This window comes from Eleutherodactylus coqui, chromosome 5, assembly GCF_035609145.1.
Source record: "Eleutherodactylus coqui strain aEleCoq1 chromosome 5, aEleCoq1.hap1, whole genome shotgun sequence".
NCBI classification, from domain to species: Eukaryota; Metazoa; Chordata; class Amphibia; order Anura; family Eleutherodactylidae; genus Eleutherodactylus; species Eleutherodactylus coqui.
This window is the reverse complement of record NC_089841.1, coordinates 202,953,077-203,025,165: the sequence shown is the minus strand read 5'-3', so window position 1 is coordinate 203,025,165 and position 72,089 is coordinate 202,953,077. Positions and strand designations below refer to the sequence as shown.

The 72,089-nt window shown below is 45.1% G+C and overlaps 1 long non-coding RNA gene across 1 annotated transcript; it reads right to left on the bottom strand.

Annotated features, from left to right (window-relative positions):
- Window positions 1-19,587: 19,587 nt before the first annotated feature.
- LOC136628287 (uncharacterized) lies at window positions 19,588-44,027 on the bottom strand. The gene is made up of 3 exons (XR_010792868.1): window positions 43,892-44,027; window positions 36,222-36,288; window positions 19,588-19,676 (listed from the first exon to the last, which is right to left on the bottom strand). It is a non-coding gene; the product is annotated as an uncharacterized lncRNA (long non-coding RNA).
- Window positions 44,028-72,089: the final 28,062 nt, after the last annotated feature.

Below are 72,089 nucleotides of genomic sequence, written 5' to 3'. Positions count from 1 at the left end.
GTGATGAAACTCACTCAACCCCCCTATATCCAGGATGGATCATCAGATATCAATATCCATTTGTTCAAAGCCGAAGCTGTAGGTGCCAGTCAGAAAACTCCAAATTTACGGTATTAATTCATATCCATAAGGCAAGTATAGAAACAGATGCTACATATTTCAGTGCCAAGCTTGGATCTTCTATGGGCCATATTTTTGGTGACATCCTTATTTACAGTTCAGTTTGTAGTGGCTAGAAGAAGATGCAGGCTTGGCACTGAAACGCGTTGCATCTGCTTCTATACCTGCCTTATGTAATAAATTTGGATTTTCCTGACTGGCACCTACAGCTTCTGCTTTAAACAAATGATATCTGGATATAGGGGGGTTGAGCGAGTTTCACCACCCTCTGTGGCATAAGTTGGATTTATCATCTCATTCTCTTCAGTTGCATGTTTATTCTTCCCACACCTTTTGAGCGCTTGGATATATACGTTTTTTCTTCTTTTTCTGCACTACCAAATCAATTACACTGACACTGATTATAACATCTTTAATTCTATCACTATGTTTTATTGTAGTCCAATATATATTAATCACAGTATAGTCCTGATCTTCTCATAGGGATCATTGTCATATTTTAAAGTATTTTCATGCATAGCGTTTTAGGCATGGAAAGCACCTATTACAGTGCCTGCTGTGCTTGTTTAGAGTTTTGTATAATAACATCCCCACATCTCTTCTGTGCCAGAGGCTCCTGCAATACAAAGCTAGAACAATGAATTGCGGGGCATCTTGGCACAATAGGCCCCAAGGCGTCACTCTTCATTTCTCGCTATGCGCACCTAGAAGCAAATATAATTCCTAGCTAAAAATTCATCTATCAGCACACGTTAGAGTTGCTTAATTTGGTTGTTAATGACAAAAGGACATTGCTCACCTTATAAATATGCATGTTGAAGGAGCTTTGGCTTATAATTTATTCAGTCCTATAAACTGGGTCTCCTGTATTTGCAATAGGCTGCTGCATGAGATATCTGATTAATTCTGATAATAACAATGTCATAATAATTATAAAAAGAGTTAGTTTTTCTATATTTAGGTATTATGGCTAAAGTCAATTAACTCCATAAGCATATGTGATGTCAGCCGTGCAAGACTCCGTTTAGCATATTAATACACAGAGTTTGAATGAGATTTCTTAGCAGAGAGGAAACATTTTGTAGAAAGTCCTTAGAACTTGTCTTCACTAAAGTTAAGCTGCTGCATTTGCTTTTGACCCAGGTTCTCTGTAATAAAGTTGCTTCTTATGTTCCTCTTGTAGGCACTGTACCATATTAAGTCTGGATTCCATCCATTGCTTCCATTCTTTTCTTAACCTGGAATAATCCAAAATATGTACAATTAATTAACAGTTTTTATTTTTAAGTTCTCATATTTCAGCTATTTCTAAGAGCTTCATATTTTCTATGCACTCTTTGTCAAAACAAAATCAAGTACCTAGGAGTTGTCATTTTGTTACAAAACTTGGCATGCAGTTACATCTCAGGCTGATATGCAAATGATTAGAGTTGTGGTGTGATTAGATGAACAGTCGTGCCACCTGAGGCCCTAAAGGTGGTTCCACCCTTGGCCTATAAAAAGGCTCTCAGAAGCTACGTGTGTAATGGACTTATGTTTCCGCTTGTGTAGACCTTGTTGACTACTAGACATTCCTCTATATTGATGAGTTTTCTCCCAGTTAACAGAGTTTGGGAGGGAGCACATTATTGGAATGAAAGAAGCTGGATGGTTGTCTTGACGAATTGCCACCTACCTGGGCCATTCTGACCAGACTGTTAGGAGGTGTTGTGACCAGTAGATACATGAAGGCACAGACACAAAGTGACCCAGCTCAGGACACCCCTGATAGACCATCAGTAGAGACGATTGTCTGACTGTCCAACAAGCACAAGCAGCGCCAACTGTTTCATTATCCGCCACCCAGAGACAGGTGGCCCATCGTTACAGGTCCCTGTGTCTGTCTGAACCATTTCCAGGTGCTTGGATGAAAGACATTTGGTCTCACGGAACCTATTATGTGTACTACCCTTGAGCCCCCTAATACCTCCATTTGCAGTGGTGTTGAGAATGACAAAACTCTACTGCTTCTAAGTGGAATTGGGTTGTCTTTAGGGATGATTCCAGGTTTAGTTTGGGCACTGATGACAGTCTTATTCATGTTTGGAGACTTGGGGTTAGACCCTCAATCCTGACTTTGATGCGGAGAGTCAGATTGCCCCCACTGCTTGTGTGATGGTCTGGGGGAGCCATTGCATTCAACAATCATTCAGTAGTGGTACAAGGGACAAAGACAGCTCAGTGATATGTTTAGGACATCCTGCAATGACATGTGTTGTCTCTCATGGCGGCTTCCAAGAGGCATTTTCCAGCAGGATAATGCTCAGCCACAAACAGCAAGGGTTTTTCAGTAATGCCTCAACAACATTGAGGCATTACTGCCAATAAAACATGAATGAGCCTATCTGGGATACCAACTTCGACAGGCTATGAGTTTGCATAATCTAAAGGCTCAGTTACAGCAAATGTAGACCAACATGCTACAGGATACCATACGGAAGCCACATGCCTCCATGCCCCCCATATCACATCTTGCATCCAAGCTAGAAGCGGTACAACAGGGTACTAGAGCCTCCATGCCCATTTATATCACATCTTGTATCCAAGCTAGAGGTGGAACAATAGGGTACTAGAGCCTCCATGCCCACCCGTATCACATCTTGTATCCAAGCTAGAGGCAGTACAACAGGGTACTAGAGCCTCAATGCCTGCCATATCACATCTTGTATCCAAGCTAGAGGTGGTACAACAGGGTAGTGGAGCCTCCATGTCCATCCGTATCACATCTTGTATCCAAGCTAGAGGAAGTACAACAGGGTACTAGAACCTCCATGCCCGCCCGTATCACTCTTGTATCCAAGCTAGAGGTGGTACAACAGGGTACTAGAGCCTCCATGCCTGCCCATATCACATCTTGCATCCAAGCTAGAGGCAGTACAACAGGGTACTAGAGCCTCCATGCCCACCCGTATCCCATCTTGTATCCAAGCTAGATGTGGTACAACAGGGTACTAGAGCCTCCATGCCCGCCCGTATCACATCTTGTATCCAAGCTAGATGTGGTACAACAGGGTACTAGAGCCTCCTTGCCTGCCCATATCACATCTTGTATCCAAGCTAGAAGTGGTAAAACAGGATACTGGAGCCTCCCTTTAAGTGCTCGGCTTCTGCAATAAATTATCCGTTTGCTCTGATATTGTAATTTCTTACTTATATCAACGTTACAATCACACAGAAAAAGTTTCATTTGATTCTCACAACACCTTTTAGGAGATGGATTTTTTTTTTCACAATTAGAGTAATAACTGCAATTATAAATATAAAAAGCAGCTTTTTTGAACATAGTAACCGATTTAACTAGCAGTAGGCTGGACTGGAAATTTACAGATAGACATACATATTTCAGAAAGACCTGAATAGTCTACAAACGTTTACATAAAATGTATCTATAAAGTATTTTTCTAATTGTTGCTTTACAATGCGGCAACACGTTGCCAACAAAAACAAAATACACAGTTCCAGAGCCAGGCCACAATGTGATAAAAGCAGAAGATGATACTGCCTAAGAGCATTAGATTAGCTACAATTCACCACTGGTTCTATGCATCTTAGATTACTAATCCCCCTAAAACCTTATCCTCTTGCATTATGCTGCCTGCCTCATCTTAGATACATGCTATTAATTTGTTGACTTGTATACATACTGTACATATACAGCATCCATATAGCTGTACACATATTTATCTGCTGTAATACACAACAAATACACAACCATAGCATTGAAAACTATGATCGCTGAAGTGAACACCATTAATTATGGCAATGACACCTGTCAAGGATTGGGATACATTAGGCAGCAGGAGTGAACATTCAGTTCTTATAGTTGATGTGTTGAAGCAGGAAAATCAGCAAGTGTAAGAATCTGCGTGACTTTGACAAGGAGCAACTTTTGATTCCTGTCACGCTGCGGGTGTGGACAAATTGTGCTACTGATCAATTTAGCTTTGGGCTACTTCTGAAGGCAATACCCACCTAGGGATACCCAGGTTTTCACCCTTGAACCCCTCTAAGTGGGATAGGGTCTGAGCTTCAGGGGCACCCAGGCCATTACCCCAAGAATAGTCTTAGTGCAGTCGTAGCTGTCATGAATAAGCTAGAGGAACAGTAGCATGGTTCCAGAGAGACAGTCCGAGATGTAGTCAATATACATGCAGAGGTCAGGACAGAGTGACAGTGTAATCTGCCTGATCAGAGCAAGTCCGCTGGCAAGGTGAGACATAGAAACCCTAGTTATTAATAAAAAAAATAGGTTTTCATTGTATTGTATTGGTATGGTTGAGTTTAATGTGCTATGCTAGATAATTGGTGTGATAGATGTCTTCTTTATGACCAGGCATCACTGCACTGTGTCCTGATACCAACCAGCATACAGACATAGTGTGCATGAATACACACAACATCCTGATCTTGCCTGGCATCAGCACCCTGTGTGTGGCGGCACTGTAGGTGAAGATGACCCAGGAGGAAGGACCCATAAATTGGTCTGATATGAATCAATTTTGCTTTTCTTGGATCTGGTCAGAGATTTGAATTTCACTTTGACGTCTGATCTGAGATTTGATGCCTCAGCCCTTAGCCACACCCATTTTATATATGCCACACCCCCGAAGGCCACTTCTGTTTTTTTTTGCCACAATTGACTTTTTGAATATCTTCCCTGTGAAGATCTCTCCCAGATTGACATCTGTGAATAAACTCACTCCAATACGATGGACTCTGGTTTCAAACAGATTGCTGACAGCTTTATTCACTTGTCTCTTCACAGCAAACAACAATGTATCACAGAATAGGGACAAAATAAAGCCTAGGCCTGTCTGATATTTAACTAGCTCGTTATATACAGTCCCTCACTTATATAAAGCCTATACCCCTACCTGCACAAGGTGCATCTCTAACTTATGATGCACGACTCCCCAAGCCTTGGCATTGCCTCTTCTTCCCAAGTCTGGAAATATTGTGGGAAAAGATTGCAGTCGACTCAAAGACCTGATATTTATCCCTCTTACCCAGCTCAGAGGAAGCAGCCACTTTGCCATAAGTATATATAGTGTAGCAATGCTGTTTAGTACTCTGTAGGGGACAGAATGACATCGGACAGCATCACAGTTGGTGCTCCCATATTAAACGGAACTTCAGGGGAATGGATGAGATGAGAACGGCATGAGCCTCGTTGTCCGAAAAGTATCTCCTGTCATCACACTTTACATTAAAATAAATAAGGGAGACTGATACTGTGCGTGAAAAGTGTCAGCAGCTTGAAGGGTATCATAATACACATATTACAAGGCTAGTTGTCAGCAGGATCATCTGTATGTGAGGTCTGCAAAAGGCTTGTACAAATGAGTATCATGTATCAGCAGATTATCACATTTTCTTTGTTTGTAAATGATGACAAGTTTTGAAAACACAAGCTGTCAAATTGTGATGAATTCTCGTTATATACAAACAAGAGTTATATGTTCTTTATATGGGGAGTTTACTGTGCACACTCACACATATGTATCATCTGTCACTACTGCTTTTTGTTCAAAAAGGTTTAACTTTTTTACATGTATAGCTGCCTGGACACTATTTAAATTGACTTTTTTAATTAACTGTTAGCAGGGCTTAATTTTGGAGTAGGGCTTATATTTCAAGCATCCTCAAAAAGCCTGAAAAATCATTTTGCATCCTCGAAAATTCTGGAAAATCATGCTATGTCTTATTTTCAGGGTATGTCTTATTTTCAGGGAAACAGGATATATATATGTATCGTAAATGTGGGGTATTTACTGTGCACACACGTATAATATATATTCACATACATACATATATACACATACACACTAGAGATGAGCGAGCGTACTCGGATAAGCACTACTCGCTCGAGTAATTGGCTTTATCCGAGTATCGCTGTGCTCGGGGCTAAAGATTCGGGTGCCGGCACGGAGCGGGGAGCTGCAGGGGAGAGCGGGGAGGAACGGAGGGGAGATCTTTCTCTCCTTCTCTCCCGCCCGCTCTCCCCTGCTCCCCGCTGCGACTCACCTGTCAGCCGCAGCGGCACCCGAATCTTTAGACCCGAGCACAGCGATACTCGGATAAAGCCAATTACTCGAGCGAGTAGTGCTTATCCGAGTACGCTCGCTCATCTCTAATACACACACATACCGTGTTTCCCCGAAAATAGGACAGTGTCTTATATTAATTTTTGCTCAAAAAGATTTAACTTTTTTTACATATATAGCTGCTTGGACACTATTTAAATTGACTTTTTTAAATTAACTGTAAGCAGCACTTAATTTTGGAGTAGGGCTTATATTTCAAGCATCCTCAAAAATCCTTAAAAATCATTTTGCATTCGCAACAATCCTGGAAAATTATGCTATGTTTCATTTTCAGGGAAACAGGGTATATATATATATATATATATATATATATATATATATATATATATATATATATATATATATATATATATATACATATATATATATATATACATATATATATATATATACATATATACACACACACACACAAACACACACGTAGACACAGTAAATGCCCCATGTATATTGCATATTTACATTTGTCTTTTATATACATATGTGTGTGCAGTAAAAACTCTGTATACAATACAAATTTACATATTGCCATTTCTATAGTCATTTTAATAGCCCAGTCTGCCATCACACTATGGATAATCTACTTTTATGTTAAATAAAACAGTAGTGATTGATGTTTTGCGTCAATATATAGTTTTTTTGTTCTGGTAGAAATTTGGTATATTTAGGATAATAGTTGATTATAGAAAAGCTTAAAGGAGAAGACAACAGGAGGAAGAGGAAGAAAGTTGGATTTAAAAGAAGAATGATAGTAGAGATAGTAATGCAGGGGAGGTACAGTAGATGGAGGATTAGCAAAGTGGAGAAAGGTTCTTCACTGGGGTAAAGTCTCCTTCAAATGTTTGTCTTACTTTCCCATCAGCTCAAATCTAGGACCTAAGTGTCATTCCTCGTGTCCCGTTTTTTGATATGGGAGCATATTATTTTATACTGTGAAGTTCATTATAAAAATGAAGATTGCAAAGCCCTCGAGGTATATAGCAAGTGACAAATTACCTACTAAGCAATTTTGGTACTGCGTAGAAGGCAATCTTAGCAAATAAAATGCCGGATCCACAGGCACCGTTTACACTTTCTGCTAACTCATTTCCCTTTAGGAAAACTCCTATTTAGGACATTGACAGAAGAGAACGAGCGCGGTGTCACATGCCTCATCACATTACCAGCAGAAAGGTCAAGAATCAGCTTATGAGGAGCAAAGGGAACCCAGTACAATTTAGATTCCGTAATCTGCCTTTTTGGAAATTTAAAGAGGTTCTATGCTTTCGAAAATCTCTATTTGATAGAAGAGTCTCTTGACAATAGGTTGATCCCAAAGTGTCACCCCCAGTGATGTGGCAAAACCTAACAGCAATTGTTTGATTTCTTTACAGCACCACCGCAAGAAAAACTAAGCATTAGGGCTCACTCAGATGAGCGGACTTAGCCTGTGTATTACATGCAGAATAGTACACAGTATGCAGCAAAAACACATGTAACATGCCTATTTACTGCCTATTTTATCCACCAGACTATGATAATGGAACGCAATGTGCACCAAAATAGGACATGCTATCGTTTTTGTCTTTGGCGCATAATATGTGCGTGAAAAACACTGGTCTAAATGACCCAATGTAAATCAACGGGCTTTTCGCACTGTGTATAAGGGCTCCTTCACACGGGCGATGCGTGTTTTGGCCACACGCGTCACGGCTGCAATGTGGCTGAAAATCGCATGATCTCTTGTTTAAACGCCCGTTTAGACAGGCTGGGTGTCGCATATGTATGCCGCAGCTCAGAATACTGTATGCAGGGTGTGAGACGGTGACCGGCAAGGTGCTGGAGGGCAGGTATGTGTCACCTAGGATGCTCTCCTATGCTACCTTGGGGAGCGCTTGGGCAGATGCGTGCCACCGAGCAGCCTGGGCTCGGTGGAGGAAGCCGGCAGTGAAGTGTTAGTAGCATTAAGCCACCAACACGCTGTAGTATGTAAGTGGCTCCAAGCCACATAATCCGGGCCGGCTTTTCCTGGAGTGACCAAAGCGAAGGGTGGGATAGTCACTCCCACGTACCAGGTGGGGCTGGTACCAGGCCATATAAAGCCTGGGCATACAGGGCCAGCAGGAGAGCTGAGACCTTTGCAGGTCTGAGAGTCCTGGCTGTCTGTGTGCAGGAGCTATTTGGTTACCAGTGTGTAGACAGGGACGCTACATGTATAGTAAGTGCTCAGACGAGCAGGATTTACGTTATGTTTGCCTGATGTTAAGGCCTGTATTTTGCTTTTGTTTGCTTGGAAATAAACCCAGGCAAAGCCTGGACTAAAGACTTTATCCTATGTGTCACTGTCTCTGACTGCTTATGCCCAGGTTGCTACTGATCCTAAACGCTAATCCCTCACATATGGTGTTTGGATGCGGGCAGCGGTCTTAAAGAGACATACACCAATTAATGGACATTTTGCTGCAGCAGCTGGAGAACCATTGCTAAAGGAAACCGCCCAAGAGAGATTGACTGGAGAGTGCTGTAACCCCCATGTCCTGGGTGAAAGCTGCAACGGCACAGCCATCAGATACTGCCAAGATGGAGGAACTGATAAAGCAGCTGGTACAAATGCACGTGCAGCAACAGCAAGCGTTGGCCCAGCAGCAACAAGTGGCGGCGACCCAGCAAAAGATCCATGAGGAGGCCATGAGAGCTCAGGCCGAGACTAATGCTCTCCTGGCGCAAAGTGGGCAGAGGTCGTCTGGTTCGCTCCCCACCACCCGTACTGCGGTACAGACGGCCTTACAAAAGATGACGGCCACCGATGACATCGAGGCCTATCTCGCGGTCTTTGAGAGAGTGGCCGAAAGGGAGAAGTTACCGGCGCCTCAGTGGGCTGAGGTAGTAGCGCCTTTCCTGACGGGAGAACCTCAAAAGGCCTACTTTGACCTCGGTGAGAAGGATGCCAAGGACTATAATAAGCTCAAAGGTGAGATCCTGGCACGCTTGGGCGTGGACACCCATGTGCGGGCCCGACGCGTACACGCCTGGACTTTCACGGATGACCTACCAGCTCGCTCCCAGATGTACGACCTGTTCCACCTGGTGAGAAAGTGGCTGCAGCCGGAGGAGTCGTCCCCGGCAGAGATCGTACAGAAAGTGGTTCTGGATAAGTTTATACGCTTGTTGCCCCCCGCAATCCAGCGCTGGGTGGGACAAGGAGGTCCCCAGGACGTGGACCAACTCGTGAGCCTCGTCGAGAGGTATAAAGCCATGGAGGACTTACTGCAAGCCGTGCCTCCTGGACGTTCCAACCCCGGGAACAGCAAGTCGGCTGGAGCCCCTGGTAAGACTGTTCCATATGTAACGGGTGTCAAAAGCGTCCCAAGGGGAGGCGGCTCAGAGGGGGATTGTTTGGGGCAGAGGAGGAGCCCCAAATGGACATTCGGGTCCCGGGTAGAACCCCAAGGAGACCGGGCCTCCATACGATGTTGGCGCTGTCATGAGCCCGGGCATCTTGTTGCCAACTGTCCACTTACCGTGGAACCAATGGACTGTGACTCTGCCCGGCGGAGGTCGATGTTCGCACGGCCAGTGTGTTCCGCAGAGACTGCGTCAGAGACTGATCGACCATTATGTCACCTAAAGGTGAATGACTTTGCGGTAACAGCTCTACTGGACTCAGAGAGCTTGGTTACGCTGGTGCACTCCAGCCTGGTCGATCCCACAACCTTCACCAGCCGTCGCATGGGCCCTTGGTAAAGTCTGCCCGGGGTCACCAACATATATTAGTGGTTGTAGACTATGCCACCCGTTACCCCGAAGCCGTTCCTTTACGCAATACGTCATCCAAGGGTATTGCAAAGGAACTACTTCACATGTTCTCCCGCACGGGCATACCAAAAGAGATCCTGACGGACCAAGGAACCCCCTTTATGTCAAAGGTCGTGAAGGAATTGTGTAAGCTGCTGAATATTAAGCACTTACGGACGTCAGTGTACCACCCACAGACGGATGGTCTGGTTGAGAGATTTAATAAGACCCTAAAAAGCATGCTAAAAAAGGTAGTCAATAAGGATGGGAAGGACTGGGACTGTCTGCTGCCATATTTAATGTTCTCAATCCGCGAAGTCCCACAATCCTCCACTGGGTTCTCTCCCTTTGAATTAGTGTATGGTAGACATCTCCGAGGGCTCCTTGATGTAGCTAAGGAGACCTGGGAGCACGAGTCCACCCCCTACAGGAGTGTTATTGAACACATCTCCCTCATGCAAGATCGAATTGCGGCGGTCATGCCCATTGTTAAAGAACATTTACAGCAGGCTCAAGAAGCCCAAAGCCGGGTATATAACCGGTCCGCCAAGGTGAGAACCTTCAACCCTGGGGATCGGGTCCTAGTGTTGGTGCCCACCCTAGAAAGTAAATTCCTAGCAAAATGGCAAGGGCCCTATGAAATAATTGAGAAAGTCGGAGAGGTAAATTATAAGGTATACCAGCCAGGTAGGCGGAAACCAGAACAGTTGTACCATGTAAACCTAATTAAGCCGTGGAAGGACAGAGAAGCCCTGACTGCAGTGAGCACCCCCCATGGTGAGGTCCCAGAGGTATGTGTGTCAGGGTCTCTGTCCAAATCCCAACAACAAGAGTCGAGGGAATTTATACAACATAACTCAGATGTGTTCTCTGATATACCAGGGCATACTGGGGTCATAAAACACGACATTATAACTGAACCGGGGGTAAAGGTTCAGTTGAAACCGTACAGGGTTCCAGAAGCCCGCAGACGAGCCATCTCAGAGGAGGTCAAGAAAATGCTAGACCTCGGAGTAATTGAGGAGTCGAAGAGCGAATGGTCCAGCCCTATCGTGCTGATACCAAAACCTGATGGCTCTCTGCGCTTCTGTAACGACTTCCAGAAGCTAAATGACGTGTCAAAAGTTGACGCATACCCGATGCCGAGAGTGGACGAGTTAATTGAGAGACTGGGTCATGCCAGGTACTTTTCCACTCTCGACCTTACTAAAGGCTACTGGCAGGTTCCCCTTACAGAGAGCGCGAAAGAAAAGACTGCGTTTGCCACACCAGAAGGGTTGTTTCAGTACATCTGCCTACCCTTCGGTTTGCATGGAGCCCCAGCAACCTTCCAAAGATTGATGGATATCATACTCAAACCCCATCGTCAATATGCGTCAGCATATTTAGATGATATCATCATCTTTAGCGAAGACCGGGACAGCCATCTACCCAAGGTACAGGCAGTACTGAACTCCCTTAGAAAAGCAGGGCTCACAGCAAACCCAAAGAAGTGCGCCCTGGGTCTTGAAGAAGCCCGATACCTGGGGTATATAATAGGTAAGGGTATTATAAAACCCCAGGTCAATAAAGTTGAAGCCATTCAGAACTGGCCACAACCCACAACTAAAAAGCAGGTGAGAGCCTTTTTAGGCATTGTAGGGTACTATAGGCGGTTCGTGCAAAACTTTGCGAGCATAGCAGCGCCCCTAACAGACTTGACCAAGAACAGTAAGTCAGTCATGGTCAAGTGGAACCCTGACGCAGAAAAGGCGTTCCAAGAGTTAAAACGGGCCCTCTGTAAACGTCCAGTGTTAGTCACACCCAATTTTAAAAGAGAATTTATTGTCCAAACAGACGCGTCCTATGTGGGACTGGGAGCAGTTCTGTCCCAGGAAGTAGAAGGAGAGGAACATCCCATAATTTATCTGAACAGGAAGCTCACGCCGCCGGAAAAAAATTACAGTATTGTTGAACGGGAGTGCCTAGCCATCAAGTGGGCCCTGGAATCCCTAAAATACTACCTGCTAGGTCGGCACTTCAGGCTGATCACAGACCACTCCCCCTTAACCTGGATGTCACAGGCAAAAGAAAGAAATGCCAGAGTCACTAGATGGTTCCTGACCCTTCAAAATTTTAGCTTTTCGGTAGAGCACAGGGCCGGAAAGCTACAGGGCAATGCCGATGCCTTATCAAGGTCGCATTGCATGACGGCGAAAGGTGTCCGACCCCACAGGCTCGAACAGAGGGGGAGGGTATGTGAGACGGTGACCGGCAAGGTGCTGGAGGGCAGGTATGTGTCACCGAGGATGCTCTCCTATGCTGCCTTGGGGAGCGTGTGGGCAGATGCGTGCCACCGAGCAGCCTGGGCTTGGTGGAGGAAGCCGGCAGTATAGTTTTAGTAGCATTAAGCCACTAACACGCTGTAGTATGTAAGTGGCTCCAAGCCACATAATCCGGGCCGGCTTTTCCTGGAGTGACCAAAGCGAAGGGTGGGATGGTCACTCCCACGTACCAGGTGGGGCTGGTACCAGGCCATATAAAGCCTGGGCCTACAGGGCCAGCAGGAGAGCTGAGACCTTTGCAGGTCTGAGAGTCCTGGCTGTCTGTGTGCAGGAGCTATTTGGTTACCAGTGTGTAGACAGGGACGCTACATGTATAGTAAGTGCTCAGACGAGCAGGATTTACGTTATGTTTGCCTGATGTTAAGGCCTGTATTTTGCTTTTGTTTGCTTGGAAATAAACCCAGGCAAAGCCTGGACTAAAGACTTTATCCTATGTGTCACTGTCTCTGACTGCTTATGCCCAGGTTGCTACCGATCCTAAACGCTAATCCCTCACAAGGGGCTGAGAGTTTAGCTCTGCTAAACTCCCTTTCCGCTCTTTGCCGGCTAACGGCAAAGGGAGGGGGTGGAAGCTAGTGTGCTAATCTCCCGCTCTATCCTGCACCCTTTCTTTGCCGGCAGCCAGCAAGAGATGTGGAGGGGAGGGAGTTTAGCAGTCTATGGGACTGGCTGACATATTCTGGCCAAAATACAGGGCCAGACAGCATAAAATTGGCCGCCTGGAATGCGCACTTTTATGCCCCAATGCATCAGATGGTTACAATTTTCATCTGGCGTTTTATCACGGCAAAATCACCATGCTAAAACGCCTGTCAGAATAAAACCTTACATGCGCAAAAAATAGACAAGTTAAATCTTCTGTTTCTTGTGTAATGCAGAACAGGTGCATTTGATAGGGCCCTCTTGGTAACCACTGTTCACTGTAGCCCAGAGGTGTAGATCCTGAACAGAAGATTTTATCCTCCTTATATAAACGGAGAATTTCCTAAAATGAGAATGGGTTTTCTAAACTGGACAACACATTCAGTGTGATGAAGACTTATATAAAAAAGACAGAATAGTTTCCACTACTTAGAGGGTGAGTGTAGGCATGATGTAGAGTAGTAGGCTAATATAGATAGGCTGTGGAGATCCCAAGTATCTTTGACGGAGGTTTGAACAACCTCTGCATAGAAATACTGAGCACAAGTGACCCACAATGATCAATATAAATGTCAGGGTCATAGATTTAGGTCCACACTCAAGCGGTGGAAACACTCTTCATGCCCTTTCAGAATACTGAGTCCCCATTTTAGGAATGAATGGTGGGAATGAAAGGAGTAGAATGTGTGAATTTCATGAAATCAAATTCTCCAGGAATATGTACGTTGACCTAGTACAGTGGTGGCGAACCTATGGCACGCGTGCCAGAGGCGGCACGCAGAGCCCTCCCTGCTGGCACGCGTCGCCATCGGCCACTCATCACCACCTTAGTGAATGCCTGCAGGGGCTGCGGCTCCCCTGCTGACATTCACTCAGCGCTGCTTTCTGTGCTGATCCCGGCGCACACTGTGAGTCAGTGTGCAGCTAGGATCCTTCTCCCCCATCCCCCGACGTCTCCTACTTTGGTTCCGCAAGAGCAGGGGGAGAAGGCATCCAACAGCAGCACACTGCCTTCAGTGAGCACCTGAGACCAGGCAGGAGAGGAGCGGCGCTCCCGCGAGGAGGAGGGGTACGTATGTGGGGGAGGGGGTGGGCATTCTGACAGCTGGGAGAATCGCTGGGGGGAGGGAAGGGGGGGCATTCTGACAGCTGGGAGAATCGCTGGGGGGGGGAGGGGGAGCATTCTGACTGCTGGGAAAATCGCTGGGGGGGGGAGGGGGGGCATTCTGACAGCTGGGAGAATCGCTGGGGGGGAGGGGGAGCATTCTGACTGCTGGGAAAATCGCTGGGGGGGCATTCTGACAGCTGGGAGAATCGCTGGGGGGAGGGAGGGGGGGCATTCTGACAGCTGGGAGAATCGCTGGGGGGAGGGGAGGAGGGGCATTCTGACAGCTGGGAGAATCGCTGGGGGGGGAGGGGGAGCATTCTGACTGCTGGGAAAATCGCTGGGGGGGGAGGGGGGGCATTCTGACAGCTGGGAGAATCGCTGGGGGGGGAGGGGGAGCATTCTGACTGCTGGGAAAATCGCTGGGGGGGCATTCTGACAGCTGGGAGAATCGCTGGGGGGGGGGAGGGGGGGCATTCTGACAGCTGGGAGAATCGCTGGGGGGAGGGGAGGAGGGGCATTCTGACAGCTGGGAGAATCGCTGGGGGGGAGGGGGAGCATTCTGACTGCTGGGAAAATCGCTGGGGGGGGGGAGGGGGGGCATTCTGACAGCTGGGAGAATCGCTGGGGGGGGGAGGGGGAGCATTCTGACTGCTGGGAAAATCGCTGGGGGGGCATTCTGACAGCTGTGAGAATCGCTGGGGGGGGGGAGGGGGGGCATTCTGACAGCTGGGAGAATCGCTGGGGGGGAGGGGGAGCATTCTGACTGCTGGGAAAATCGCTGGGGGGGGGCATTCTGACTGCTGGGAAAATCGCTGGGGGGCATTCTGACTGCTGGGAAAATCGCTGGGGGGGAAGACTTTAGGACTGCTGGGGGAACTGTTGGGGGGTGAGGCATTAGTACTGCTGGGGGAACCGCTGGGGGGAAGGCATTATGACTGCTGAGGGGACCGCTGAGGGGGGCGCATTATCATTTCTGGGGGAACCGCTTGAGGGGAGGGGGGCATTATTGCTGGCAGACAGCTGGGGGTGGCATTGTGACTGCTGGTGGACCACTGGGGGGGGGAGGTAATATGACTGCTGTGGGAACCGCTGGGGGGGAAGCGGGCATTATTACTGCTGGGGGACCGCTGGGGTATGTCACTATTACCACTGGGGGGGTCACTATTATCGCTAGGAGGGCCACTATTACCACTGGGGTATGTTTACATGCGGCAGAAACTGGCAGGGCTGTTTCAAAATAGACAGGGTGCAGATTTTGACTGCTTTTTGGATGCAGAAATGCTGCAGAATTTTCCACATCCAAAAAGCAGTCAGAATCTGCACCCTGTCTATTTTTAAGCAGCCCTGTCCTTTTTAGAATGACGGGGGTAAAATCATGTCGTGATAAGCCCCGCCCCCTGACATGTTGGCACTTTGCGATACATAAGTTGGTTTTGGGTTGCAGTTTGGGCACTCGGTCTCTGAAAGGTTCGCCATCACTGACCTAGTAGGACTCTAAATGACACCGGTGTGATAAAAGTCCTTCTTCTGGCCTTCGCATAGGACCTCATCTGCATCTGTAATGCAGTATACTGCCACTAGAATTCTATGGGCCCATTCTTTGTGCGCCTTCAAATCTACTCAAAGGCGCGTGAAATCCTTTTTTGCTTCCAATAGGGTGCCTAAGAAAGCAAACATATGGTGATACATGGAATGTCTATGGGTCGGTAATACATAGGAACTCCTTGTGCACTTGTATGGGGTCTTTTCACACATCATTTCCATGACAAATGTATGAATCACCATAGGAATAGATGAGAGGTTTTGATGACGTAATACACAATTGCAGAAGTCATAGATGTCTCTAGCCATTTCCCATTACCACCTTTCAATTTTTGAAGTGCATTAAAAAAAAAATCTGGCTCTAAGCTTGATTAAAGGGGCTGAGAAAATAGAGGGTCCCCAATGTAGAATTCTTAACTACTAATAAGAGCAGAGAACAACTACGATTGTCTCTCTCTCTTCAATAGGGACTATGTAATAATCTATCCCATGCTGGTGCTGCAGGAGAACTGAACTCTTGCTGCTTGACACTACCATGGATTACTGGGGTTTCCAGCAGTGGGACACTGTGTGATCAGTTTATTGGGATGCTTCAACCAAAAAGGGGATTGTAAAAAGCGGTCAATCCCTTTAAGTCTACTCCAATAAATTGCCATTTGCAGCTATAATAATAGAGCCTGAGCAGCAGGTGGCTCCGGTAACTTGAGAGAATTTCTAGAATTCAGTAAACAGCGTGAAGAACAAGTGGAAAATGTAATGGAAAACAATATTTAAATAGGATTAACATGTTTAAGATGTTATCACTTGCAAATGCATATAATGTGTGTGAGGCACAAGGACATCTGATATGACTTGGTAATTTCAGGGGATAACTTTCTTTGTAACTCATCTTTGGATAAATATACAAATATGAATCATTTCTGAAAGCACAAATGTTCCTGAGCTGAGCAGTCATTTTTACGTCCATTTGTCATAAATGTTTCATAATAATTTCAATTTGTCAGATGGAGCACATTTAATTGCCACCATCAATATGCGTGTAGGAAAAAATGTCATTCAGCTCTGAAGACGGGGCAGAAAGTTCATTTATCAATCAAGGAAATCAATTTGCTTTATCAATGAGAAGTTATTTCATTTCATAAATCTTGTTGTGTGGGCAGTTTCTGTTTGGCTGATGTGGTTGGAGCACATATCTTCAGGGGGTATGCATCCGCACATTTATTAAGTGCTACATAAGCTTGTTTGCAATGTCTTGCACAGCAATCTTGTTTTGTGTTCTAGCCAGCAATAAACATATGCATCATTTTTAATGACAAACATTAATAGAGTGCTCTATATAGTTATGTATATTCAAATATATATATATATATATATATATATATACACACACAATTCATTGTTTATTATTAATACACAATATTAAAGTCCTTTTCGGTTAGCAATAATTTTATAGTTTTTTTTTATCATACTATCATTATTCATTATTTTTTTATATTAAAAAATATATATTTTTTCACATATCTATCTATTATATATTCTCTGCCTGGTACTCGATTTTGTGAATTTAGAATAACCAAATACCCCCTTTCATCTTTTTATAAACCACTCCCATTTTTAAACATATGTTTTCATGTATTACCAAATATACTCTCACGTGCAATTAGGACAAGCTGGATCAAAAAAACCTGATAAACTCACGGGCCGTGGACAAACAGACTGCAAGTGCACACAAAACAGTGGTAAACTAAAAAGAAAACAGACACCTGGGAAACACTGTCCCTATAAACCCTTTACCCAGGAAAGGGACCTGCCTATTTAAAGATAACCCGCCCTAATAAGGGTGAACCTGCCCACATACCTAGGCCACTAGCAGACCCTACAGGGGAGAGGAGAAAACCACAGAGAACAAGATATCAACAATACTAACATCAGTACTTAGCTTAGTGAAGAATCAGGAACGCAGGAGATCCAGCACCAAAGTCTAATGTCCACAACAGCCAGAGGGAGACTGATTTAAACAGCAATGAGCTAAGCACAAGCTCAGGTTAAATAGTCCTCCCAAATTACCAACAGGGGAGACCAGGCAAGTCTCACTTAAAACCACTCCCACTGGACCCTGAAGATGAAGAGAAGCAAATACAAGACCTGACCCAGATTACTAGAAAGGAACAGATCCCAGAACCGCCGCAACATATGTTTCCCAAAATGAAATTGATAACAATTGTACAATTTAAAATTTTATTTATATATCAGCTTTTTCATACTACTTATGCTACTCCTATGCAGATTTGCATGTGCAACAAGAGGAGGTGAGTACATTACATTGCATTCTTGCAATTTCATTCACCTCCCAATCGGCTATCATGCAGAGGGAGATCACGTTACTCCTCCAGGCAGCCGCCCTATCATCTACGACACCTTCCTTGTTTCTTCCATATGATCACTGGTGGCGTCCAATTTCTTCCGGTTCACTGTCATGTGATCTTCTGATGGCGGTCATCTTCTACCGGTCAGATCATATGATCTGGAGGTGGCTGCCATCTTCTTCTGGTGAGTTCGCACAAACCGATGTGCTCCACCCCCTTTTCATATTTCAATAAATTCACCAGAGCACACATATTTCTACTCTTTTTATCTACCATATATACTCGAGTATAAAAGCTCCCCTTGGCTTATACTCGAGTGAGGTTAAAAAAAACAACAAAAAACCCGCAATACTCACCTCCCAGCCGGCATCTGTGTCCCCGTTGCGATGGTCTCCCTGACGGTGCAGCAAGCTGCTTGAGAATTCTCCCCGCTGTCAGCGCTGTGTAGGTAAGCACTGTGATTGGATCGAGCGCCAGCCAATCACAGCTGGCGCTCGATAATTCACAGCCATTCAGTGGATGGCATCACTGAATGGCTGTGATTGATTTATCGTGCGCCAGCTGTGATTGGCTGGCGCTCGATCCAATCACAACGCTTACTTACACAGCACTGATGGCGGGGGAATTCAAAGCCAAGCGGGGAGATGACAGCAGGGAGAATTCTCAAGTAGCTTGCCGCACCGCCGGGGAGACCATCGCATCGGGACACAGACGCCGTCTGGGAGGTGAGTATTGCATTTTTTCTTTACCTAGTATATACTCGAGTATAGCTGGGCTTATACTCGAGTCAATAAGTTCTACCAGTTTTGTGTGGTAAAGCTTATTGACTCGGCTTATACTCAGGTCGGCTAATACTCGAGTATATATGGTAATTTAGTACTTGATAAAGTAGGCGCTGACCTCCGAAACGTGTTATACAATTGAAGTTTCATTTACTATATATACTACTGATGTCTGTGTAGAAAAAAAGTTTTTAAGAATGTTTTTTCAAACATATTCCTGCTGATTTACCGTAAGGCAACTTTGGATATTTAAGGAGACCCACTGGACCCTGTGGAAGTAAGTAAATTGTTCTTGTACTATGCTTTCCCTGGATTTACCTAACAGTACAGGAATTAGGTGCATGTAGCAGCATCCTATTGAAGGCATACCTAGACAAATTGTGTGGGTGCCTGCCTTGTAGACCGCTCCCCCACACCAGATGAGTCCATTTTTTAATTGTTCTTGTTTTACCTTTTTAAAGACCTCTCCACTTTTTGAAGCGCGGCCACATATATTTATCATTGTTTATATAGTAACACCACATGATAGACATCCCAGATTCAAAAAATCCTTCAGCAATTGCACCCCAAAAAAGAGATTAACAATGCTAAATATTTGGTTCTGTTGCCAATATTGCACCACGTCAGCTTGGAGCTGAACCACTGAGTCGTTGAACTTCTTCAAGATGTTTTAATTGGTTTAATTGGAAAAAGCTTTCCTGTCCATTATTGATGCCACTCTAACGGAATACTTACTTGGAAAGTGCACTTCTGTCTCTTCTGGCATTCTCAGTTTGATGCTCCATTGATTGTTTTTCAATTTCCTTCTCCCAAAAGCTTTTCAAATCATGGGACATAACCTTTCTGTGGCCCCAAATAGTTTTTGAATTCATTTTCTAAAATAGAAAACAAAATAATAAATAACTGTTCTAGCTACTATTACAAATTACATCCAATTAATGCCGTCGATCTAAGGATCTCCACATACAAAAAATCCAGTAACTATTATTCACAATTGAGAGTTCATTCAGACAAAGGTATTTGCGTGTGTTTTTGCACGTATAAAATATACAATGTTCACAGAGTAGAACCCATCAATGTCAATGAGTTCTTTCACATGAATGTTTTATTTTTTGCACACATTTTGTGCGCATGCAAAAAAATGGGATTTGCTCTATCTTTCAGGGTATTTGCATAGTGAAGGTCTCCATAGAAGTCTATGGGAGGTGTGCAAATGCTCATGCAAATCCACAATACACTGCAGAATTCAGTGAAAACTAGCACACATCCTGACCCCATTAGCCTTAATAGCCTTTTAAATCAGGGTGGGTCATGCACCCATATGAACAAGCCATGTATGCACAAAAAGTATACTACTGAGTCAAGTAAATGTTTGCATGGTGAATGATTGCTTTACATGCTTTTAAGGGCTCTTTAACATGGGCACTGCGAATTTCAGTTACCGCAAAGTGGGTGGAAAAATCGCATGCACAAGAACAGGTCGCAGTTGCATCTCCAGTTTTCTCACCCATTCAGAGGGCTGGGCTGAAGCAACCGGAGTACCGTCAGCCGGGGGAGAGAGTTCAGCTCTGCTAAACTCCCTCCCCCTTCCCTCTCCGCCCCTTGACGGCTGCCAGCAAAGGGAGGGGGTGGGAGCTTAGCAGAGCTAGTGTGCTAAACTCCTTCCCCCTCTCCGCCCCAGCCTACGGGAGCTGCTGGCAATGGAAGGGACTTTAGCAATGCGAGCCGCTGCTAAACTCCCTCCCCCCTTCCCTTTTCTGCCGGCTCTCATAGGCTCCCGTAGGCGTAAGAGCGCCAGAAATTCGCCAGTCTGAATGGATGCATTGGAATCCAAAGCGTCAGATGGGGGCGATTTTCGGCTGGCGTGAAACTAGCCTTACTCCTATGATTATACCCGTGAGAAAAGAAGTGAGGGCTTTTGAGCCTCTATTGTGCTGCAATTTTGTGTTTTGATTTGTTTCCAGCTTCATTTGTAGCCAATGGTATACACTACTGTATATTATTAGTATCGGTTTCCCATTGCAGCACTTGGTCGGTGTAGATATCAGCCTGGATTGCAGTCATTATGGCAGACTGGGTCTTTTTATTGTAACTGGGTGTCAGTATGCACTGAGAATAATAAGAGGGAATATTTATGGAGTAGTTTGCTGTTTCAAAATGTTAGGTATGTTGGAGGGGAGCATGTAAAATAGTAACAAGGTATGTATAAAGTTTCACAGTAGACCCTTTAAAAACTTTTACTAGCAGATCAAGCTAAATTTACAAGCCAGAAATAGTAAAATAAAATGCAGCATTTTTTTAAGTAGTCTAAGATGTATTTCAAGGGTGTGACATTAAGGTCAGGGTGTCTTGTAACTGTCAAACAAGGCTTGTAAAATTACAGCATTTTCTATTGCTAATGTTTGAAAAGTGCATGTTTACTTTCTTGGACTGACCTTTAAAAAATGCAGAAGGGTCTAATTAAAAAGAGTCGTTGTAGCTGTACATAACTTAATTGGACTAACTGGATGATTAATCTATTTTATGTGATGAAGCTCATGGTGACCTGCAGGAAAATGTCATTGTTAATAATTGTGATAGTTTACACTTAATTATTAGCTGCTGTAATTCTATATGTGTTATGAGTAGACATAAACTATTGCCAGTTCCTTGGAAATAATGAGAATCTGCTCTGTTTAACCTCTTCACAACGGTTCATTTTGGAAAGATAAATACATGAAAATCCATTGTTTTATGCCTAAAAATGGAGATATAGAAAGTTTGCTTGGCACAGAAAATATGCGATAAAGTTCCAGCCAACTATTTTATGTCATAGGCCACTTCCACACAAGTGTGTTATAGGCATATATGTGCCTGCAATACAGATGAGTGTCCTGATCTGAACACAGGTCTACTGAACTGAAGTCACATCATCCTAGGCAGGGGCGTAGCTAAAGACGCATGGGCCCCAATGCAAAACCTGTAACAGGGCCCTCAACTAGAATGCTTTATTCATACTACTAGGCTCCCTATATGGAGAAGAGAGGCCTTATGGGCCACCTAAGGCTTCTAAGGATCTATGAAGCTGGGAGCTTGAGTCAGTAGAATCACGCTTGGGCCATGCTGATCGACAAAACATGTTGATGGGCACTCATGTAGATTCCATTTCCATGGGGCAAGAATTGCTGATAAGAGGATGTCTACTTTAGGGTGCATTCAGATGACCGTATATCGGCTGGCTTTTCACGCCCAGCCGATATACGGCGTCTCTCTCTGCAGGGGGAGGAGGCTGGAAGAGCCAGGAGCAGTGCTCCGAGCTCCTACCCCCTCTCCGCCCCTCTGCACTATTTGCAATGAGAGGAGGCGGAATGGGGCGGGGCTAAGTTCTGAAAATTAGCTCCGCCCCACCCCGCCTCCCCTCATTGAAAATAGTGCAGGGGGGTGGAAAGGAGGCAGAGAGGGGGCGGGAGCTCAGAGCACTGCTCCCGGCTATTCCAGTCTCCTCCCCCCGCAGAGAGAGATGCTGTATGTTGGCTGGGCGTGAAAACCCAGCCGATATACAGTTGTCTGAATGCACCCTTAAGCAGACATTATAGGACTAGACCTGAGGATACCTGATGCTCTAGGGCAGTGATGGCGAACCTTTTAGAGACCGAGTGCCCAAACTGCAACCTAAAACCCACTTATTTATCGCAAAGTGCCAATACGTCAGGGGGCGGGGCTTATCACGACGTATGATTGTACCCCCGTCGTTCTATAAAGGACAGGGCTGCTTCAAAATAGACAGCGTGCAGATTTTGACTGCTTTTTGGATGCGGAAATACTGCAGAATGTCCTCAGGGGAAATTTCTGTGGAAAATTCTGCAGTATTTCCGCATCCAAAAAGTAGTCAAAATCTGCACGCTGTCTATTTTGAAGCGGCCCTGCCCATGTCCGCCACATGTAAACATTCCCCACCACACAGCAGCCCCAGCGGTAATAGTGACACCCCCCCAGCAGCCCCAGCGGTAATAGTGACCCCCACCGCACAGCGGCCCTTAGCGGTGATAGTGACCCCCCCCCCAGAGTGATAATAGTGACCCCCCACCACACAGCAGCCTTAGCGGTAATAGTGACCCCCACCCCCAGCGGTAATAGTGACACCCCCCCAGCACCCCCAGCGATAATAGTGACCCCCACCCAGCAGTAATAGTGACCCCCACCCAGCAGTAATAGTGACCCCCACCCAGCAGTAATAGTGACCCCCACATCACAGCAGCCCCAGCGGTAATCGTGTCCCCCACCCCACAGCGATAATAGTGACCCCCCCAGTGGCCCCCAGTGCATTAGGGACACCCCCCAGTGGCCCCCAGTGTATTAGGGACACCCCCCAGCGGCCCCCCAGTGCATTAGAGACGCCCCCCAGTGCAGTAGTGACACCCCCCCCAGCGGCCCCCCAGTACATTAGGGACACCCCCCAGCGGCCCCCCAGTGCATTAGGGACACCCTCCCAATGGCCCCCCCAGTGCATTAGGGACACCCCCCAGCGGCCCCCCAGTGCATTAGGGACACCCTCCGAGCGGCCCCCCAGTGCATTAGTGACACCCTCCCAGCGGCCCCCCAGTGCAGTAGTGACACCCCACAGTGCCCCTCCCGAGACCCACATACTTACTACCTCCTCCTCCTCCTCCTCTAAGCTCAGCTCCTCTTCTGGTCAGCGATGGTCCCGGCATGCATATTAACTTTTTCTTCCCCACTTCTGCCTCAATAGGTAATTCCCAGCAACCTGATTGGTTGTTTGGTGAATCAGCCAAACCAAGCAACCAATCAGGTTGCTGGGAATTGCTGATTGCTGCAGAAGTGGGGAAGAAAGTGTTAACATGCTCCCGGCACACATTCTGACACACACGCTGCTGGACACCGCCCCCTCCCGGCGGAACCAAGTAGTAGGAGACGTCAGGGCAGGGGGGAAGGGGATTCCAGCTGCAGACTGAAGTCAGTGTGTGCCGGGATCAGCGCGGCTAGCAGTGCCGTTTGTGAATGCCGGCAGGGGAGCCGCGGCCCCTGCTGGTATTCACAAGTGGTGAGCGGCCGATGTGGCGCGTGCCAGCAGGGAAGGCTCTGCGTGCCGCCTCTGGCACGCGTGCCATAGGTTCGCCACCACTGCTCTAGGGCAAAATAGCAATAGCTTAAATATAACCATTACATCACCTTTTTATGGAATAGAACTGCATAACTGCTGAGCCAACTTGTGGTTTCAGTATATTATTTCTCCCTTATCCATGCTTCACACATTGCCACAACCAAGGTAGTCCATACATATAATTTCACAGATAGTCCATAAAAATGAAGGACTGCTATCCAGTGTCTGATAAAAAATGGATGCTTCAGTGACTTCTTGAACTTGCAGGATTTTGTGCAGGTTACTGCAATTCTGATCTTTCTACAGTTCACAGTAAAAGCTCATCCTGTGTTCACATCAGTATTGTCAGCTATAGGCATATGTCTATCCTTTAATTTTGCTTTTCAATGCGTTTAGCATAAACTCTGGCTAACCCGTCCATAAAACATCAAAATGGGAGGTTGGCAAACCATGGCACAACACTAAACAGGGCAGGTCATGCATGGTCTATGCTTATAGCCCCATTGCAAGTATGAATTGTGAGCTCTTCAGTTACTGGTTGGAAGCAGTGACTCCAGCCTCAACTGATAATCTGTTGTTTTGTCAATTTTCAGAATAGCTCTATAATTAACTGTAGGCCTTTTGTACAGCTAGAGATAAATGGACATACTATAAATCTGCCACTGATAAAAGGAAGTGCATGAGATCCTGGCTGTGACTCCTGATCGAGCTATCTGTACAATAACTTCTGTGAAGTTGCTACAACCATTGAGGTCTACACAGCAAGAATAGGCAATTGTTACATTTGTAAACAAGTGATGAGAATCTTTTTCATTACTTCAATTATTTTATGTTTCTTGGCTGCAAAATGACAGGTCATCTTGGGTATTCCTGGTATGCAGTGGTTAAGGGTGGTTTCACATCCATGTCAGAACCTTCCACTGGAAGTTCCATTACAGATGTGGCTGAAAATGCCAGAAGAAAAAGTGCTGCGTGCAGCGGTTTTTGTTCCGTCCAAAAGCCAGGCAGCTGGGCAGAAAGCGAGCAGACCCTATTATGATCAGTGGGGTCTATCCGGTGCTGTTTGGTTCCTTCCAGTGCCATTCGGCCATGGGGATTCCCTTTTCTGTTCCCCAAACAAAGCAGGAAAGCAGAATCCCCAGTGCAGAATTGAAACCCGCCTAACAGCTACCAAAAGTTGTTCAAGGAAGAGCAACTGGTGAATCAGTGATAGTGTCCTCATGAGTGCCTGAATATGAACACGGGGAGTGAAGGTCAGACTATCTATTCCAATCCCACACAAGAGACATGGTAGCATAAAATGTCGAAAAGTTAATGCTGGCTGTCTTAGGAATGTTTCAGAACACAGAGTGCATCACAGCTTGCTATATATGGGCTGTGTAGCTACAAGCTGGTTAAAGTGCCCATGCTGACCCTAACCACTGTCAAAGTTGCCTATAATGAGCACATGGGCATCAGAAGTGGACCATGGAGCAAAGGAAGAATGTGGCGGTTACTGTCGTAAAGTTATGTAGTAAAATGCCATGTGATAAATTCTTACTATCAATGTCTAGCTATTGTCAGGAGGAGACTCGCTCAAGGCGTTGGCGGTGCAGGCCTGGCGGTTCTGCCGGGTGCGGCGGCTGCCGCGGTGGCGTTGCTCGGCTTTCCGCTGGGTCGCTTGGTGTCCTTGTTGGCTTGTGGTGTGGTGTTTGCGGCGCTGCTGGGTGGGGCCTCGGCGGCCCGGCTCAGAGCTCTCCTGTTAGGGGGCGCAGATGGAGAAGGGCCGGATTTCATGCATTACCTGCCAGCTCATCATCAGGCCCTGCCCCGACCTAAGCGGGGTTTTGGGTATTTAGTCTCTCAGACACTGTCAGTTCCTGCCAATGTTTGGTAATTGTTCTCCAGCTAACACCCGCTCAGGTTGCTCGCTCCAGTTCTCTGACCCGGTTGGCTCTGACCTATTGGTCTCCCTCTGGATTCTTTGTTAGTTCTTTGGTGGTATTTGTTCCTACTTAGTTCTAAGTTGGATTTGGTATATTTTGTCTACTGCTTAGTTGGTCTCTCCTGTCCCAGTCCTGACAGTTATGTATAGAAGCCGCATATAAGTATATTGTATCCCTCAACATAAATTTTAAAAGAAATGTATATTTATAATGTATAAGACCTCGGTCAGACGACCTTTTTTGCCGCGATTTGCTGATCGCATGACGGATGCGCATCCGCAAATCGCGTGACCGGGCCCGAAAAATCACCGAAAAAGCTGCAGCGTTTTCGGCAAAACGGGCAGACACGAGGAATCGCAGATCATGGCTATCTGCAATCTGCGATTCCTTGTGTTCTCTATATGCGCTCAATGGGGCCGGCGGCAGCAGCGCCGACCCCATTGAGAACATATACTACAATGATCATTCTCCTCTGCCACAGCTGTAACAGCTGTGGCAGAGAAGAATGATGTTCGCCCATTGAATTCAATGGAGCCGGCAATACAGCCGGCTCCATTGAAAGCAATGGGCTGACGGCGAGCGCGGGATGAATTTTCGGGAAAGGCTTAAATATATAAGCCCTTCCCTGAAAATCATCCAAAAATGTGTAAAAATAAAAAATATATATATAATCACCTTGTCCCTGCAGCCGGAGTTCAGCCGCGGCCGGCCAGCAGTTCTCCTGAACTGCTCTGAGTAGTATTCAGCAGGCGGGGATTTAAAATCCCCGCCTGCTGAATGGGCTGCCTCTGATTGGTCACAGCCCTCACCAATCAGAGGCTGCTCTCACTCACCCATTCATGAATTCATGAATGAGTGAGTGAGAGCTGCCTCTGATTGGCTGAGCGCAGGGACCAATCAGGGGCAGCTCTCAGCTATTGAATGACAGCTGAGAGCTGCCCCTGATTGGTCCCTGCGCTCAGCCAATCAGAGGTGCATGCGCAAATCACGGGAAAAAACGCCCGTGTGACCGAGGCCTAATACTGTAAATGTATTTGAATACGATGACTTTTCATTCTTGACTAGTAAATTATGGCAAAACAATTTGTAAAGCAATGTCTCTATGTGACACAACTGCTATGAACATACATTACAGCAATCATTGCCTCTGTAGTCCCAAATTATACAACCACTTGATTTCTTTTCAGTCTTTAGGAAAATGTACTGGACATATTTCATATTATATCAGTCATTTGTCACTGAGTAACCATGAAATCTGACAGTCTGACAAGTTGTGAGTGATGTATTAGAGTTAATTCACTGCAAGAGTTATTAACATAAAGGGTTTGGATATGTTATAGACAAATGTATAAAACCATTTGTATGGCCCTGAGTAATCAGTATGTGTATAGGACATCCCATTATGTTGGGGGATGGGGAGGGGGGTTGTTCTCTGATCAATCAAGCATCAGATTTCATGATAAATGATAGATGATTAAATATTGATAGAAGGCCTTGATAGAAGCTTGCCCGGTCCCTGCACAGTATGATGTAATGACATAGCATTACATCATACTGTGCAGGACAGATTGTTCGCATCTTGCAAAGTTCGTAAATCGAACGTTCGCAAGTCGGGGACTATCTGTAGTCACCACACACAGAAGACTACAGCAAACTTTTGGAATATTGCATCTACCATCTTGCAGGAACATGTTGGTACAGGACCCCGGCGAGGCTGGCCAGGGTATACCCCCAGTATCCAGATTTTTGTTGCAGATGTCTTTGCGAGCGAGGGACTTTTTATACACCTGTGGTGGTCCTGCGCATTAATCCAATCACTTTGGCAAGAGGTGGGAGCTCTGTACACAACTATTTGTAAAGGCTCACACAACCTCACCCCTGAAATGGCACTGTTGTCCATGATTCCGGGCTCGTTATCACGAGCCCAAAACTCCTTATTGCACTTTTTTATACTAGCCATGGAGCAGATTATCCCTATGAGATGGAAGTCTGTGGCTCTCCCTTTGAGACGTGGTTGGAAGCCATGGGCAACCTAAAACACATGGAGGAACTTTGTGCCAAAAACGAGACGCGGTTTTCTAAAGTTTACGCTACATTGGCAGTGTGGCTGCAGTTTTTAGGCCTTGCCTGAGCTGGGTGCATGGTTGATTAGTGGTGTTGTCACCCCCAGAACGGACATGACATACTCTTTAGCACTAAAAACACAACTCTGATCTGCCAGTGAGATTGCCTCGGAGGTTTGCTTACACTGGACAGACCCCCCCCCCCCCCCCCGTACCCTTACCCCTTACACTTCCCTCCCACTCCCTCTTTCTGGGGTCTTTCCCACCTCCTCATATTTCTATTTCTTTATTTGGTTTCAATACCTTTATTTCTTTTTCTAACCCCCAGATAATGGGAAATCTCTATGACAAAATTCAAGAAAACCTGCACAGGTTGTTGGTTATTTCCGAAACATGCAGGAGTGCGGCAATGTAGCCTTGTCTTTATCATATTCTGATTTCTCCTTGACTAGTGATACTAATATTACTTGATGCCCCCGTTAGCTAGATGTCACCTGTATGCCTTTCTATAAATGTGTTGTGCTAGATATTGCTTCTAGTAAGTGAAACTGACATTTTCTTATCCAGTTATTTCAGTAACATTTACTGAAGTTGCACATATATTACTACTTTTAGGGACTCTAGTGTAAATAAAACATGAATATTATATAATGCCTTTTCAGTTAAAATCTTTGTATAATAGTGATCACAGTGACATAGGATGTGGTCGTCAAAAGGTTCACTTTAAGGCCACATTCACATTAACACTTGGCTTCTGCTCGGGGATTCTACTTTCATGCTCCACTATAGTAGCAGGAAAACAGAATCCCTGCCTTAACAGACCTATCAGGGAATCAAATGACACCAAATTGACCTCATTGACCACCATGGGGTCCGAATGGCTTCGGTTATACCCTCTGACATTTGCAGAGACAAAGTAGCACAGCACTATTTTATCTGGGACTTTGTACTGGAGGCTCCAAATGGCATTTCCAGTGCAGATATGATTGTGGCCCAATCTGTGGAGTCATATAGTTTTATGTGTCTACTTTTATAGAAGGATCTACACTGTTAAAGAAACTTGTTCATACCTGTACCTCCTTAGAACATAAATATATTAAATGTTTGAAATGTGGGCATGTGATACAGATGACTAGTAATTATAATACCAGTATTTCTGGTGGCGCAATGCGCCACACAGCTGTGCTACATGCACGCCACACACAGCACTACATTGTTCATCCCATACAACAGGGATCAGAAGCAGCACAGCGCTGGAGATGAAGTACCTGTGATGACATCACTGTCATGCTCCGCCCCTGATCACATGACAGTGACACTCATCACAAGTGAATGACTTACATGCTCCGCCCCTGATCACATAACAGTGATGTCATCAAAGGTCCTGCACCCTTGTGCAGATTACAGGCGCACTATAAACCCCCTGTGGCCTCCCCCTATGGAATACTAACACACACCCAGCCGTGTGTGTACAGGACCTGTGATATCACAGTCATGTGATCAGGGGCAGAGGATGTAACTCCCTCACTGGGGATGAAGGACCTTTGATGACATCACCATCATTTGATCAAGGGAAGAGCACGTAAGTCACTCACAAACCCACTCACTCACACATGGACAGACAGGTGGTAATTAGTAGTTTGAATGCCAACATTTTTAACTGGCTTTTTTGTAGGTTTTTGTTTTCACACATTTTTTATTTGACTTTTTTTTACTATAGAGACGTCTATGCCAGAAATAACGCCAGACCCACAGCATGCTACAGTCTTGAAAAAAAAATGCCATGGACCCAGAAAACTCAGCAAAAGTATGAAAAACACCTTAAAAAATGCAATGTTTGTGGGGCTTTGTATATTTTAACATTGACCAACAGAAAACAGAAGGACTCTGCATTTAATGCTAAAAAAAAGTACCTGTATCAAACCCAACAAAAATGTAATATTTTTTGCAAAATAGACCATGGGACATTGGCTTAATACACCATACTTTCTGTGCTAATATAATACAGGCAATCACAAGATATCACCAGCTCATGACTAAGCCTAAATCTGGTTGGGAATCACATGAATATTCCTACTTTTAAAGAGTTTTTTCAAGTGCATTCAGATGATGCTGTTAAGTTAAAACAGCATTAAAAAATTGTATTAAAAAACATGTAAACTTTTGCCATGATTTGTCACTTTTTCCAATGTTGTGGTTTTTACCACAACCACATCAGAATCTGTGATAACTCATGGTACAGCTGCACGTGAGTTTCCAGGTACAGTTTTGATGCAGATTTTTAATGCACCCTTATGAATAAAATACATTGGACTTCTCAATGTCCCCTCATTTCTGCAAACAGGGCAGGATAAATATGCTGTCAGGTCTGCTTTATTCTAACATATCATGTAGAGATGGCTCATAGGACCCTCTCTAGAGAGGTGAGCCCATCCATGGCTTGCAAGTAATACTGTTGCCAGTACAAAGGAAATTTATGCCCAGCCTAGAGCTTCCTTGGCATTGGTAGCCAATCACTGAAGGCTCCAGGAGTCAGATCTGTAGTAATCATTCAGGCCCGCTATCAAACTACTAACAACCACTTGTCTGTTTGTATGTATGTAAGAATGTGTGTGAGTGCTTGGCTCCCTGGCAACATCATAACCCCGCCCCCTGGCAACGTCATAGTCATGAGCCCTGGCGACGTAATAGCCATGAGCCCTGGTGATGTCGTAGCCCCGCCCCTGGTGATGTCATAGTCACAACCCCAGTCATGTCATAGCTCCGCCCCCTAGCACCGTTATGGCAGGTCCTAACACACTGAAAATACAACTAAGCCGCTATTATGTCAGACACAACTTAGCAGTCCTGACAGAACACACTGACCTACCACCACCACAGAGATCCGGTGGGCTAAATGATGTGTGGTGATGTCACTGCTCTGGGAGGAGCCAAGCTGTATTTGTCTTGTGTGGTAATCAAGCTACTGTGTATATGTGATGTGCCACCAGAAACACTGGTACTATAATGTCCTAATAATCACTAGTCTTTACAGGAGGAGTGGTCTTCATCAGACAGCTTCTTTAAGAATGTCGTAGAGTAGAGGAACATGAACTACAAGGGTAATATTGCTGTATTTTATCCTCCAGCATCATTTATAAGTAAACTCAAAAGTTTCTCCAACTTCTTCTTCATACATAATTTTTCTTCTTGAAGTTCCATTACAGACCTACTTATGCCCATGTTGCTGTATCATAAAAGGGGCTATCACAGCAATCTATTGTTTGGGAACCTACATCAATACCTCCAAAGCAAAAAGAAAACAAAAACAGGCTTGACTTGGGTAATAGTACTATATTAGGAAGAAGCTGGAACTGCAGCTTTCTTGAAGACAAGCACTTTTCTTTATGATCATGCATTATTATTTATAGCAGGCATCTGGAATGGGGAAACCAAAATAAAAGCAATGGGATAAGGTCCCTTTAAATTATGAACAAGCGTCAGGAACTTTTAAGTGAAGCAAGTTTTATAAATGTCACTTCTACGACACTTTGGAGCCGCTGATCATCACTAATCATCTATCTAACTTTGATAATGTCAGCATTTATGTCTCATGGCTATATGCATCTAATTCATAGTCCCTGCACTATATGTACACTACGCAGCTAAGTTTAACAGGGGCTTTGATGGAATAAATCAGGTAATGTAAGCAAGAAAATCCTTACCATGCGTTTGTTGTCTATCTGCATACAGTAGTTGTTCCAGGTTTGATTAAGAGTTCACTTAATGCTCTGAAATCAGGAATATAATAGCGGAGTATAAAGATTATGTTATGTGATTTAATTTGCTTTCCTGACTCCACGATATAAAAGGCTGTGTACTGCAAAACAAAAGGGCTGTGAAATTGATTGGTTATCTGTCAGAGCTGTGAATATAAAGCAATATGCCCTTTCTCCTAACAGCCTCTACTGCAACATTACCCGGTACTAATAGGGCCGCCAGTGCTTTTAATGACCTGGCAAGCAAACGCTGAGCCAAGGTTGTTGAAAATGTTACCATAAAAGATCCCATCTTAAAGCCTTAACTGTATACAACGTACAATGTAGAGTACCGAAGAAAATGTCTGGAAATGTGCCGTCTGTGACATGGCAGCTGGGGAGTCGAGCCTCCTGAGCTTATTAAATGATCTCATGTAAATCATATCTACGCTTGTCACCTGTTCTCTGGTCAGTTGACTGTAAATATACAGGACGTTTTTACGGCTGCTGACTTTAGAAAATCAGAGGCATTTATGGTTTTTACTCCTATGTCCTTTATCTTCTTAAGTAATGATTTCTTCCAAATACTAGAAGAAGTTGTCGTTTAGCAGCAAATCTCGGCATGCAGTTACATCTCAGGCAGATATGCAAATGATTAGAGTTATGGTGTGATTAGATGAACGGTCTTGCCACCTGAGGTCCTAGAAGTGGTTCCACCCTTGGCCTATAAAAAGGCTCTCGGAGGCTCCTTGTGCGAAGTGGACCTCTTCTTCCACTTGTGTAGAGCTTGTTGACCACTAGACGCCTCTACGATGCAATTGAAGAGATTTTGTCCAGTTAACAGAATTTGAGAGGGGCACATTATTGGTATGTGAAAAGCTGGATGATTATATCATCATCAGTTCTGACCAGGCTGTTATGAAGTGTTAGGACAAGTTGATGCGTGAGGGCACGCACACAAGTCGACCAGGCTTAGGATGCTCTCCAGTAGAGTGGATTGTCTGATCAACCAACAAGCACAAGCAGCTCCAACTGTTTTGTTGCCCGCCATCCAGAGACAGGTGGCACCATTGTGGACAGGATCCTGTGTCTGGCGGAACCATTTCCCAGGCACTTGGATAAAGAACATTTGGTCTCACAGTGCCCATTGATACTCACCTACCGTCACCTCAGTTTGCAGTGGTGTCATGAATAACGAAACTGGACTGCTATGGAGTGCAACCGGGTTGTCTTCAGTGATGAATCCAGGTTTAGTTTGGGCACTGACAACGGTCATGTTCATGTCTGGAGATGTAGGAGTGAGCACCTCAATCCTGCCTTTGCTGTGGAGCGGCACACTGCCCTCCCTGCTGCTGTGATGGTCTAGGGGGCCATCACATACAACAGTCGGTCACCCCTAGTAGTGGTAGGAGGGACAATGACCACTCAGTGATATGTTCAGGACATCCTGCAGCCACAAGTGTTCCTCTCATGGAGGCTTCCAAGAGGCATTTACCAGCAGGATAATGCTTGGCTGTAATCCCTTACTAATATTAATACTACTATCACAGATATGAAGTTTCATTCGATTCCGACAACTTTTTCTAGGGGCTTGATTTTTTTTAGAATGAGTGTAATTGCCCTAAAGTTCTGCGAGTTGCAGTAATTGCTGAAACTAAACATAGAGGACTCTTTACACCCATAAAGGATATACTTAATAGTGAAACTTGTGAAGTAACAGGTAACATGTTATTTTTTAATCTATTTGTAAATAGTAATTTTTGTATTTTTATTTTTTTATTTCTGTTTAGGGACATTTAACCAATTATGGACTAGCCATTTCTTGGCTTCGTTTTTCATCCCCACCTTTCCAGAGCCTTGTATATAATTGTTATCTTTCTATGGACATAGCCTTATGAGGACTTGTGTATTTATGGGATGCATTACATTTTTTAATGGTACCACTTAATGTACCATATAATGTATTGAAAAACTTTTAAGATATGGAGGGAAAATAGTAGAGGGAAATAATAAAAACTGCTTGGGACATTGTTTTTTTTATTCATGTTCACAGCGCAGTGTTCACTTTACTCTGTGGGTAGTACTTCAGTTAGATTACATTGATACAAAATATATTATTTATGTTTTACTGCTTTCAAAAAAATTAAAAAATGGCTACCTGTTGCAATATTTTGAGACCCATAACCTTTTAGCTTTTCCATCAACAGAGCTGTCACTGGCAGGGTTTAATAGGCTTCAATGCATGGCAGGCCTGGAGTTCTTCACTAGACCTCTGACTAGGGGATTACTTTGCAGGGAGGGCAATGGGATGACAGAGGGTACCCCCCTATAACAGCAGAAATGTCATGGTCAACATGGACCATGGCATCTTAGTGGTTAAACAGCTATGATCAGAGTTATCTCTGATCGCAGCCATTGTGGGTGGACATCAACTATTTAACACAGCTGGCACCATATAGTTCTTAAAGGGGTTGTCTCGTGAAATCAAGTGGGGTTCAGCACTTCTGTATGGCCATATTAATGCACTTTGTAATATACATCGTGCATTAAATATGAGCCATACAGAAGTTATTCCCTTACCTGCTCCGTTGCTAGCGTTCCTGTCGCCATGGATCCGTCTAAATTCGCTGTCTTCTGGCATTTTTAGACGCACTTGCGCAGTCCGGTCTTCTCCCTGGTGAATGGGGCCCCTCGTGCCGGAGAGCTGGTCCTCGTAGCTCCGCCCCGTCACGTGTGCCGATTTCAGCCAATCAGGAGGCTGGAATCGGCAATGGACCGCACAGAGCCCACGGTGCACCATGGGAGAAGACCCGTGGTGCATCGTGGGTGAAGATCCCGGCGGCCATCTTGGTAAAGGAAGAAAGAAGTACCCGCAGCACGGGGATTCGGGTAAGTAATAAACTTTTTTTTTTTAACCCATCCCTTGGGTTTGTCTTGCGCCGAACGGGGGGCCTATTGAATTTTTAAAAAAAACGTTTCGGCGTGAGACAACCCCTTTAAGATTTAGGGGGCTCTAGAATTACTGAGGAAATAATCACACTTCTCTTAATTTGTCTCTTTCATCTCCAGATATTCCCAACAGGTCATGCTTTCAAGATTTCCTTAGTATTACACAATTACATTTTTGTAATTGCCTCAGAAATTGCTACAGGAATTCTCTCTATAGGATATCCTCAACCCCCAACCTGTTGGGGGTACTTGGGGACTAGAATGGAGAAACAATTCACTAGAGCGTCAATAGAAAGCAGAATATGCGTATATATATATATATATATATATATATATATATATATATATATATATATATATATATATATATATACACTAGCCACCTACAGTGACATTATATTAATGTATTGCGTGAAAAAAATAACAATAGCCACAGAGGTCACATTCTAAAAGATTAGTGTACAATGGGTATCATAAAATGTTAGGAAGTCTAAGGCCAAGATCAAATACTGAGAACTGTCAATTCAAATGAATAAGATCTATCTGAATGCTGTGGGAAAAATGTTAATCTTAGGACATTGTGTGGGAGTTCAACTCCTTTGTGACCACTAACAGTAAATTTACAGCACTGCTGCCTGGGCTCTGTACAGCAGTGTCGTAAATTTATGTCAGCCGCTCTGCCAGCGAACATGAGCCCCCTATCAGGTAAAACACCCAAAGAAGGCTGTTACTAATAGCCTGTGGTTTGGGTGCCATCATTGGGACCTTATTGGCTCAACAAAGTGTCCCACCATTTCATCTCTGTGAAAGCCTCCCCCACAATCTCCAGCCAGTGTGAAATCAGAGCAGAAAGAGGCTGAGCCTAAAAATCTGATTAATCTTGTTATTTGTATAGCGCCAACTTATTCCGCAGCGCTTTCAGGTAACTTATGTATTTTCCCCCCCACCAAGCTGAGTACTCATTTTACTGACCTTGAGCCTGCTACCTGAACCATTCTGGGATTGAACTCGCAACCTTCAGGTCATGGGTGAGAGTTTAGGGCTGCATTTTTGCTGTCTTAACACTCTGCGCCACACTAAGCTATTGTGCCTACAATGAAACAGCACACATTAGCCCCTTGCATCACGATCACCTATACTATTTAGTTAGTATAGGTGATTGTATAGTGTAGAGTTCATTTTTAATACCTTTATTTAGAAATAAAATTTATAAGACCAGATTCATACGAGCATAAGCTTATAAGCATGAGCATAGGATTTTTATATACATACATAGCTAAAGGGAGGAATATGTTTTCAAGGCCGGACACAAAGATCACCAAATATAGATCAAACGTGAAACAAACAGAACATAGTTCACACCAGGCATTTGCACACCTACAGATGGAATCACAGGAAGAGGCCAAATACTTACCAATGTACTAATACTAAGAGGCGGGTAGAATTACCAATAAATATAAGGGATTGGTTAATATTTTGGCCAAAATACACAAGTGCACAAGTCTACGTCAAGGGTTCTCGTTATCTTGTGAGTCCCTACACTAACATAACTAAAAACCACAGAAACGGGAATTCTACCTAAAAGTGGAGTGATCATTCTGATAAGGACGGCCCCATACAGGAACTTAGAGTAAACTTGACTCACCCTAGGTAGATAATGGAAAGAGGCAGGGGACCCCAGTCAGGATCAGAACAGCTTCCGACACTGCAAACTGCAAACAAGACATAGTTCAGACACGGGTGTCAGCACACCTACAGACAGAAGAGAATCGGGTGTCTGCACACCTATGGAAGGAAAGCGATTCATCCTTGAACCAAGCAGGTCTTAGCTCACATTGACCAGGAATCTGCACACCTACAGACGGAGGGGGAAATAGACATATACCAAACAGAACATAGTTTACACTGACCAGGCGTCTGCACACCTAGAAATGGAGAAGAAATTCAGACAAAGGACATAAATCAGACATGGGCTTCTGCACAGCTATGGACGGAGGGGAATACAGACATAGGACATAGTTCAGACAAGGTCATCTGACACCTAGGGATGGAAGGAACACCAAACAGAACATCATGTATGCATACAATCACCATTGTTCTGAGAAGAGATAAAAATTGCCAGCGCCCTCTAGCAAGACGGGCGGGTACTGATGTGCACAGACCCCAGGTGATTGGCTGGCTGGAGCAATCCACACAATCAGCCAGCCAAATCAGCCCGCACCTGCAGCACTGTGTTCCTAGAAGTACATAGTGCTACAAACCCTAAGTCATGAGGAACACCTGGTCAGCCGAGAGGTATTGCAGTTGTATAAGCACCTTAACTATGATCTGATCCTGTTATCTACCGCCACTGCAGTAAAGGGTTACATAAGTAGTATCCATACTGTCTTATTATGTAATCTTTGGATTTGTTCTCTCTAGGGTGGAAATGAACATGAATTCTACACTTTGGTCCTTCGTGGTTTGAATTATGTGATACCCATACTGAAGTCCAAAGTGTTAATTACCAGCTCAGGGATATTTCCAGACTCACAGAATAAGATTTAACATCTGATCCATTTGCATTTGACACCGAGAAACTATAATTCTTATAAAACTAGCAAGCACTAATGAACACAATACATATTTTAGCATGATTTATCACTTACCAATTCTGCGCAGAGCAAATCTTTTTTATGGGAACATTTATAAAAACATGCATGTCCCGACCTCTCATTTTTTTTATTTCAAGCGATTAGAAATTTACTAATACTCATAAATATGTAGAGTTCCTTCAATAACTGGCTGTAAAACTTGAGTCTTTAATACACACATCTATGTATAATTTCAGGGATAAACGGGATTTAAGTCACACAAGCAGTGCCTGACTGGGGTACCTCGGGCCCCACCAGTAACAGTGACTCCGGGGGGCCATTCTACAGTTGTATACATATAACAGCACGCAACATTGTGCATTGCGCTTGTGATGCCATAGATTGTAGTTTTCCGTAATGGGTTCCTTTTTGGGGACTTTAACTGGCATGCGTCTGCCACATCTCCTTTACTATTTACACTTGTCTGTACTCAAGAAATGGAACGGCGCTGCGGAGCCGAGCACACCCACAAGCAAATGTGTGGGTCTAGTAAAAAATGAAAGTGGCTCATTGTGCTGAGTGTAGAAATTATTACTATTTTGGGGTACGACTTTTAATACATTTTGGGGTTGAGTGCAGGTATAGAAAAAACTGTAAATCTGTCCGCTTTTTTTATGATTTGTGAGTGGTTGAATCTGAGTGGTTGAATGGCCAGTATTTCCAATCCTCATTGATAGAGTGGGATGTCAGCTTTATATTACAATAATAAAGAAGCAAGTTTACTACGGAGATATGGTACCAGAACCCAGCTTACTATATAGATATGATACCAAAACCAAGCTTACTGTGTAGATACAATACCACAACTAAGCTCAGTAAATAGATTAGATACCGATATCAAGCTTACTACATAGATATGATACCACAGCCAAGTTTACAACATAGATATAATACCACAACCAAGCTTACTACAAAGATAGGATACCAAAACCAAGCTTACTACATAGATATGATAGCAGAACTGAGCTTACTACATACCAGTATCAAGCTTACTGCATACTTATGGTCAGAGGTGTAACGTGAAGCTTCTGGGCCCCGATGTAAAATCTGTAACGGGCCCTCAACTATAATGCTTTCTTCATAGTATTGAGCTCCCTATATGGAGAAGAAAAGCCTTGTAGGCCCGGAAGCAACCGTATCCTCTACATCCCTTATAGTTATGCTGCTGGTTATGGAACCAGAACTGAGCTTAATACTTAGCTGCAATACCAGAATTGGTAAGAAAATCAAGCTTACTGCATAGATACGGTAATAGAACCAAGCTTAAAGAGAAAAACAGGCAGCATCAACTTGGGACAGGTATGCTGTAATTCAAAATAGAACTTTTTGTGAGAGCAGTGCTTAGGTGAACCTACTGATGTGTCACGAAATTAGACACAGGTAAGGAAGAAAATAAAATAAGAGGGGACTCACCCGATGCAGAAGGTCAAAACCAAATAGTTTGGGTCGACCTCTACACCCAGATGACATCCTCAAATGTCAATAAAGAAATTTCTTTTTCAACTTTTCAGACCCACATAATGGAGAGCTGCGGGACCAATCACCAGATGCCACAAAGGTCCAGGGGACAAACAATAAAAAATCCCAGTAAAAAAAGAGGTCCTGCGTTCCTTAAAAGGGGCAAATGTAGAAAACTCCAATGTATAATTTGATGTGGGCAGGAAGAGGCCGGCATGGCCCATCTGTGGGACTCGGAACTCCATCTCAGCTCCCTTCAAAGTATATTTATTCTGAAATGCTGCAGTGTTTCCCAATAAAACATGCTTAGCCATTGCATTAAAAGCAATTAAAAAAATCCTCTTGGGGTGCAATACTTTATGTCAGCCCGCACCCTTTACATTTATACTATATATTTGGCCAAAATTCCATACATTAGTGCGCACACAATAAAGTTCATGCTAGGCTATTAGAGCAATGTGGAAGCAAGTGTGATGTTACCGTATGTTTGAACAAGTCCTTCAAATGTGGGATAGGTAACTGACAACTGAAGCATTGCAAAATAGGTAAAAGCTCAACTCCCAGTGTCATGCTGCAGAAAACCTCTTCTAGAATGTATGCCATGTCTGACCTGACACTGTCTGCCTAAAGTGAAATATGGCACAGCCTTTAGACACGAGGCTTGTCTGTGTGATCCTCGGCTGCACCATAAACAACGAACTGTCACCAAGTGAGGGGAAATGATGACATGAAATGTTATATAAGAATGTGCCGTCTTCAGCAACACTTTGGGCTATATAGTATTTCTTTACAAATAACAGGAACCAACATGACTAATTCTTCATCTTACATTACATTGCAGTCTATTATTAGTCAACAATAAGTAGTCACACTTAAACACAATCATTGATGTGAAGTGCAAATTCTTAAATGTGCCAAGTCCTCTATGTTACCCTGTCTGAGTGCAGAATAGGATAGAGTGGGAGATGATGTGGGAGATTAAAGTCCTATCATAGAACACTCAGCAGCTCCCCCCCCCCCCCAGTATGTCAGCAGCCAAACTTTGATCCAAAGTCACATACAGCCAAGAAAGCAAAAATCCACAGCACTCACCCCAAGAAGTTATTTCATTTATGTTCCATGCCACATTTTAGTTCTATGTTGGGACTATTTTTCAAAGTTCTGGCAAAGGACTGAAATGTTGCACTGAACAAGAATTAATAGTTTTTGCACTTCTTTTGGGTTGTTGACTATAACATATAACTATAGTAAGAATATAAAGGCATATGAAGCTATTTACGCAATTCCATTGACTTTAATGGGCAATTTTAGTCCGTAACGAGGACCTTTGAGTCCTTACTGAGTGTAGCCATATAGGGGGCCTTAGAAATAAATGGGGTCACATAGGGGTCCTATTATTAAGTGGGGCAACATACGGTGTCTTATTACTGAGGCCACTTATGAGGTCATATTAGTAAGCGGGGCCACAGAGGGAGGGTGCAACAGCAGGGCCATTATTACTAGAAGAGGACACTGCAAAGTTGATTTGGGGTTGTAGCAGAAAGATGAGGAGAGTGTGCAGAGGCTAGTTATGACTGTTATAAGTCTCAGTGGTGGTCTGGGCCCATAGAGAAGAAAACTGAATACAGACAACTTTGTGAACTTGTTCTGGCGCTGTATTTATGTTTTCAGCTTGGTTCTGGTGTTATAGTTATGTATTAAGCTTGGTTGTGGTACTGCCTTTGTGTAATTAGCTTGGCTCTAGTGTTGTATTTATGTACTGAGATTAGTCCTGGTGCTGTATTTATAAACAGGTTAAAGTTGGAAGGGCACAGTCAGGCTTTGTAATCACGGCCAAACGATGCCTACCCAGGTTGGCCATGGCCCGCAATATTTTGCCAGTAATTTGTGTGGCCGTGGTTTGGCCAGGTGTGGACAGCCACACTGTGTATTTCCATCCTGTGGCTATGTTTACATTTAGTGGATTTGCTGTGGTTTTTCCACAGTGGAAAAATTTGAAGCAAATCTGCACCAAAAACTTTTGGTACAGATTTAGGTGCGGATCCACAGTAGATTTCACCACTTCAGTCTAAGAGAGGATACCTGAGGTGGATACACACCAAAATATGCATCAAAATCCACACAAAATTATTTTTTTCCATTGCAGAGAATCACAGTAAATCTGCTACGTGAGAACATACCCCAAGGGTGAGCCACTACTCATGGGCCACTGCTCTGTGCTTTACCCCCAAGCTAAAAGTTGCCAGCCTCTGCCGGACAACACTATGGAAGAGATCAGGTTGGTATAAGCTGTGATTCCCACACATCAAACTGTAAGGCTGGCTTTTGAAAGGCCTTTAAGTGTGCCCACCAATAGGGATAGATAATAATTTGTCTGCAGGCCTGGGGTATTATGTGAGAAAATTGAACTGTAAAAGATTTGTGGGTCCCTCGGGTTTGGTGGTGGTGGTAGTGGGGAACGGGAATGTCTCCCTATTTCTGGACTGAGATCCCTTATACAAGGGAAATCGAAACCAGCTTTAGAGCTGAAGGCATGTTCACCCAAAGAGGGAATAGAATATTTAGTTTCATGAAGTGTATTCTTGTTCGATTGCATTGTTCGTAGCCACATACTATTAATATTGCTCCTAAGGTACTGCTATGTAAAAGTCAATAGCATTTAGTGTTTAGATAATAAAGTGAGAATTCAGTTGCTAACTCTTTACTGTTGAACTGTGTAGCCTTATTTTATGATCTTAAATAAATCACGTATATTCTGGTTACTGCATATACTAAGATTTTCACTGCTCTACCTCGACCGATGACACTTAGGACTCATGCACGCACTCAGCCCACCTTTTAAATGGCTATTGCGTGCATCCAGCTTTCCTGCCCCCAGCCTATTGTAGTCCTTTCCTATTATTTAAGGCACCTTCCCCATGGAAAGGGCAATAAGTTCCTAGTGTCTCAGTGAAGATGCTTCTTTATGCAGCTTATTTCTCAGTTTGATCTTTTGACTGAAAATCCAGCTTTCCCGAACTCTGCCAGTCCTGGCCTCTGCCTGTTTACTGACTACGTTTTACCTGACCTTCTGCTTGTTTACCGTATTGCATAAACTCTGCCTATCCCAACCTCGGTCTGTTATCTGACTACATCCTAGCCTGATTTCTCAGTACCATGCTCCGATACCTTTAGCCTGGGTCAGCTGTCACTGTACCGTGATTACTACTTTACTCCTGAAGCAACACCCTAAAGATTCCCTGCAGTGTAGATCAGATCTCTCTAAAAAAAAAAGGTTTAAAGGGTAAAGATCAAGGACCTCTTGGAACTGCCTTTGGGAGTAGCTGTAAGTAAAATCAATCAATGACACAGTTGGTCCATATCTGCTGCCTAACATAAATATTAGCTTATACACTTCTTGGTAATCTAGATATTTAGCATTGTCTTTAAAGCCCCATTTACACTGAAAGATGATCGCTCAAAAATTGCTCATACGACAGTTTGAGTGACAGTTTTGAGCGATCATCTTTGCATAAACTGTTAAGTAGCTAATTAGCTACTTAAGAGTTAAATGAAGGCGGAACGGGACACTGCTGACTGCTCTGAGAACAGCAGCTACTTTGTATATGCAAATAGCTGCTTTGTTCTCTGAGCTTTCAGCTGGTATCCTGATGAGAAGTCCGAGTAGGATACTAGCTGAAAGAATGCTATCAGCAGTGTCCCGCTGAGAACTCAGCATGCGGTGCTGATAACAGTCAGTGGTAATATCTAGCTTGCTGAAAATCAGCGATGAACGAATAGTGCACGAAAAGTGCACGGTGGCAGCGCACTTAGATGCAACAGTTATTGCTCAAAAGATGGCTTTTGAGCGATAATCGTTGTGTCTAAATGGGCCTTAACATGGACATAAAAGTTGTCTAATGAGCATGATCACTTAAACTGAAGTTAATATGCAGCATGCTAAACTTAAAAATATTTCTGTAGAAATAGATGGAGCAAATGTACTTATAAGCATTATCTATCTATCCATCTATCCCTCTCATATCTATCTATCCATATATCTATCTATCCATATATCCCTCTCATATCTATCTATCTATCTATCTATCTATCTATCTATCTATCTATCTATCTCTGTCTCTCATATCTATCTATCTATCTATCTATATCTATCTCATATCTATCTATCTATCCCTCTCATATCTATCTATCCATATATCTATCTATCCATATATCCCTCTCATATCTATCTATCTATCTATCTATCTATCTATCTATCTATCTATCTATCTATCTATCTATCTCTGTCTCTCATATCTATCTATCTATCTATATCTATCTCATATCTATCTATCTATCCCTCTCATATATATCTATCCCTCTATCCATCCATCCATCCATCTATCTCATATCTATCTATCTATCTATCTATCTATCTATCTATCTATCTATCTATCTATCTATCCCTCTATCCATCCATCTATCTATCAACACACAGACAAAATATTTTACAGTAACGATTAAGTAGAAAACTTTTCACAGGCATGAATATTATAGATTGCATAGACATGCATCCTTATTAAAGCTACTTGCCAGTCATTGGTCATCACAAACTACAGCTTATTAATATATTGACAATATTAGGGTGATGCTAAATGACCTGTATTGACTACCTAATCCATCTATCTGTATAAGATTGCGCAGAAGGCCTTGTCAATTTTAGCACACCAGCATATACCTTACAACCCTACAGAATAAGTCATCTACGACTATTTATTTCCATGGTTAGAATTATTTTGCATGATACTTGCATTACTTTTTTTCTAATTTTCAGATCATTTTATGATAAATAATTAAGTCTCCATGTAATGAATATAATTAGACAATCATGTGAAATAGCAGCAAACACATGTTTTAATTGTGCCTCCATTTGTCATCATTGAAGTTTTGCACTTCGTCTAATTAAAACAACATACAAACATGAAGATCATAGAAGACTGCTTGACTGGTGTTGGCTGAGAAGGAAAGTTACATCGTAATTATAAGTTTTACTGCTTTGAAGTGCAGTAGATATGCAATACCTGCATAATTATAAAGGAGATTGGCATTGCATGGGGAGGGGGTAGACAACATGTGCCTCAATGTATCAATATTAATGTCCATTAGAGATAGAAGCGGTAAACCTTTAGGGTAAGAATACAGGCAGGGCATAAGAATATTTGGTAATGAATTGAATTGCTCTTACTGTTGTGCTGTATGTCTTGCTGTCTCTGTGAATGGATGTGGAAGGATGGATGTGAGCCTGCTCTTCCTGCGTTCTAGCTATAGGTCTTAGCAGGGATCATGTGGGAGTGACCTCAAGTGCCACCTCCGTCTGCACAGTGTAAGTGACAGGCACTATTTTAAAGACACAGACAAGTCCAATTTCATTTAGGATCTGGAGCAGCTATGACTTCCTCTGGCTCGTCCAGAACTGGCAGTCTTTTTAAGCAGCTGGCAAAGGTGGCTCATAATTTCCTCGCCCCCTGAAAAGTTAATATGACTATACAGCAGACAATCTGCATAGTCACTTGCTCTTGTGTGAAGAACATAGATCCCCAAGTCACCCAGTTGCCATTTATATGCAATTAAATATGTATTTTTTATTAATAGGAACCTGTCATCAACTTTAAGCACCATAAATCCTCCACTACAAATTCATGCTCAGAACCTACAACCTCGCCCTCCACCATGCCAAACAAGTCTATTTCACCTCTCTAGTCTCCTCACTATCGCACAATCCTAAACAGCTCTTTGATACTTTTCACTTCCTTCTCAGCCCTAAACCGCAGCCCCCTGTGACGGATCTCAGTGCCGAAGAGCTGGCTGCTTACTTCAAAAAGAAAATTGATGACATCCGTCAGGAAATAACTTCCCAATCCCAGACTAGCCCTGACCCTAGTCTTGTCAGCACTGCATGTAGCTCGTGCTCCCTGCCTGTACTCAGACCAGTGACAGAGGAAGAAGTCTCCAAATTGCTCTTCTCTGCTCGTCCCACCCCCTGCGCTAGCGACCCCCTCCCCTCACACCTCCTCCGATCCCTCTCCCCAGTGGTCATTTCCCATCTCACCACTATATTCAACCTCTCTCTGACCTCTGGCATCTTTCCCTCTTCTTTCAAACACGCCATCATATCCCCACTACTAAAGAAGCCGACTCTGGACGCGACTGATGCTGCCCACTACCGACCCATCTCAAACCTCCCCTTCATCTCCAAACTACTAGATCGCCTGGTTTACTCCTGCCTTGTAAGCTATCTATCAGAGAACTCTCTCCTAGACCCCCTACAGTCTGGCTTTCGACCTCAACACTCGACAGAAACTGCCCTTACAAGGGTATCCAATGACCTACTGACAGCCAAATCGAGGGGTGATTACTCCCTACTGATCCTCCTCGACCTTTCCGCAGCATTTGACACTGTTGACCACAAACTCCTCCTCAGCATGCTACGCTCCATTGGCCTAAAGGACACTGCCCTCTCCTGGTTCTCCTCCTACCTATCTGACCGCTCTTTCAGTGTCTCCTTTGCTGGCTCTACCTCCCCTCCTCTTCCCCTTGCTGTTGGGGTCCCCCAGGGCTCGGTCCTCGGCCCCCTTCTTTTTTCCATCTACACAGCCCCTATTGGACAAACCATCAGGAGATTTGGCCTCCAATACCACCTCTATGCTGATGACACCCAGCTATACACCTCTTCCCGTGACATCTCTGCACCTTTACTCCAAAACATCACCGACTGTTTGTCTGCTGTCTCTAACACCATGTCCTCTCTCTACCTAAAACTAAACCTCTCTAAAACTGACCTACTGGTATTTCCACCCTCCACTAACCGACCTCCTCCTGACATCTCCATCTCAGTGTGTAGCGCCACTATAACTCCTAGACAACATGCCCACTGCCTTGGGGTCATATTTGATTCTGATCTCTCTTTTACCCCCTACATCCAATCTCTGGCCCGAACATGTCAGCTGCACCTCAAGAACATCACAAGAATCCGCTAATTTCTCACCGTGGACACGTTAAAAACGCTTACTGTTGCCCTCATCCACTCCCGGCTCGATTATTGCAACTCTTTGCTGATCGGCCTCCCCTGCACCAGACTCTACCCTCTCCAATCCGTCCTAAATGCGGCAGCCAGGCTCATCTTCCTGTCCAGACGCTACTTGGATGCCTCTGCCCTGTACCGGCCACTGCACTGGCTGCCCGTTAAATACAGAATTCAATTTAAACTCGCCACCTTCATCCACAAAGCCCTTCACAGTGCAGCGTCCCCCTATATCGCCTCCCTCATCTCAATCCATCAACCAGCTCCGCTCTGCTAACGAAACCAGACTGAGCGCCCCTTTAATTCAAACTTCTCATTTCCGCCTCCAAGACTTCTCCAGAGCAGCACCGGTCCTCTGGAACGCACTACCAAAGGCTACCCGAGCAATCCAGGACTCGCAGAACTTCAGGCGTGCTCTAAAAACGCACCACTTCAGAGAGGCATACGGCAGTCCCTAAACAAACCCCTCTGTATTCCGCCTGATAACATGCTCCCTGACCTACTGACTGCAATCCCTGCTAGCCATCATAAACCGCTCCTGCAGTCATACCATTTGTGCCGTCACACGACCAAATGTCTGATCATTGTCTATGTGTATAGCATCCCTCACTCTTCACCTCGCCATACTGCGCACATCTCCAGACCCTTTACCTTCTGTATCACCCCACTATTCGTAGTATGTAAGCTCGTTGGAGCAGGACCCTCACCCCTATTGTTTCCATCAATTGATTACTATTAGAGATGAGCGAACATACTCGTTTCGAGTAATTACTCGGTCGAGCACCGCGATTTTCGAGTACTTCCGTACTCGGGTGAAAAGATTCGGGGGGCGTCGGGGGGCGGGGGGAGGCGTGGCGGAGCGGGGGGTAGCAGCGGGGAACAGGGGGGAGCCCTATCTCTCCCTCTCCCCCCCACTCCCCGCTGCAACCCCCCACTCACCCACGGCACCCCCCGAATCTACGGAAGTACTCGAAAATCGCGGTGCTCGGACGAAAAAGGGGCGTGGCCGAGTAGGCTCGCTCATCTCTAATTACTATGTAACCATGGTTCTGTAATGTTTGTACTTTTGTCATTCTGTATTCCCCTGTCTATGTAAGCGCTGCGGAATATGTTGGCGCTATACAAATAAAATTTATTATTTATTATTAATCAAGTTATGGTGCTTATAGTTTAGGCAATGTGGTGTCCGGGAAGCCTCTTTACATACCCACCCGGTCCCCCGTTCCTGCAGAGGGTTGTGTGCACCCACTTCCAAAGAGATAAAGAGGGAAGTATAGGAAGAGGCTCCCCGGCTGCACAGCGCTATAACTTAGATTCTCTTTAAAGTGAACATTTTATTAAATATACGTTCAGCATGAACAGTTATTACTTAACACAGTCTATTTTAAATCGCCAAATTTACAAATAGGAGTGTTATGATAATCAGGTCTGGATTATCATTGGAGAACTTTGAGCACTAGCTCCGGGGACCACGATCTTCCCTAAAGCCAATATGCCTTTTTACTGACCCCACTAACGGGCTTTTAACCGCTTCATGATGCAGCCCTTTTTTTCCCATTTTCTTTTTTTCCTCCCTTAAAAAAATCATAACTCCTCTATTTATCCATCGACGTCGCTGTATAAGGGCTTGTTTTTTGCGGGACGAGTTGTATTTTTCTATGGTGCTATTTATTATACCATATAATGTACTGAAAAACGTTAAAAAAATTCAAAGTGGAGTAAAATGAAAAAAAAAAAACGACATTCCGCCATCTTTCAGTGTGACTTGTTTCTACGGCGCACAAAATGCAACAAAAATGACATGATAACTTTATTCTAGGGGTCAGTATGATTGCTACGATACCAAACTTGTATGTATTTTTTTTTTACTATACTACTCTTTTTTTTTTCAAAGACATTTAATTTTTTTCAATTATTTTCTGAGGTCATCTTGTGCGCGCAATAGCTTTTTTAGTTTTCCGTCGACGTAGTTCAGCAATGGCTCATTTTTGAGTGATGTCCTGTAGTTTCCGTTAGTACTTATTCGGAATACATACGACTTATTGATCGCTTTTTATTGAGTTTTTTCTAAGAGACAGGGTGACTGAAAAAGTACATTTTTGGCGTTCGTTATTTTTTTTTTCGGACGACGTTCACCATGCTGGGTAAATAATGTAATACATTGATAGATCTGACTTTTATGGACGCGGTGATACCAAATATACAGTATATTTTGATTTTATTATTCAGACTTTTTAATTATAGATATGGCAAAAGGGAGGTGATTTAAACTTTTATAACTTTTTTTTTTTTACAATTAAAAAAAACTTTATTGCTTTTTTTAAACTTTAATTTTAAGCCCTCCTGGGGGACTACAACATGCGATACTTTGATCGCTCCTGCAGTATGACGTAATGCTATAGCATTACATCATACTGCATTCTGACAGGCAGCCTATCAAGTCTCCCCACGGGGATAGCTTGATAGGCAATCTCTCAAGGCAACCCTGGGGCCTTTCAGAAGGCCCCCAACAGCCATGACACCTGCACCGCTCCCCCGATCTCACCGCGCGCGCGTAGCGGGGGGGGGGGGCATGGGAATTGACAGCGGCATTTAAAGGGTTAATAGCCGTGATCGGCAATCAGCTGACGCCCGCGCTGTATGCAGAGAGGTCTCTGCATACATACCCCGATGCTCCAGGACGTAAATGTACGTCCTGGAGCGGGAAGGGGTTAACCTGCACATACATCTTTTTATGGCAATGACTTAGCTGACTACTGACAGCCAGGAACCTGCTCTAACTGCCAGATGTGGAGAAACCTCCGATCCTGGCATTTTAGCCCATTACATGCAACAGTCAATAGCAGCTACAGCATTTAATCAGATGACAAGGATAGGGGGTTCCTTCTGTTACTCATCAGCATCCGGCATTGTGATTGTAAGATAACAATAGGTTTTGATGGCAGCTGGAAAGGCCTCCATGTTTGCCATGTAGCACTGCCTATAAGGCCTGGCCTCTGGCAGAGTCTAATGGGCTGGTATCATAGGCTTTGTAGAATGCACTACATAAGTATTGCAGTGTACTATCATAGCGATTGAACTATCGCAACTTCAAGTCTCCCCGAGGGACCAAAAAATAGTGTCAAAAAAGTTTAATAAAGTTTGCTTTAACATTAAAAAAAAAACAGTTTAAGGGCTCAGTCCGACGGGCATTTTAATGTGCAAATTTTTTGTGCGCAGAATGCAAACGCACAAAAGTTCGCATGACTGAAGGGGGCGTCACGCAGAAAAAACGCACTTGGCTGTGTTTTTTCGCCAATAAAGTGCGCTGCTGCCCGCTATCCCCTGCTGTTTCAATAAAAAACAAGCCCTACTACAGCCCCATTGACGGATAAATAACAATGCTACCGATCTTAGAATGCGTCAATGAAGATTCAATTGTTTTTCTTTAAAAATGTGTTTTTATTATGCAAAAGTCATCTATATATATATAAAAATGTCTGTCCGTCTGTTTGTTTTTTATTAGGGATGAGCGAGCGTACTCGGAAAAGCACTACTCGCTCGAGTAATTTGCTTTATCCGAGTATCGCTGTGCTCGTCCCTGAAGATTCGGGTGCCGCTGCGGCTGACAGGTGAGTCGCAGCGGGGAGCAGGGGAGAGCGGGCGGGAGAGAGAGATCTCCCCTCCGTTCCTCCCCGCTCTCCCCTGCAGCTCCCCGCTCCGTGCCAGCACCCGAATCTTCAGGGACGAGCACAGCGATACGCGGATAAAGCCAATTACTCAAGCGAGTAGTGCTTTTCCGAGTACGCTCGCTCATCCCTATTTTTTATGCATTACTACACCATTCATCCAATCTCCTTGAAACTTTGGGAAGTTGTTGAGTACGCTCCTGGGAAGATTACTGGCATAGTACAGCTATCCTGCGAGCGTCGTCGACAGTTATGCCCCCCAGACAAAGATCGTTCGATTTCAATTCGAAGCACGAAAGCAAAAGGCATTACGAGCAACGGGATGAGTGTTCAACTACAAAATGATGCACCGCCGAACGTATCACAAGACAATTGCTGGATATTGGGAATGCTGAGGTAAAATGAAAGCTGTGCTGTGATTGGGTGCTATTTCTTATACTGCTCAGGTGTAATGAAAGCTGTGCTGTGATTCGTTGCTATTTCCTATAGTGCTGAGGTAACATGAAAGCTGCGCTGAGATTGGTTGTTATATATTATATTGCTGAGGTAACATATAAGCTGTGCTGGGATTGGTTGCTTTTTCTTATACTGCTGAGCTAACATGAATGCTGAGCTGAGATTAGTTGCTATTCCTTATACTGCTGAAGTAACATATAAGCTGCGCTGTGATTGGTTGTTATATCTTATACTGCTGAAGTAACATATAAGCTGCGCTGTGATTGGTTGTTATATATTATACTGCTCAGGTAACATGAAAGCTGCACTGTCATTGGTTGTTATTCCTTATACTGCTGAGGTAACATGAAAGCTGCAATGTGATTGGTTGCTATTTCTTATACTGCTGAGGTATAATGAAAGCTGTGCTGTGATTCGTTGCTATTTCCTATAGTGCTGAGGTAACATGAGAGCTGCGCTGTGATTGGTTGCAATTCCTTATACTGCTGAGGTATAATGAAAGCTGTGCTGTGATTCGTTGCTATTTCCTATAGTGCTGAGTTAACATGAAAGCTGCGCTGTGATTGGTTGTTATATCTTATACGGCTGAGTTATAATGAAAGCTGAGCTGTGATTGGTTGCTATTTTTTTATATTGCTGAGGTAACATGAAAGCTGAGCTTTGATTGGTTGCTATTTTTTTATATTGCTGAGGTAACATGAAAGCTGCGCTGTGATTGGTTGCTATTATAGCTGTGTTTTGATTTGTTGCTATTTCTTATACTGCTAAGTTAAGATGAAAGCTGCGTCTGATTGGTTGTTACTTTCTAAACTGCTGAGGTAGCATGAAAGCTGCGCTGTGATTGGTTGCTATTTCTTATACCGCTGAAGTAAAATGAACGCTGCGCTGTGATTGGTTGCTGTTCCTTATACTGCTGAGGGAACATAAAAGCTGTGCTGTGGTTGGTTGCTCTTTCTTATACTGCTGAGGTAACATGAAAGCTGTGCTGTGATTTTTTGCTATTTCTTATACTGCTAAGCTCCCGCCCCCTCTCCTCCCCTTGTTGGCTACCAGCAATGGAGGGGGCTAGAGATTAGCAAACAGCTGGCAAGGGGGCGGAGAGAAGATCTCTCTCCCCCCCGCTCCCCCATGCTTGCTCCTGCAACTCACCCCCGCCGGCCCCTGAATCTTTTGGCATGAGCGGGCATGTACTCGAAAATGGCAATACTCGCTCGAGTACTTTGCCTTAGCGGGTACGCTTGCTCATCTCTATTCCTGAACTATCTTTTCTGGTCAACATAAAAGCGCCCGGTCGAAATGCGCTCCTTTGTGCTATCTTGGCCAGCTGGGAGCTTTTATGCTGCGGGACTATGTGCATCTGAACTGATGCATTGTAAACCACTGCATCAGAGTATATCGGACAGCCATGAAAGAGTGGCCGATATATGCTTTGATGAATGAAGCCTGAGGATGCAATGATTTTGGGGGCGTTTCATCTCCACATTTTAAGAGCCATATCTTTATTTTTTCGTTGACATGGCCGTATGAGGGCTTGTATTTTGCAAGGCGAGGTGTAGTGTTTATTGGTATACTACATTACATGTACCAGTTTTTGGGTACATACAGTGCAGTATTGCAAAAGTTTTATTATTTTTTTCTATCAACTCTGCCATTGTTTTTTGTGTTTTACAGCATCAGTTTGGATTCAGACGACCGTATGTCGGCTCGGTTTTCACGCCAAGCCGATACACGGTGTCCTCATCTGCAAGGGGGGGGGGTGGAAGAACCAGGAGCAGGAACTGAGCTCCCGCCCCCTCTGTGCCTCCTCTCCGCCCCTCTGCACTATTTGCAATGAAAGGAGGCAGAGAGGGGGCGGGAGCTCAGAGCACTGCTCCTGGCTCTTCCAGCCTCCTCCCCCTGCAGAGAGAGACGACGTATATCGGCTGGGCGTGAAAACCCAGCCGATATACGTTCGTCTGAATCCAGCCTCAGTCATGCAGCATAAATGATGCAATACATTTTTTCGGCAGTTTGGTACAATTACGACAATATCAAAATTATATATTTATTTTTCCACTTTTTTCTGTATTTTTTCTGTATTTCTGTAGATTTCATATATATTTTTTGCATAAAAATATATTGTGCCATGTTGCTTCGAACGCCATATAAACTCTATAGTACAGCACTGTAGGGCGCACCATACGACAGCTCATGAAGTGCCAATGTCCCCGCACTGCTAGACTGGAGTGGCATCCGTATAGCCTCGATACACACTGCCCTCTTCTCCCTTATGGATCAAGTCCCTGTTGGTTAATTGTTTGCCATGTGTGACCTAATATGAAAGCTTACCTCGATATGTTATGCAGGGTTAGGGCAGCTTCACACGGGTGCATGCCTCAGCACAACGTATTTGTGTTATGAACCAGGTCGATTTGTTCGCATGTCTGTGCATTGCAATGTAGTTTTTTGCGCATGCAAGGCCTGTTCATATGTTCGTGTAACACCCCCCACCACCCACTTCCCGCCCTGATTTAAAAGACTATTTAGCCTAATAAGGTTCAGATGTATACTTTTTTTCATGAAATTGTGCAGGTCTTATTTTTTTGTGCGCACAAGAAATGCGTGCGCAAAAACATGAAAAGAGAACAAACTCATTGAAGTCAATGAGTTCTATTTTCTGCTTATTGCTTAGGGCTCCTTCAGATGGCCGTATTTAAGCGCAGAAAATTTGCCCACACGATACACAGAGAATAGAACCCATTGATTGAAATGAGTTAGTTCTCATTTCCGTATTTTGTGCGCATGGATAAAATAGGACTTGCTGTATTTTCCTGCATATTTGTGCACCAAGGACTCCATAGAAGTCTATGGGAGGCGTGTAAATGCGTAATATGCTGCACTATTCTGTGAAAATAGACCCCATTAGGCTAAATAGCTAAATAGCCTTTTAAATCACGGCAAAGGTGCTTTGCCTGCGCATGTTAACAGCCCCAACATGCACAAACAGTACAGAACTACACGCCGATACTTGCACAAATATGAAGCCGCCCTTAAACTGGAAAGGGCTGCAAAAATGTACTTCTGCGCTCTTTCACATGAGCGCATAAACGGCGCATTTTTACGGGCGATCGATTTACGCGACCATCTGAAGCATTGGTTTCTAATGCACCTGTTCACACGGGCAAATATACGGTGCGTAAAAATAGCAAACCGTGAAAAATGGAACATATGTGACCAAAATACGCGCCAATGCATATACGTTGGGCAGAAAGATAGTTCTGAAACTATGTTTTGGCCAATATACGCTGGCTGGTCCCATAGACTCCTATGGGAGCATGGGGAAAAAAGGGAGGGGGAGGCTGCGAATAGCTGACAGGTGCCTCTATGTAGGCATTGGAAGTCATTCAGAGGACTAAAGCCGAGCGAGGGTTTTTCGGGGTACAACGTATTTTTTTGCTAAAAACCACACTCATGGTCGTAATTGGGTGAGAAAACACTAATTACCATGTCGGAAAAACGCAATTTTACGGCGCTGGCGAGAAAAAGCATACGCTTGTGTATAAGAGCCCTGTGGGCCATGTCCTGCACTAACGACCACAACCTCCAATTAGCACTTCTAGTCCTGCTGTTTGGACTAACTAGCCCATCTAGTTCTAGCTTTTAATCAGTATTAGAGGCTCTATGTGATTGTTTGTACTGAGAAGCCTCATGCTGGATTATTTAGCCACTGCTGCTACTTATAATTCTGCTGGTGAGGCTGAGAAGTAAACTGATAGAAATATCATTTCATTTTCTACAGCATTTGCTGTGGCAGGACATAGTGAAACGCTGAAAGAGCTGATGAAGCCGGCCAGGTGAAAATGCTTTTCCAAGTTGTTTTCTGAATGCAGCCTATTACATGGATTTCTAGCTCACCTTCAATGTCAAAGTTGGCAGAGAAATCAAAATTTCATTTTAAACTTTTTTGTGTATGTCTGTGATTTCCAGAAGAAACAATATAGCCAGTAACATTATTGCTCAGTAACACAAGGAAAGCATTACTTGTCTAGTAAAATACGCCAAAATGTTAACTATTTTGTTGGGAGAAAGCAACAAATTTGAACGGCATTTGTTACATGGCATTTTTTGCTTCCAAACATACTGTTCAATCAATGGCGGAACTATTGGGAGTGTAGAAGTAATTCAAATCTGGGCCCTGGTGCTTGAGGTGAACTAAAGGTCCTTTTGTCACAATAGAGGACGCCAGAATTATAAATGGCGCATAGTAGATGGAAGCGTTAGTCTGTTTCAGATTTTGTAAGGCGCAAGAGATTCAAGTTAAGCCTCTGTCACCCATCACTTATATATATGATTGCAAGCTGTGCAATCATATATAATCTGCAACACATGTTACATTCATCTATATATATATATATATATATATATAATATATATATATAATATATATATATATATATATATATATATATATAATTATATATTCACGTGTGTGTGTGTATATATATATATATATATATATATATATATATATATACATACACACACATCAAAATAACAACAACCACCTGTCCGTCCGTACGTGAGTTACATGCTTCTTCTCCCCTGATCACATGACGGTGATGTCATCAAAGGTCCTTCATCCAAAGTGAGTGAGTTACATGATCCGCCTCCGATCACATGATGGTGACATCCTCAAAGGTCCTGTAAGCACACGGCTGCTGTCCGGCTAGGTGTTCGTTAGTATTCCATACCAACTGAGGCCGCAGGGGTTTGTAGGAGATGGAATACTAATACCTACAGCAGTCGTGGGCTTACAGGACCTGTCATGATGTCACCGTGTGGGAGGAATCCGGGGTCACATGATTTGCCTGTAAAATACTTTTAAAAAGGCCTGCTCACAAGCCTGCAGAGGGTTGGCACGTACCCCCGGAGAGACCTCCTCATTCCTTGCTTAAATTGAACTTTTATTATCAGGAACTTCCACAGGAACAAACACTTGTAGTATTTTTCATCACCCAGTGCAGAGTTCCAGGAGCAGATTGTTAAAGCTGATCCTATTCCTCTGCTTCTCTCATGGTTCAGGAACGTTTGGCCCCTGTTTTTCATGGCAGACCTCAGGATTTGCTTTCTGTACTTCCTTATGCCCAATTTTAAATGGTACCGTCCCCTAAAGTCACCCTGCACAATCACGCCACTCTACTCAGCTGCCATGGCAGTACAAAACTTTTAAAGAAACAGTTACAATAAAGAGAAAACTTTTCTTACTTATCATAAAGTCTGTCATTAACGTGTATATATATATCAATAATCAATACTATTAAGACCTTATTAAAGAGCACCTCAAAATACATGGTGAACATATTCTTCATTTACCAATATACGCTCATCTGTCAGAGGTGCCACCTTAATTGGTGTAGATAGTTCTTTTCTAGAGATGAGCGAGCACCAAAATGCTCGGGTGCTCGTTACTCGGGACGAAATTTTCGCGATGCTCGAGGGTTCGTTTCGAGTAACGAACCCCATTGAAGTCAATGGGCGACCCGAGCATTTTTGTATATCGCCGATGCTCGCTAAGGTTTTCATTTGTGAAAATCGGGGCAATTCAAGAAAGTGATGGGAACGACACAGCAACGGATAGGGCAGGCGAGGGGCTACATGTTGGGCTGCATCTCAACTTCACAGGTCCCACTATTAAGCCACAATAGCGGCAAGAGTGGGCCCCCCCCCCCCTCCCGCACTGTCAGCATAAAGATCGTTCTCCTCTGCCATAGCTGTAACAGCTGTGGCAGAGAAGAACGATGTTTGCCCATTGAATTCAATGGAGCCGGCAATACAGCAGGTTCCACTGAAAGCAATGGGCTGCCGGCGATCGCGGGATGAATTGTTGGGAAGGGCTTAAATATATAAGCCCTTCCCTGCAATTCATCCAGAAATGTGTTACAATAAAAATATATACCGTATATACCGGCGTATAAGGCGACGGGGCGTATAAGACGACCCCCCAACTGTCACCTTATACGCCGGGAATACAGCGGAGCAAAGAATAAAAATCATTACTCACTTCCCCCGGCATTCTGCGGCGTTCTGCGGCGCTGCTGCAGGCTGTCGCTCCCTCCTGGTCTCCGGCAGAGCATTGCTTTCTGGACGCAGGGCTTGAAATCCCCGCCTCCAGAAAACACACGTGCCTTCAGCCAATCACAGCCATTCAATGACATCATTGTCAAATGGGAGTTATAAAAAATAAAATCTCAAAATGACAACTTTTTTCACCTTTAAGCTTTTATATTGTAAACTTTTGCTAGTTGAACATTGGGGTTTACTCAAAATGTTTTGGTGTCATCATATGTAAGTAAGTGCACCTCTAAAGAGTGAGTGTAATTGCACCCACGAACAACCATCAAGGTACTGAAATGATCACCTGACATACACTATATGACTAAAAAACTGCATCACAATATCTTTTTCAGAGCTGCTGACCCCAATAAATCAGGATATGCTATCTTTTCAATGCCCCTCTTTGATACTTTGAAGGACTGTATAGTAGATGTTATAGGGTGCTCTAGCTAGTCCGTTCAAAGAGGTCTCATGGTTGGACTTTGCGCTTGTCATTTTGCCTAGAAGGGTCTTAAAAACTCCTGGTCTTCACCCTTGTTCTCCTCATGGAGGGTTGGACTTTGCTCCATAGTGTTTCCTGGTTATGCATTGCCAATCGACTGGGCAGATAGGAAAAACCTAATCCATGGAAAGCCAGCAATCTATACTGAGAAAGTGGAATACATTTATTAGCCAAAAGAGAAGACTTAAATTATGGTCAGGGATGAGTGGAGGTCAGAATACTAGAGATGGAAGTATAGGCGGCATTAGTTAGGTCAGGCAGTCCAAGGTCATGAACCAAGTAAACTAAGAGAGGGTAAATTCAGAGTTAAGCCAGGTCAAGAATCTAAGAAGGCAGTCCACTATGGCACCAGAGTAGCACACTGATGGGTCAGTGACTGGTACATAGCCTTGGAGAAGGGTCAGTGACTGGTGTATAACCCTAGGTGAAGAGTCAGTGACTGATATGTAGCCTTGGAGAAGGGTCAGTGACTGGTGCATAACCCTAGGTGAAGAGTCAGTGACAAATGCCCCATAGGAGCAGTGTCCCCACTTACGGAACGTGTCCCATGTCGTAGACGTTACTAACTAGCGGTTTCTCTTCTACCTTCCATTACTCGATTGCATATACAATCTACGTTTTTCCTGCTGCTAAACTTCTGCACCATTACACTTACTGCGTCCTAGACACATCACCATTTTATTACATCACATCAGGTACATTACACTGCCGTTATTAACCCTTTACATTACACACATAACATAACATTCCATTAACCCTCACAAGGCCTCGCTCTACTATTAACTATGGCACCATATTAAATCTTTATGCTAACAGCCCGTGGGTCCATTTTACCCCCATTTTGGCCAGGGATATTATTTCACATGGTACCGGGGATCAAAGTCCACTGACGTTCACTGACATTGCATTTCGCGGCTTATTTTGTTCCTGATTCACAGCATTCCTGGAGATTCTTCTGCACCGCCACCTTAGTGATCGGCCATGCGGTGAAAGAGTCTCCCTCTACTCCTGCGCGCTATGGGGTGCTTCACCCTAGGGATACGGCTAGTGTCCTATTCTCTGCCCTCTTGGATTGCAGGGCCCTTGCTCGTCTCTCCAGTGCAGCTTTGTGGCCCCTGTAAAATGGCCGCCACCAGGATCTGCTGTTGGGTGCTGCTGGACCATCTTCTTCTTTGTTTGGGTCTCCGTCTCTCAGGGTCTCCTGGCTCTGGACTGGAGCTGTGACACTTAGCGCTGGGGATGAGGCAGGCATAGGCCAGTACTCTTCCCTATCAGGGGCCAAATCTTCATAGCGGTGATGTGCTAGCCGTGTCACTGCTACATCACTGGCAGGGACAGAGCTCCTTCACATAGCCTCTGGGAGGCTACATCAAAATGGCAATGCCCAGCGACTCTAACATGACACCAGGGGCGCCTCCATCACTTCTCCCCTCCCAGTCATGTCTCTAGCTGGCAGAGGGGAACAAACAGTGTTTGTCAGGGCTTATGAGACTGGCGTTGACAAGCACTGGCCTCCTGACGCTCTCCCTCCTGGCCCGGTACTGGACCGGAGGGGACGGGGCTAAGCGGGGATTCGACTGCTCTCACAGAGTGGCCCCTCCCCTGAATAAGGGAGGGTGCAGCGCAGCCGCCTTACAGCAGCATCAGAAAGTATAGGGACACACCCAATTGACAATATTCATAGTCAATTTACTTACACATTTCCAAGAGGAATAACACAGGAATGACACAATGTAGAGTTTTAAAAAAGGTACTTCAGAATTGTTATTTTAGGCATAGTACGTGCGTTTACTAAAACAGACACATCAGGAAAGCTGTCAGATCTGCTTTAAATAAAATCGGGGATATTGTCTTTAATGTTAAATGAGGTGGTAAAATAATATTTATAGTCTCCAGAAGATTAAGGGCTCATGTCCACAACTGTGTTTTCACCGTGTATCACGCGTACGTTGCACAGCCACATGATATGCGGTGGCTGGAGTCAATGAAAGTCAATGTACTTCCATTGATCGATGCACACCAGTGTGTAGACACTATGTGTCAGTACGCAGGAGGAATAGATCATGGCATGCTCAATTTCTCTGCGTCCCATGCAGCGTGAGCCCTATACTCTTGTAATGGTTGCATATGCAACGCTGTCCATAAACAATACATTGCGTATGGGCGGATTTTTCATATACATCCCCACTCTGAGGCTGGATTCAGACGAACGTATATCGGCTCGGTTTTCACGCCGAGCCGATATACGTCGTCTCTCTCTGCAGGGGGGGAGGCTGGAAGAACCAGGAGCAGTGCTCTGAGCTCCCGCCCCCTCTCTGCCTCCTCTCCGCCCCTCTGCACTATTTGCAATGGGGAGAGGCGGGACAGGGGCAGGGCTAATTCTAAAAAAAACCCACAACGTAGCCCCGCCCCATCCCGCCTCCTTTCATTGCAAATCATGCAGAGGGGCGGAGAGGGGGTGGAGAGGAGGCAGAGAGGGGGTGGGAGCTCAGTTCCTGCTCCTGGCTCTTCCGTCCCCCCCCCCCCCCCCCCCTGCAGATGAGGACAACGTATATCGGCTCGGCGTGAAAACCCAGCCCATATACAGTCGTCTGAATCCACCCTGAAGCAGAGCAAGGAATTAAAGAAAAATAAAAATGTAAAAGCATAGGAACGATTATCAGTGGGACAACCTGTCAGGCATCACTAGTAGCATAGGTCAGACCACAAACATGACTCCTGGAGTCTTTGTATGACCCGCTCTAGTGAGAATCAATGTCAACCTTAGCAGCTAATATAGCAGATTAAGTCACGACTATTTTTCATAAACTAGACACAGAGAATATATTAATATGTTCTCGTCACACAAAGAGGAGCTACACAATTAAATATTGTTGAATTGCCTTTGCAAAAAGTAATTTAACTGAAAGTACATTTTTTGATTTCATATCCAAGAGAAACTATCATATATGAAGGATGCCATTGAATAAGTGCAGGGAGTGCGATTAATGTATTGTAATTACTATAGTCTTTCAACAATGCTCTTGATTATACTCATAAAGAACCAACCAAAAGAAAAGAAATAATTAGAAAAGATTAATAGAGCTGGAAAGTAGTAGCTACAGTAGAAACAAACAGTTCATGTCTACTACTTGTAGACGCAATAAAAGACAATAACTGGTAATTAATAGCTGCCATGAATATGATTATAATTGTATTTAATCACTTAAAGACATTTACACAGGACAAGCGTCGGGCAAGCGATGCCCGACACTTGTCCCTGTGTCTTCGCTCTCCTGTGCTCCTTCACGGGAGAGCGGAGACACAGCTAGCAGAGCTGCACTGGTTCACGGAGCAGCCAGTAGGGGGGCGGGGCAGTGCAAGAGATTTCTCTCCTTTCGCTCCCCCGCCCCCTCCATTTATATAACACAGTGGCCGTTCACTACTGAACAGCCGCTGTTTAAACTGTACGATGAGCTTCACCACTCATCGTTTATGCAGCATGAAAGATCAACGGTGAAGCTCATCGTGCAGTTTAAACAGCGGCTGTTTAGTAGCTAACAGCCACTGTGTTATCTCAATGGAGGGGGGTGGGGGAGCGAGAGCAGAGAAATCTCATGCACTGCCCCGGCCCCCTGCTGGCCAATATGTGTGTGAGCCTGCTCTGCTAGCTCCCGTGCAGGAGCATGGGAGCACGGAGACATAGGGACGAGTGTCGGGCATCGTTTGCCCGACACTCGTCCTGTATAAATGGGCCTTTAAGCCTCGTTCACATGGGGGATTTGTGCAGCTAACTTGCATGCGGCAAAAAATTGTGACTATTTGAACCGATGGTTTCCTAAGGAAACATTCAGATGAAAGAATTTTAGCCGCGCAAAAAAAAAAAAACACGTAAAAAGATGGGGGATTCCCTAGCACCATGGATGGAGTGGTTCCCCTGCAGGGGAGATGGAGGGATTCCCCAGCACCATGGATGGAGAGTTTTCTCTGCAGGGGAGATTCCCCAGCAATAGGGGAAACCCTCCATCTCCCCTGCAGGGGAACCCCTCCACCTGTGCTGAGAAAAATGGAGTCCCAGGCTATGAAAGGAAGCCCCGGGAAGATGAAGGGGGACTTTGGAGGATCCCTTTTATCTATTTCTCCGGCAGCACATATTTTTAGTCCCTCCTGTTGGGCATGGAAAGATAGCATCTGAAGCTCGGGACTTCAGCGTGGAAAAGTCGTCTGTTCAGATAATTTTTGTGCAGCTAGAGTTGCGATTTTGTTGTGTGCAGCTAATAGCTGTGTGAATGAGCCCTTAAGATGCCTTCACAGGGGCTAGCATTGTGCATTGCGAGACAAAGAAAACTTGTACCGAGGTAGACCCCATTGTATTCAATGGGTCCATTTACAGGTGCACGTTTAATACGAGTGCAATGTGATTTTTAATTTTTCCTATTAAAAATATATGCGGTTTTTACATGTGTGAAAATCGCATTTTTTCCGATACTATTTCATCGCAAACTGCAACGCACTTAAAGTGAACATCACAATTTTCTCGGACCAATATCGCACTTGCCTGTGTGAATGCACACTTATGAACATGAGCTGAAAAGTGGGTTTTTTTTGTTTGTTGTTTGTTTTTTAAAGAATACTAATAATAAAGGTAATGATGTGAAGCCTATATAGGTATGTTGGTTGAGTGAATTATATAACATTATATGCGTCAAGAAAGGATCAGAATAGTTAGAGCAAGGCAATAAATCTGCACCGCTGCGGTTCCCCGTGATTTATACGTCCTACATCGGCCTCTGCTGGCTCACTGATAAAGTGGATATGTGTGTCTTTTTTGACCTAGGGAACATGACACCTTAATAAATTGTACAGTGCACAGATTTGGTGACAGGCTGAGGTGTCAGAGGTGAATCTTGCTTCCACTCAACAAATCCCGTCACCTGTTGAGTTACAAGGTTTTCCCTTGACTAATGAAATTTCACATCAAAAATTCCAGGACAGAATGTCTAATTCCTTCGCAGTGAACCCTGGACATTCACGACTTGCTTCTGTCAGTATATACACTACTGGTTTCATGTAACTGATGAAGGATTTGTCCAGAGCTGCACTGGATATTTCTGAGCTTGGTAAGTCTTATAAACAGTTAAAAAATATTAAAAGTTAAAAAAACAAAACATTTTTCCCATAAAAAGATAAACAATTAAAACATATATTTGGTATCGCTGTGTACGTAAAAGTCCAAACTATATAAATATTACAATACTTATTCTGCATGGGGAAGGACATAATAAAACAAATAGAATGTCAGACTTGCAATTTTTTTTGGTATCCCAGCTCACAAAAAAATTGAATAAAAAGGGATCAAAAACACATGTTTCCCAAAATGGTGATATAAAAAAGTGCAGTTCATCCTACATAGAACGAGCCCTCACACAGCCCAAAATGACAAAATAAGAAAATGTTACAAAAATCAGAATACAGCGATGGAAAGCAATTTTTGTTTAAGAAAAAAATTTGAGTTAGTTTTTTCAAAAATAGTAAAGAATTAAAAAAAAAAAACAAAGCTGTAGAATTTGGAATCACGGTAATTGTACTGACCCATAGAACAAAGTTCATATGTCATTTTTACTGCACTATGAATGATGTAAAAACGTAATCCACCAAAAATGGCGCAATTGATTTTTAAATTTTTTTTTCAAGTTATTATATGCATTAAATGGAACCATTAAAAAATACAAATCGGATTTGTAACTGCTGATGTAATGGACAGTTGATAACCAATTCTGTGTTCTTCAGTAGGCCAGCTAACCCTACTACCTACTGGCTTTTTCACACGAGCATACATTGGCCACGGCCAGCCGATATATGCTACAAACTGAGCTGTTTCCCCTTCCCACCCCCTCCCCGGACACCTCCTTTCTCTTCCCCTACGGCTGTTTGCAATGTAAGGGGGTGGGACAGGGTGGAGCTAAGCTTCCGCCCCTCTCTTTGTCAGTAGCTCCACCCCGCGCCTTCCCATTGCAAACAGCCGGAGGGGAAGAGAGAGGCAGAGACCTTGCGACGGGGAGGGAAGGGGAAGACAGCTTAGATGGCAGCGTATATCAACCGGCTGTGAAAACGGCGGCCGATATACGCTCGTGTGAATAAGCCCTAAGCTTGATTCATATCTTTAGAAAAATCTAGACCCTTATGCAAGAAGTTGTGTTAAGAGCAAGAATGATTTGTTTACCAATTTCCAAAATTAGAATGATTTGCATTTTTGAATGAGAATTTTGCACTATTATTCAAGTAATGATCACTCGGAGATCCAAAGAAGCTGTGTGTGCATTCTTTCTATTCATTCGCCATAGACTATTTGTCATTACGTTATTGATTTTGCTCCTCTAACAGGTCAAAGAGTAAATTTTGTCTATTCTTTCCTCAATAAAAGGCTAAAAAGTCTGCACTTACGGGTGATAAGCCAGTATCAAACAACAGAGTGCTACAAACAGAAGAATCATTCAATATTTTATTCAGCAGCCTGGTATCTGAAGCAACTAGTTACAAATTGTATGGGCGAGTCTTGTCAAGGTCAACACGGAGCTGTTAAGTGTCTGAGATCATTATCTGGCCTGGATATATTTCAAGATTCCCCGTCATATGATTCTATGCCAGAGTTTAGCCAACACTTTGAAGGTGATTTATACAGATCATCAAAAAGGGAAGCGGGTGTTAGGAAACTCTAAACTTTTTGATCTGAGAAACTATACCTGGTCCACTCATGAGACTTTCTGTATCATCCTTGTCCTAAACATACAGTACTGTGCAAAAGTTTTAGGCAGCTGTGGAAAAATACTTCAAAGTAAGTTAGAAGTGTTAATAGTTTATTTTTGCTAATAAACATAGTGAATGAAGAGAAGATAAATCTGAATATAATTAGAGATGAGCGAACACCAAAATGTTCGGGTGTTCGTTATTCGGAACGAACTTCCCGCGATGTTCGATGGTTCGTTTCGAACAACGAACCCCATTGAAGTCAATGGGCGACCAGAGCATTTTTGTATTTCGCCGATGCTTGCTAAGGTTTTCATGTGTGAAAATCTGGGCAATTCAAGAAAGTGATGGGAATGACACAGAAACGGATAGGGCAGGCGAGGGGCTACATGTTGGGCTGCATCTCAAGTTCACAGGTCCCACTATTAAGCCACAATACCGGCAAGAGTGGGCCCCCCCCCTCCCAACAACTTTTACTTCTGAAAAGCCCTCATTAGCATGGCATACCTTTGCTAAGCACCACACTAGCTACAACAAAGCACAATCATTGCCTGGATGACACTCCGCTGCCACTTCTCCTGGGTTACATGCTGACCAACCGCCCCCCCTCCCCCCCACAGCGCACACCAAAGTGTCCCTGCGCAGCCTTCAGCTGCCCTCATGCCACGCCACACTCATGTCTATTTAGAAGTGCGTCTGCCATGAGGAGGAACCGCAGGCACACACTGCAGAGGGTTGGCATGGCTAGGCAGCGGCCCTCTTTAAAAGGGGCGGGGCGATAGCCCACAATGCTGTACAGAAGCAATGAGAAATAGAATCCTGTGCCACCGCCATCAGGAGCTGCACACGTAGGCATAGCAATGGGGAACCTATGTGCCACACACTATTCATTCTGTCAAGGTGTCTGCATGCCCCAGTTAGATCGGGCTTTTTAATTCATAGACACAGGCAGGTACAACTCCCTATTGTGAAGTCCCTGTCGACCCACAGCATGGGTGGGTGCCAGGAAGCCACCGGCGGTACATAGAAATATCCCATTGCATTGCCCAACACAGCTGAGGTAGTAATGTCGTGCGTAATACAGGTGGGCTTCGGCCCACACTGCATGCCCCAGTCTGACCGGGGTTCTTTACAAGTGGACACATGTAGGTTAAACTCCCTGTGGACCCACTGCCTGGGTGGGTGCCAGGAAGCCACCGGCGGTACATAAAAATATCCCATTGCATTGCCCAACACAGCTGAGGTAGTAATGTCGTGCGTAATACAGGTGGGCTTCGGCCCACACTGCATGCCCCAGTCAGACTGGGGTTCTTTAGAAGTGTACAGATGTATTAAAAACTCCGTGTGCACCTACAGCATGGGTGGCTCCCTGGAACCCACCGGCGGTACATAAAAATATCCCATTGCATTGCCCAACACAGCTGAGGTAGTAATGTCGTGCTTAATGCAGGTCGGCTTCGGCCCACACTGCATGCCCCAGTCAGACTGGGGTTCTTTAGAAGTGGACACATGTAGGTTAAACTCCCTGTGGACCCACTGCCTGGGTGGGTGCCAGGAAGCCACCGGCGGTACATAGAAATATCCCATTGCATTGCGCAACACAGCTGAGGTAGTAATGTCGTGCGTAATACAGGTGGGCTTCGGCCCACACTGCATGCCCCAGTCAGACTGGGGTTCTTTAGAAGTGGACACATGTATTAAAAACTCCGTGTGCACCTACAGCATGGGTGGCTCCCTGGAACCCACCGGCGGTACATAAAAATATCCCATTGCATTGCCCAACACAGCTGAGGTAGTAATGTCGTGCGTAATACAGGTGGGCTTCGGCCCACACTGCATGCCCCAGTCAGACTGGGGTTCTTTAGAAGTGGACACATGTAGGTTAAACTCCCTGTGGACCCACTGCCTGGGTGGGTGCCAGGAAGCCACCGGCGGTACATAGAAATATCCCATTGCATTGCCCAACACAGCTGAGGTAGTAATGTCGTGCGTAATACAGGTGGGCTTCGGCCCACACTGCATGCCCCAGTCAGACTGGGGTTCTTTAGAAGTGTACACATGTATTAAAAACTACGTGTGCACCTACAGCATGGGTGGCTCCCTGGAACCCACCGGCGGTACATAAAAATATCCCATTGCATTGCCCAACACAGCTGAGGTAACGTCAGCTGTAATGCAGGTGGGCTAAAAATTAATTTGATTACACTGTAGGCGAGGGCCCACAAAAATTGCTGTATCAACAGTACTAATGTACATCCCAAAAATTGGCCATGGCCAGCCAAGAGGGCAGGTGAAACCCATTAATCGCTTTGGTTAATGTGGCTTAAGTGGTAACTAGGCCTGGAGGCAGCCCAGTGTAACGAAAAATTGGTTCAAGTTAAAGTTCCAACGCTTTTAAGCGCATTGAAACTTATAAAAATTGTTCAGAAAAATTATTTGAGTGAGCCTTGTGGCCCTAAGAAAAATTGCCCGTTCAGCGTGATTACGTGAGGTTTCAGGAGGAGGAGCAGGAGGAGGAGGATGAATATTAGACACAGATTGATGAAGCAGAAATGTCCCCGTTTTGGATGGTGAGAGAGAACGTAGCTTCCATCCGCGGGTGCAGCCTACGTATTGCTTACGTATCGCTGCTGTCCGCTGGTGGAGAACAGAAGTCTGGCGAAATCCAGCCTTTGTTCATCTTGATGAGTGTTAGCCTGTCGGCACTGTCGGTTGACAAGCGGCTACGCTTATCTGTGATGATTCCCCCAGCCGCACTAAACACCCTCTCCGACAAGACGCTAGCTGCAGGACAAGCAAGCACCTCCAGGGCATACAGCGCTAGTTCAGGCCACGTGTCCAGCTTCGACACCCAGTAGTTGTAGGGGCAGAGGCGTCACCAAGGATGGTCGTGCGATCCGCTACGTACTCCCTCACCATCCTTTTACAGTGCTCCCGCCGACTCAGCCGTGACTGGGGAGCGGTGACACAGTCTTGGTGGGGAGCCATAAAGCTGGCCAGGCCCTTAAAGACTGTTGCACTGCCTGGGATGTACATGCTGCTCGATCTACGCACATCCCCTGCTACCTTGCCCTCGGTACTGCGCCTTCTGCCACTAGCGCTGTCGGTTGGGAATTTTACCATCAGCTTGTCCGCAAGGGTCCTGTGGTATAGCAACACTCTCGAACCCCTTTCCTCTTCGGGAATCAGAGTGGGCAGGTTATCCTTATACCGTGGATCGAGCAGTGTGTACACCCAGTAATCCGTCGTGGCCAGAATGCGTGCAACGCGAGGGTCACGAGAAAGGCATCCTAACATGAAGTCAGCCATGTGTGCCAGGGTACCTGTACGCAACACATGGCTGTCTTCACTAGGAAGATCACTTTCAGGATCCTCCTCCTCCTCCTCCTCAGGCCATACACGCTGAAAGGATGACAGGCAATCAGCCGGTGTACCGTCAGCAGCGGCCCAAGCTGTCTCTTCCCCCTCCTCCTCATCCTCCTCATGCTCCTCCTCCTCCTCCTGTACGCGCTGAGAAATAGACAGGAGGGTGCCCTGACTATCCAGCGGCATACTGTCTTCCCCCGCCCCTGTTTCCGAGCGCAAAGCAGCTGCCTTTATGGTTTGCAGGGAATTTCTCAAGATGCATAGCAGAGGAATGGTGATGCTAATGATTGTAGCATCGCCGCTCACCACCTGGGTAGACTCCTCAAAATTACCAAGGACATGGCAGATGTCTGCCAACCAGGCCCACTCTTCTGAAAGGAATTGAGGAGGCTGACTCCCACTGCGCCGCCCATGTTGGAGTTGGTATTCCACGATAGCTCTACGCTGCTCATAGAGCCTGGCCAACATGTGGAGCGTAGAGTTCCACCGTGTGGGCACGTCGCACAGCAGTCGGTGCACTGGCAGCTTAAAGTGATGTTGCAGGGTGCGCAGGGTGGCAGCGTCCGTGTGGGACTTGCGAAAATGTGCGCAGAGCCGGCGCGCCTTTACGAGCAAGTCTGACAAGCGTGGGTAGCTTTTCAGAAAGCGCTGAACCACCAAATTAAAGACGTGGGCCAGGCATGGCACGTGCGTGAGGCTGCCGAGCTGCAGAGCCGCCACCAGGTTACGGCCGTTGTCACACACGACCATGCCCGGTTGGAGGCTCAGCGGCGCAAGCCAGCGGTCGGTCTGCTGTGTCAGACCCTGCAGCAGTTCGTGGGCCGTGTGCCTCTTATCGCCTAAGCTGAGTAGTTTCAGCACGGCCTGCTGACGCTTGCCCACCGCTGTGCTGCCACACCGCGCAACACCGACTGCTGGCGACATGCTGCTGCTAACACATCTTGATTGCGAGACAGAGGAGGAGGAGGAGGAGGGTGCTTTAGTGGAGGAAGCATACACCTCCGCAGATACCACCACCGAGCTGGGGCCCGCAATTCTGGGGGTGGGTAGGACATGAGCGGTCCCAGGCTCTGACTCTGTCCCAGCCTCCACTAAATTCACCCAATGTGCCGTCAGGGAGATGTAGTGGCCCTGCCCGCCTGTGCTTGTCCACGTGTCCGTAGTTAAGTGGACCGTGGCAGTAACCGCGTTGGTGAGGGCGCGTACAATGTTGCGGGAGACGTGGTCGTGCAGGGCTGGGACGGCACATCGGGAAAAGTAGTGGCGACTGGGAACTGAGTAGCGCGGGGCCGCCGCCTCCATGATACTTTTGAAGGACTCCGTTTCCACAACCCTATACGGCAGCATCTCAAGGCTGATGAATTTTGCTATGCGGACGGTTAACGTTTGAGCGTGCGGGTGCGTGGCGGCGTACTTGCGCTTGCGCTCCAACAGTTGCGCAAGCGACGGCTGGACGGTGCGCTGAACTACACTGCTGGATGGGGCCGAGGACAGCGGAGGTGAGGGTGTGGGTGCAGGCCAGGAGACGGTAGTGCCTGTGTCCTGAGAGGGGGGTTGCATCTCAGTGGCAGGTTGGGGCACAGGGGGAGAGGCAGGGGTGCAAACCGGAGGCGCTGAACGGCCTTCGTCCCACCTTGCGGGGTGCTTGGCCATCATATGTCTGCGCATGGTGGTGGTGGTGAGGCTGTTGGTGTTGGCTCCCCGGCTGAGCTTTGCGCGACAAAGGTTGCACACCACTGTTCGTCGGTCGTCAGGCGTCTCTGTGAAAAACTGCCAGACCTTAGAGCACCTCGGCCTCTGCAGGGTGGCATGGCGCGAGGGGGCGCTTTGGGAAACACTTGGTGGATTATTCGGTCTGGCCCTGCTTCTACCCCTGGCCACCGCACTGCCTCTTGCAACCTGCCCTGCTGATGCCCTTGACTCCCCCTCTGAAGACCTGTCCTCCTGAGTAAGCGTTGCACACCAGGTGGGGTCAGTCACCTCATCGTCCTGCTGCTCTTCCTCCGAATCCTCTGTGCGCTGCTCCCTCGGACTTACTGCCCTTACTACTACCTCACTGCAAGACAACTGTGTCTGATCGTCATCGTCCTCCTCACCCACAGAAAGTTGTTGAGACAGTTGGCGGAAGTCCCCAGCCTCTTCCCCCGGACCCCGGGAACTTTCGAATGGTTGGGCATCAGTGACGATAAACTCCTCTGGTGGGAGAGGAACCGCTGCTGCCCAATCTAAGCAGGGGCCCGAGAACAGTTCCTGGGAGTGTTCCCGCTCCTGAGCAGGTGTCATTGTAGTGGAGTGAGGAGGCTGGGAGGAAGGAGGAGCAGCAGACAGAGGATTCGGATTTGCAGCAGTGGACGGCGCAGAACTGCGGGTAGACGATAGGTTGCTCGAAGCACTTTCTGCCATCCAGGACAGGACCTGCTCACACTGCTCATTTTCTAATAACCGTCTCCCGCGTGGACCCATTAATTGGGCGATGAATGTGGGGACACCAGAAACGTGCCTCTCTCCTAATCGCGCAGCAGTCGGCTGCGACACACCTGGATCAGGAGCTCGGCCTGTGCCCACACCCTGACTTGGCCCTCCGCGTCCTCGGCCGCGTCCACGTCCTCTAGGCCTACCCCTACCCCTCAGCATGCTGTATTACCAGTGATTTGATTTCACAGGCAGCTAATAAATTGGCGCAAGACTGCAGGCCAAATATAATTTTTTCCCTTTTTTGAAAACGAAAGGCCCCACTGCCTCTAGTGAATGTATAATCTAAGTTTAATAACTGTGCTGTTTTCCTGCTAATGTGTCACAGAACGTGAGGGTAGCAGAGTTATTAACTGTGGCAGAGCAGGTATTTTTTTTCCCAATTAAGGAAAGCAAATGGCGAAGCCAGGAGTAAAACGTAGCTGGGTGCGTCTGATTTTTAGAGGTTGCACACGCAGCCGACACGTGTCCACCGCCCTTAGGATGGACAGAGGCAGGACAAATAGAATTATTTTCCGTTTTTTTTGCACCAAAAGGCAGCACTGCGTATATTCTATGAACATGAGAAGTTTAATAACTGTGCTGTTTTCCTGCTAATGTGTCACAGAACGTGAGGGTAGCAGAGTTATTAACTGTGGCAGAGCAGGTATTTTTTTTCCCAATTAAGGAAAGCAAATGGCGAAGCCAGCAGTAAAACGTAGCTGGGTGCGTCTGATATTTACAGGTTGCACACGCAGCCGACACGTGTCCACCGCCTTTAGGACGGACAGAGGCAGGACAAATAGAATTATTTTCACTTGTTTTACAAGCAAAAGGCAGCACTGCATATATTCAATGAATAATAACTGTGTTGTGGCCCTGCCTATACAATTCTTTCCCTGCAGTATCAATGGAGGGTGCAATGCTCTGCAGAGGCGATTTTGAGAAGCAAAAAAAAATGCAGCACAGCTAACAGCAGCCACCACAGTACTGCACACGGTTAAATATGGCCCTAGAAAGGACCGTTGAGGTTCTTGAAGGCTACACTCACTCCTAACACTCTCCCTGCCTATGCAGCACTTCTGTCCGTAACGCCAGGTGCAACGCTCTGCAGAGCCGATTTTGAGAAGAAAAAAAATTGCCACTGCTAACAGCAGCCAACACACAGCTATCAGTGGCCCTAATAAGGACCTTTGGGGGGTCTTGAAGCCTACACTAACTACCAATTCTTTCCCTACAGCAGCTCCGGTACAAACAGCACTGTCCCTCATCTAACTCACACGGCATCTGAGGCGAACCGCGGGAGGGGCCGACTTTTATGTTCGGGTGACACCTGATCTTCCCAGCCACTCACAGCAGGGGGGTGGTATAGGGCTTGAATGTCACAGGGGGAAGTTGTAATGCCTTCCCTGTCTTTCAATTGGCCAGAAAAGCGCGCTAACGTCTCAGGGAAGGAAGTGAAAGTAACCAGAACACCGCATGGTGTTCGTTACGAATAACGAACATCCCGAACACCCTAATATTCGCACGAATATCAAGCTCGGAAGAACACGTTCGCTCATCTCTAAATATAATCAATATTTGGTGTGACCGCCCTTTGCCTTCATAACAGCATAAATTCTTCTAGGGACACTTGCACAAAGTCAGGGATTGTGTAGAATAATAGTCTGGTGTACGATTAACCAGTCATACCAAACAGGTGAGAATGATCATCAATTTCATATGTAGGTTGAAATGCAATTCATTAACTGAAACAGAAACAGCTGTGTAGGAGGCTTAAGGCCTCATGTCCACGGGCAAAAGAAGAATTAAAATCCGCAGCGGATTTTAACTCTTCTCCCATAGGGATGCATTGACCACCCGCGGGTAGATAAATACCCGCAGATGGGCAATAAAAGGGATTTTTAAAAAAATGGAGCATGAAAAAATCTGGACCATGCTCCATTTTCGTGGGGGTCTCCCGCGGGGACGGCTCCCGCAGGCTTCTATTGAAGCCTATGGAGGCTGTCCGCATCCGCGGGAGACAAAAATCGGAATTTACTGACCCGCTCCGGTTCTTCCCTTCGCCGTGGCTCCATCTTCTCTCCGTCGCGGCCGGATCTTTTTTCTTCGGGCCGGCGCATGCGCGGGGCATGTCACCGACGTGCCCTGCGCATCCGCCGGACCAAAGAAAGAAGATCCGGCCGTGACACAGAGAAGATGACGCCGCGGCGAAGGGAAGATCCGGAGCGGGTGAGAGGTAAGTTAATTCTTATTTTTATGCCTCATGTCCGCGGGGCAGGAGGGACCCGCTACGGATTCTCCATATAGAATCCGTAGCGGGCCTGATTTTCCCCGTGGACATGAGGCCTAAAAGTGGGTGAGGAACGGCCAAACTCTGCTGCAAAGGTGAGGCTTATCTCATAGGTCATAAGGAAAAGGGCAAAGGGAAACTTCAATCCAAATATCACTGCCATTGCCATATTTACCTATATCATTTCTTGTTAAAAAATAAATAAAAATCAAGCACCCAGAAGCAGTTGCCATTTTACTGCAAAACTTGGCATTCATTTAAATCCCAAGGAGATATGCAAATAATTAGCCTTGTGATATGATTAGATGACCAGTCTTGCCACTTTAGGCCACAAAAGTGGTTCCACCCTTGGCCTATAAAGGCTACTTGTGTGTAATAGACCTTTTTTATGCTTGTGTAGAGCTTGTTGACCACTAGACATGTCTTTGCAATGTAATTGAAGAGAGTTTACCTAGATAACAGAATTCGAGAGGGGGAACATTATTGCAATGCCAGAAGCTGGATGGTCATATTGACGACTTGCCCGCCACCTCAACTATTCTGATCAGACTGTTTGAAGGTGTTGGGACCAGTCAGTGTGTGAGGGCACACACACAAGGCGACTGGGCTCAGGACACCTTCGACAGACCATCAATAGAGAGGATTGTCTGACTGTACGACAAGCGCAAGCAGCTCCAACTATTTTATTGACAACTTTGACAACCTACAAGTTTGCATGATCTAGAGGCTCAGTTACAGCAAATGGGCAGTGATATGCTGCAGGATACCATACAGAACTTGTGTGCTCACATGCCCGCCCGTATCGCA